This window comes from Gnatocerus cornutus, chromosome 6, assembly GCF_029298725.1.
Source record: "Gnatocerus cornutus isolate USDA-ARS CGAHR chromosome 6, icGnaCorn1.1, whole genome shotgun sequence".
In the NCBI taxonomy this organism is placed as follows: Eukaryota; Metazoa; Arthropoda; class Insecta; order Coleoptera; family Tenebrionidae; genus Gnatocerus; species Gnatocerus cornutus.
Genome location: NC_142238.1, coordinates 19,175,690 through 19,247,778, shown reverse-complemented (window position 1 = coordinate 19,247,778; position 72,089 = coordinate 19,175,690). Strand labels below are relative to the sequence as shown.

The following is a 72,089-nucleotide window of genomic DNA, read 5'->3' as shown; positions in this document are numbered from 1 at the left end:
CAATTTGCATTAAATTTAAAGTGAAACTGGTCACAGTTATGTTAAAAAAAAGCAATTCGCGAGTAATTACTTTTCTAATGCATCGCGAATTTTTGCTTTAGCTTATGCAAAATTGCAAATATTTCTAAACTAAAAGACCATTTTTCCGCAAGTATAAAATGTGTATTATTGGGAACATTTTCTATTTAATAAACTTTATCCGATAACTCTGACTTTTGGAACTATTCCTAATATTTTTCATAACCAAATCTTGGTGTTGACAAAAATTATCAAAAACACAATTTATTCCCAAACACCAAATTTCGTCAAAAACTGCTGACGCGCATTTGGATAGTAATGCTACCATCATTAGAACGATGATTAAACTCTAGAAATTTAAAAAAGTACATTGATTTACAAGTCGAGAACAGTCAAAAACAAGTATCCAAAGATTGCAAGAATTTAAATATTTTTTTCAAGATATTTATTTATAAGTTTTCCAAACACATTTTTAATTGCTTTTGGATGATTTGAAGGTCTTACTGGTAACGTATAAAATCCACCAGTAGCAAGTAATGATTGGCTTATTAGAGACGAGGATTTTTATGTAAAATTTGTACAATTAGAGACACAAGTGGATACAGGTTTTTAAAAAAATAGTTTTTTGCATAATAACATTAAACGCCAATTTTGCTTTTCCTGAGTGGTTCTGGCTTAAAAAATATTAACCAAATATTAACCAATATAGAAATATAGAAACGATAATTTAAAATGTTAAAATTGTTAAAAATCAATTAGGGAAGTATTTCTATTGATTTGGCTAAAAAAAATTAAATGCGTTTTTCTCAAATAAAAATAATAAAATAATAAACAATTTTAAAATTTCCCCGGCGACCAGTGAGGAAAAATTTCGGACCACATTTACGAAAATTACATTTTTCAATTAAAAAAACTTTCTTCCATTACGTACTATGGGAACTGCAATTTTGCGGATTTTATACATACATTTTTCATTAATTGAAAAAAAAATTACGCCCGTAAAATTTTTGCCTACTTGAACCAGAAATTTGACGGACTCAAAACGCAGAGAACTCAAATCCTAATATTTTTAACTCATCTTTGGTCCAACACGAATTTATTGTTCCAACCGCTGGGTTTCTTAGGAAATGTGCCGGACAAGCGACCGTTTCCATAAAGTTTATGATCCGCTCATTACCAAATCCTCGGTAATCTCTTTTGGCAGCTGTCAATCAAAGGTGTTGTTAAAGTTGCATACTTTTCAAACACGAAATTTTCGGGCAGACTCGTAGACCCTTAAAACTCGAATGGAATTATTTCACGATTTTTCCTTCGCCCTTAGGTGCCGTAAATCCGATTGGCAGCAAATCGCTTTTCCTAAAAAATCGTTTAAAATTCCTGGTAAAAATTTTCTATAATAGAAGAATGGATAGCCATCCCAATAGAGCAACCTCTTAGGTCACGATCTCAATTTTCCTGAATGTGTATTGGAGAATTTCGATGACTCCCAAATATTGTACGTGATAGGAAGGCAGAACTTGGCTGGTTTTATTAAATGCCGCCAAACGGCTTAATAAATTGCACGTTTTCGAGTAAATAACGCGTAATTAAGCTTACGCAAAAGCTGGATATTTATAAAGTTATAAATTTATAGCGATCGTAACATAATTGTTTATGAAATTTCGCATTTAGTGTTTATTTGTTCCGTCAAACGGGATAAGTTCCATGCTTAACATCGCGGAACATCAATGGACGCTTGCCTTTATTTCCCCCGGTAATGAAGTGACAAAAGTCTGTATATTTGATCAAATCGACGTGAAATTTCCATTCTAAATAAATGGAGGCGTTGTTTAATCCTCGAATTAAACGTGGCGCATTTTTTGAAAATCGTGCAGAAGTGCATTTTATAGCGAGTCCGATATAACTGAGGTGATAACGAATTCTGATGCAGGAGCAGGTTCAGCCATCCTCGAAATGGCGTGGATAAACAACATTTCTGAAGTGAGGTGAAGATAGCATCTCGAGTTTCCAGTTTCTTGAAAACCGATACCAGCATGGGGATTTTATTTTCCACGGTCTGCACTGTTGGGTTCATTAAAATTTTGCTGAATTATTCATGCATTGTCTAGACGGGGGCTAATTGGGCCGGACAATTTTTTTCTGCAACATTTTAGTCATCTGCAATTGGGATCGGATGATTTGGTGGAAAGTTGCTCGCGGGAATTTAATTAGATGCCGCTTTATGTCGTGCCGGCAATAACCGTATAGTAGCGGTAACGTAAGCGAAGGTAAGCCTGTAAAATATGAGAAATATGAATGAAATGAATAACGTCTGTCAACGTTTGCATAAGCAACTCGTCACAGTCTCAAATAAATATGCAGACAGTGGAGGAGAATAATCCGTTTGTTTGCATAAAAATGCATTCCTGATTTCCTCCTGTTCGCCGAAGTATTGTAAGAACACGGAGGAGATAAGAATTCAAATTACATAAATTCATGCATTTTAAAGCATGCAGATTCCTCACTTCCCGCATATACATTACTTTGCATCTTTTAACATTCGCATATAAGATAGGGCTTATTTCCCTACAGTCCAGTTCTATTCGTGAACCGAATTTTCCTGCAGAATTATATTTCTTGCAGATAAAAGCAAAAGGCAACGAATGGAGCTAAGATTACGTAGGTTCTCTTATATTACTATTCTTTCCGTCCCACAGTGGCGCAGGTTATCTCGTAAGGAAATTGCAGCTAAACGAGAATTTATGTTTATAAACTTCATATCTTTTTATCAATTCACTTTTGTCCTGATTATCGCGACTAACGCGCTCCACTACGACGCTTTAATTAAAACTTACTTATGCCCTTGGAAGAAATTTCCCTTCACTTTCAATAAAATAGATTGCGGCTCATCCGATATGCAAAATAAACACCGGCTGCGAAAAATGACAAAAACCGAACCGAGAGCAACGAGAGGCTGAATTTAATTTTCTCTTTACGGTCCGAATATATTACTCGCTTTTACTACATTATTTGATAATTCCTCAGAAAAATTTCGAGGTCAAGTCAGGTATTTTTTACGCTTGGCAACCAACAATACACTAGAATATTTGGAAAAACCGCATTCCTGCGAGAGCGCCTTTAATTTACCATAAAACAAGCTTGCACAACCGCCCGAATGAGATTTTGTGGTCATTGAGATAAAATTAATTACAAGCCTCAGACTGTGACTTTATTAATTACACGTTTTTATTGACATCAAAAAACAGATTTTGGTCAACACGATCAGCGCCTATTTCCTCTTATGGAAAATTCCGCGTTCCCATCTTTGTAGCTGTATTAGCTGGAGAGTTTTAGCAATTTTTGAAGTTTTACTGCCAACTCCACGACTTCGGTAAGTTCTTAATTAAAGTAGGTAAGACCCCTTACCTCTAACCAGCCCTCCACAGCCGGATAGAATAAGATCCCTCGACTTTTTAACAAGCTCCATCCTTATAAGGTCACAGTCTAATCATCACCGTAGCAGCGGAATATTTCTGAAATAAAAACACGAATTAGCGATAAAATTAAAACAACACATGGAGAAGCACCTGCAGGGTTTTACGCGCGCCAACAAAAATTTCTTGATGGGCCTCATTCGCTGTATTTTTGTCTAGATGGTGAAGACCGCGTTGTCAGTTACTGTGCAAGTTAGCAATTATAATTACTCACAGCTGGTGCCCGAGGGATCATGATTCTTGTAATTAAGTTTTCAGCTAAGTTACATCGCATTTGTTTGCAAACCGCCCTTAATATATTCTGAATTTCTGAACTATTATTGTTCTCATGCGTATTTTACGTCCATAAAGCCAACAACCTGCGAATTTAGGTACCTTGGGGCTTTACGAATAAACAACGATAAAATGCTGGATGCAGGCGCAGCTGGAGACATTCCTGGGCCTCACAGGCCGGCATTGCCAAAAAGAATTAAAGGAATTTGGAAAAAATTTCTTTGGAGTTGTGAACTCCAAACTTTGGGGCCCAGTGGAACGCCGCCCAGAAGGTGCAAACTAATTTACGAGGCGAGATTTTGTGAATTATTACAATTTACTTTTCCCTTAAAAGCGTTGATGGCTTAAGTGAAACGTGGCCACATTTCATTAGCACAAGCCAAACAGGATTTCGCTCGGAAAAGTTTTGGAAAATTTGCACCGTATCATTGTGGAGTCATAAATAAAATGATTAATATTCATGCTCGAGTTTGTGAACCTGACTTTTAAATAATAATTTAAGAAGCTAGTTTGTGCTCGCAATAAATTTACGTGAAACTGTAATTTATGGTAATGGTATAATTAAATGTGGTATTAAAATGACTATTCATCAGTGCGCGTCGTTTGTGAAAAGCGACCTTGTGGTTAGTTGTACTTTTATGAGTATTTCCGTGTCATAAAAATATGCATCGTAAAAAAGCACAGTTAGGTAGTGAATCATCGGAATTAAATAGTAAATAAATGTGTGAATTCTGGTGTGGAATAAAATTTGATCCTCCCTCAGCTCGCAATCGATTTGAGCACTCTGATAAATCTCTCAGTGGCCAAGTTTACATTAACTATAAACATATCCCTGACGTTTGCGGCCACTTCCTTTTACAATAAACCACTCGTAATTCCTCCCATTCCCAATTTTTGTCTACAAGTAAAACAGCACGGAAGCAACCCCAAATGAGAATAGCACACGACTTCGACATCAACCCATTCCACTCGATAATGCTGATAATGTACCAACCCCAACTAATCGATTGGGGAGGTCGACTCTCTGAAGCCTAAAAATAACCCACCCAGGTGACTCGCTGAAAATTTCAACGTGCTTCATTTACTTAGTTTTTAATAAAAGCGCACGCGGGGAAAAATGCGGTATTTAACAAAAGGGATTATTGTAATGGCAGACATGCAGATGGCCGATCTGAAGGGGGGTGATGATCCGTTTTATATGCAGCATCGACCCTCATATTTACGGAGGGATGCGACGCAGCCCTCGGAATATATGAATATGATGGCTTCTGAATCATAATCTATGATGTTGCGTGATGGGAAATTATATTTATCGGTGGAGCTGGAGGTGGAATCTAAATCAAACAAGTTTATTTCAACGCCAAATTCTACGGGAAAAATCAGCAAAGCTTCTAATTATCAAAAGCGCGTTCGGATGCCCTGATTTAGGGCCCATTGACGCATTTACTTCCATTACTCTAAATTACACGCACTTCCCCTGCTACACTTATGACGCATGCAACCAGTTACCATTAGACTTTATTACACTTGGATTTCCGTAAATCGAGCATAGTCTATATTGCTGCTAAGATGATGTCTTGTTCTCGAAATATGGACGTTAATTGAGAATGCGTGCGCCCTTATGGAGCCATCAATATTTAATTTCCAAAGTAGATGCAGCGCCACCCGAAGCGCAAGAAAAACGAGGGCGCAAAACGTTTCTTTCTAACTAACGTAGTTACAGAAATATTTAGCATTCAAAATTTGAAAAATAAAAATCCGAAAGTTGGAACGACCATACCTCAGTTGTTTGTTGTCCTACGTGGATTTTGAGCCCGAATTTGGAATCTGCAAGAAATTTTGCGTAAAATGAGCCCAAATAATGCAAGTGTGCTCCAATTTCATACAATTTTATAGTCGCCATTTTTTTTCAAAGAAATCAAATTTTTGACTTTCGGAAAATCTAAGAACGGATTCTTGACTAAAAAATCGCGAGAAAAACGATGGTGAAAGCAGTTTCTTTCGATCTGTTGTAGTTTTGGAGATATTTCGAACCTTCAAAAATTTGACCCTCTGACGACAACCCAAAAATTCAAACGGCCATAAATCAGTTATTTTTTGACGCATGTTAAAAATTCGCCCAGGTTTGGATTCTGCGTGAAGTTTTGCGTTGAATGAACACAAATAACTTGAGTTTGCTTTACAAATTACCGAGATTTTATCCGAAAACTGTTTTAAAAAGGTTTTTGGGTGGGTTTTAATAGTTTTTTTTTCGAGGCAAAAATGACGTTTAACACCTTCGATTTTAATACATCAGTTGTAAGAGCAGCTCGAGATCTATCAACTGTCCAAATCTCAGATCGATCGGTCATATAGTGTACGAGTGGCGGCCAAAAAAACAAAAAAATAAAAAAAAATTATCGATTGAGTCGGATTTTTTTTTCGCGAAAAATCCAACCATTGAATTACGGGTATTTAAGGGCAAATTCCAAAGGAAAATGACTCGAGAAAAACGCTGGCGCAAAGGGTTTCTTAATATCTGCCGTAGTTTCGGAGATATTTAGCTTTAAAAATTTAAAAAATGAAAATTAAATATCCGAAACTTTAAGAGGTCATAACTCGGTTATTTGTTATGATATGTAAACTTTGAGCACGGATTTGGAATCTGCTTGAAATTTTGCGTAAAATGAGCTATAATAACACAATTTTTCTCCAAAAATAAGTGAGATATCGATCCTTGAACTTTAGGGTCGTTTTAACAACAAAATTTTCCGGAAAACTCAAACTTTTGCTTTTGGTAAATCTAACAACGTTTTCTTAAGTAAAAAATCGCGAGAAAAATAATAGCGAAAACCGTTTCTTAATATCTGTAGTAGTTTCGGAGATATTGAGCACCAATGGATTCAAATTTTCAAAAATTTGGCCCTCTGGCCACAACCCAAAAATTGAAACAGCCATAACTCATTTATTTCTTGACGCCTGGATTTTGATTCTGCGTGAAATTCTGCGTGGGCACAAATAACTTGAGTTTGCTTCAAACATAAACGAGATTTTGACCAAAATTTGTTTTCAAGTGGTCTATTTAGGGTGATTTTCAATGAATTGTTTCGAGGGGAAAAACGACGTTTAATACTTTTGAGTTATACATTAATCGAAAAAGCCACTCGAGGTCTATAAACTGATTAAATCTCATATCGATCGGTTAAATAATTTACGAGTAGCGGCCAAAAAACAAAAAATTAAAAAAACGTCAAAAAAAAAATTCGACCATCGAATTTCGGGTGTTTAAGGGCGAATTGTGGAGGAAAATGACCCGAGGAAAACGATGGCGCAAATGGTTTCTTAATATTTGTCGTAGTTTCGGATATTTCACTTTAAAAATTTGAAAAATTAAAATTTAGTTAATTAGTTTTAGTCATCGGAATTCATAAATTGCTTATTTTTCAAAAACGAGTGGTTTGATTGTAATGAATTTCAGATGATTTTGTAGCCATAAAGTGAGAGTATAAACCCAATTTTTTCCAAAATTTTACCGAATCTAGTTTTATCAACCTTAGCCTTAGCCCATAAATCCAGCTGTGAAGATAAACACCACGTACCCACAATTTATTTTCTCTTGAATAAAAATGTGGCAATATTTACACAATGACGTAAGACGCCCGAATAAATCAGAGGTCGCTTTTTTCACCACGTCAAAATTTTTGAACACGTGCGTGGGTCCACATGAAATAATTTATTCAAAATCCGACGATAACACGAAAATTATACGAGACTCGTCCATTTTAGGCATTTAAATTTTTTTCAATCGATAGGTATTCAAATGGAGTTATAGAAAAACATCGAAAGTTAATTAAATTTTATCAAGCTGATTGAGTGATCAAATTTTCTGCCGGAGCGGGGAAAAGTGCAGATTTGTTATTCCGGCCCTGTCTTCTGGCAATACTTTGATTATGTTTATATAAAGTTAGATCGTGTAATAAAGTTAATAATTTACGATAATACGCGTGTACTTGGTGAGAAGACCACCCAAGCAAAGAATCCGAAAGTTGGATTTTTCTCACTTTGACCGAAAGCTTTATCCCATATTTTAATTAGGATAAAAAAGCGACTTTGAGGTGATAAATTAATATAATCCGCCACGCTCCGAGCAAGGTGTCAACGGTAAAATAAATTATTTAAAGAAAATTCCGCGATTTTTCGTTGCTTTCCTCGGTTTGCGCCATAAATTAGTTACAGTTTTGTCTTACATTGTAACAGTCTGCGAGCACAGCTGCCCTTGACTAATAAGAAATATAACTTGAATATATTATCCAATTTGCTCAGTACAGTTCGTAAGAAGCTCAATATGAAGTCATTGAATCCACATGTTCAAGATTTAAGACAGCGCAGATTTCCGCACCGACACTTGAGATTAAAAAAATTCCTTCCAAAATTGCATTTTAATTAAATTTAGCTAATGGAGAACTGTGAATGTTGCAACTTTTCGTATAAAGACGTCTACGAAGTTTAGCCGGAACTATCGAAAACAACGCCAAGTTTCGCTGCTAATTGAGCTCGAAACGAAACACAAAACTTTTTTTAACACCACCACCTTTGCGTTCTCGCAAAGAACTGAGTTTTTCCAATTATTGCACGTCAATAAAACGAATTGCCAACTTGTCCTCGGATGCGACTTTTATTATGTTTTAGTGAAGGGTTAGGTCGCTACCCCCAGTTTATTTTATTTTTTAACCATAAAAACCCTTCCGTCAATAAATTCAACTACCCTGAACATTCCAAGGACATTTTGCCTTTTCTAGGATAGTTTGAGGCACCGTAAAACGTCTTGACCACGTTTGATAATTCTAATGATTTTTTCTACATTTTAATATCCTGAAATAAATTTCTTCATATAATAGGCTTTAGGGGGGACTTGGCGCACTCGTTTCAATCCGAGTTGGTGAATAATGATCCCTTGGGAACGTCAAAACCGAAACTGGAAGCCCCAAAACAAATAAATTTACTCTGAACAACGCCCGGAGCGCAAATCGAAGTGCATCTCGTAAATTTTTTTAAACCGAATTTGTGCCGATAATTCTATTATTTATATGTTATTTTAATTTCGCAATTAAACGGAAATACGGAAAGTTGCCGTTGCCATCTTTGTTTGCCCGTTATTAATTAGCAGTCAATAATCGCAAATTGAAATAAATTGCAATTAAGTGGTTTATAAAAGATTATAAATTAATTTTATTATTGTATGTTTATTGGAATTGTAATCTAATCGGCAGTGCCGTTATCAAAAATATTTTCCACGCAACTTAACCTTTGAGATATCTTAACTATTTATTCATATTAATAAATCCGTGTTTTTACATAACAATCAGGAAAAGATAAATTTTAATAATACATGACAACACGTCGGTTATGTTAATTTTCCTATATTTTTTCCGCTTTGGCAATAAATCAGTGTCGTTTTCAGACGCTTTTCCAGCATTAAATCGTTCCAGTTTATGGTCAAAATAAAAACAAACCGTGAAAGTCAAAGGGTATCATTATCTCGCTAATAATATACGTAATACAAAAGAAAGACCAGCATCGTAAACTGGAAAATGCGGATAATTAACAGCTACAGAAATGTAGATTCGCTGGTGTAATGACAAGCTATAAAAGTGGGTGGGTGTATTTTAAAATAATTAAATCCGCGTCTTGCGTGTAACTCAATCCTCGCATTTTTATTTTACCATTTCACAAATAGGGACGTTGTCCGGTCGTAAAAAATCTTCCTGTAAAAACTACACAATAGGTTTCGGCCTTCTTGGAAACCGTCGTGGTGGCTCTTTTCAACCCTTTGAGGCAAGGACAAGGTCCATATAAAAAGGGTTGCGCCATTTACAATCGAGGGCATCCCTGTAATTTAGCGACTGCTTAAATGAAATAAGGGCCCTAAATCTTGACCGAAAGGGTAAAATAAAGCAGCCGACTTTATTGCTGACGTTCTGACCGAACATAATATATTGCGGGTATTGTTGGTTTTATTGATATTTTTCACAGAACTTTTACAGCTTACGTAAGGAGCTGCAAATTTACAAGTAATTGGAGACTTGAGTTTTACATTTCAAAACGAAAACGGCGGGAAATTAACGTTTTTGAGCCCTTTGAGGCTTTCATAGTCGAGGTAAATCCGAGTTTCCATAATTTTTGATTCGCAAAAACCGCATCATTCTATTTGTCTTAATTTCGGAGCTTCGAATTTGCGGGAGTCGGGTTCCTAAAAAGAAAAATTCCAACACTCCCGTTTCAAGTTTTAAAATTTTGTAATTTGGTGCAGGTAATAACCGTACTCCAACTAATAATGCCTCAAAGTTTCATTGTTGTGTCGTTAAAATTATCAAAGTTACTGAATTTTTATTCTTGTGAAAAATAAAAATTTCTAAAATTGTTTTTTGTTGGCCAAAAATTTTGCAATTTAGCAGAGTTAGTAAACAACTCAAAAACTGTAACGTGTTCAAATTTCAGTGCTTTCCGATTAAAATTAGCAAAGTTGCGGAATTTAATAATTCATTGTGTCATCAAAATTACGGAATTTTTTATTTGTGCTAAAAATATAAATTTCTAAAATTCCCGATTCTTGTTCTAAAAATTTCCAATTTGGCGGAATTAAAAAGCGTTTAGTAAATATTAACGTGTCGAAATTTCAGTGCTTTCCGATTAAAACTAGCAAAGTTACGGAATTTAATACAAAAAGGACCAAAATTTGGTCAGAGAAGCTTTTAAATAACTTTTTTTATTTCAATTAAATTATTATTGTTGACATTTTATTGGCGGAAAAAGGGTCACATGTCACCTTAACACGATGTTAAATATATAATCGATAATAAAGATTTAATGTAGCTTATGTAAATCGGCCTTAAGTTTCATTGTGGTGTCATCAAAACTAACAAAATTACGGAATTTTTTATTCATGTAGAAAAAAATCTAAAATTCCAGTTTCTTGTCCTAAATTTTGGCAGTTTGGCTAAATTAAAAAGCGTCTAGAAGATGGTAACGTGACCAAATTTTAGTGCTTTGTGATTAAAACCAGCAAAGTTGCGGAATTTAATAGAAAAAGGAGCAATTTTTTGCCCAGGGAATTTCTAAAATTAAATTTCTGTTTTTATTCTAAAATTTTGTCTTTTGGTATAGCTAATTAGTGTATCAAAATTAGTAATCCCTCTAAGTTTTATTGTGGGGTGATCAAAATTAACAAAATTACGGAATTTTTTATTTGTGCAAAAAAAATAAAAAAAATTAGTTTCTTGTCCTGAAATTTTGCAATTCGCGGAATTAAAAAGCGTTTAGTACATAATAAAGTCTTCAAATTTCAGTGATTTCCTATTAAAACTAACAAAGTTGCGGAATTTAATAGAAAAAAGAGCTAAATTTGGTCAGAGATTTTCCAAAATTCCTGTTTTTGATTCTAAAATTTTGTAATTTGCCTCTAAGGGTTAATTTACACAATATTAGGTGAAATTAATTTTTCAACTAATTTGACGATTCCTGTCATTTGATTGGCGGAAAAACAGTCACATGTCACCCTCAACATGATAATCAAAATCATAGATTTAATGTAGCTTCTGTAAAAGGGCCTTAAATTTCATTGTTGTGCCTTCAAAATTAACAAAATTTCGAAATTTGGTGAATAAAATAAAAATTTCTAAAATTCCAGTTTCTTGTCCTAAAATTTTGTAATTTGGCGAAATTAAAAATGGTCCAAAAATAGTAATGTGCTCAAATGTCATTGCTTTCCGATTAAAACCAGCAAAGTTAATTTAATTAATAGAAACCAAATTTTTCTAATATTTTGTAATTTAATACTTTCTTTAATTAGAATTTTTTTTAGAACTTTGCAGGACTCCAAAATGTTAATCGCTTTAAATTTAAATATTTGTTGAATTCAGGATCCCAAAATTGAAACAACTTTTCCAAAACTTCGTTTTCAACGCCGCAAAAGGAATTTTCCATTTGGGGATGAAAAGAGCACATTTTTTCAAAATCAACGAAAAGAATGTTGATACAAACTTAGATAAAATTTAATATGGCATCGTCTCATCAGAGCTATAAAATCCACCCTGTCCACTCCACGTGAAGCCATAAACCACAAATTTATGCCGTTTATTAATTTCTCCGGCGCGACAGAATACAAAATACAAACATTTCCCTCATTATTTATTTATAAACACGAAAATCAACCAACATTGTTATGCTAAATTATTTTGGACAAGCACAAGCTCCTAACATTAGATTTGTACGTCTTTATACGAGTTACAAATTTATGACCTATTTATAACCACCTAAACACAATCATAAAAATAAAAGACAACATTATGGGCAATAAAACTGAGTGACGCCTGCCAAATCAAATTTAGAACGTTACGTGCAATTAAGACGATTTCGCCGCCAAAAAGGATAATTGAGAAAAAAGTGTGATGGAGACTTTGTTTGTTTTTGACCTACCTCAACGTCCCCCAGCGCCGCGACGGCGTCCATTTGGCTCACGCATCGCACGATGCACCCCAAAAATCACATAATTTTAACGATTTTATGATTGCGTGGTCGATGCTTGCAAATAGACAGTGACACTGGTTCGGTTTTTTGTTTTGATTTGTTCAGGCCCGGGTTCCATGTTGGGCAGAAATTCGTCGGCCATGTTGGGATATCGACCAACTAGAACTGGCTGGCTACGCCCTGATGTCATTGTCTCTTTGTGCTTAGGGCTATTGTTAAAAGTAACTGTGTCCCCGATGACTGTCTGCGCCCAAGAATGAGTGTGGGTAAGTTGCAGCTGGTACAGTCGCGAATTGTGCATTACGACCACTTTTCTAGGTAAATCGTGCGGCTGAAATGACGGCCACCGTTTTTATTTCGCGTTGTTTGATGCGGCCCGTTACAGATACGGTTTCGGGGAAATTAGCCGAAACGGCGCCCTTATCACACATCTTTTTGTGTACATGTAGCGTGAGTCGGGGCGAAATTATGGCGGGGCTGTGTGCTGATAAAATTGCAGGCTACACTTTGATTTTCTTTCGAAATTATTCGATTGGCGAGAAAGTTTGCCTACGAACGACATCAAGTGGTGCATAAAGGGGGAAATAGTGCTGTGTTGCCCATTTGGCTAATATGGAAAATTTCAAACTTTACCAACTAGTTTTCGATTGTGTGGTCCAACTTGCAAAGTTTTTCATTTTGCGGATAAACTTGGAACAGATTCGCCTCAAACGGTTCATTTACTTAAAATGCGAAGTTTCTTACAAAATTGAGCGAGCAGGAATTTGTTTATAAAGCGTGTTGACCGATTTCGAGGAATTTTCTTGAGCATTTTTCTCCAGAAACTCATTACTTGGATTACAAATCTCTGATTTGCAGCCAAAAATAAAAGCTTGTCGCTGAGTTTTAGGTCCTCTAGTTTCTGTTCAATTGAATGACAAAATTTTCAGTCATCAGTGAAGCAAAATTTTTTTAGAAATTTTTTAATGATCAATTATGACGAACCTAAACTTTTTTGGACGTCCAGTTAAAAAATGCGATTGTAACGATTTTTTGTTATTTTTCAGCAATTCCATATGTCATATTGTTAAAACCAACTGTGTGTACATGTTTAAGCCTTAAATCATCAAATTTGGAAAATCCGATCTAACAATTGTCACACCCGTGACATTTATTTTCAGTATTTCTCTAATATATCTTTTAACTTTAATTAGTGCAAAAACTGCATTATCAATTTGTTACTTTGTATACAAATTATCAATTTTTAACTCCACAGATTTGAACCAGTTTTGCCAACTTTTGTTAAAATATTGTCACGGGTGTGACAAATTTTCTTAACAAAGTTTTAATTCAACAACAAATTATGAAATTACTTTTTTATGTATTCAGTATCTGATGTGTTAAGTAAATAGTTCAAACTGATTTGTCCACTAATTTTAAATTCTTGGAATTTATATTTTGAGTGAAAAAAAAAGTGAACTTAAGCGAAAAATTTAATTAAAATAGATGAACGAAAGTGTAGTTAAAAGAAGGTGGTTATTTAAAGTATCAAGAAACAAACAATTCAACCATTCATGGTTTTGGTTAACTTAAGATTTATACAGGGTCCGGCAACACTTGTGTCCACCCCCAAAATCGTCTTTAATATTAAAGTTACAATTTTGAAAATTTGCATGCACTCATAGTTGATAAAGCTCTAGAAGCTGAGGCAAAAATTTATTTTTTTATCACGGTTTGGTTGGCGTCGCGACGCCTAAGAAGTATAATTTTTAGCGATTTTTAAGTTTTTGCGGGAATATTCGCGAATTCAATTTTTTTTCAACATAACTGAGATGCATATATCTGAGTTTTTATTTTAAATTTAATGCAAATTGTGTTTAAAATTTGCGAAAAAAACGTTGTTTTATCAAGTTAGTTTTCAAAATTATGACAGCACAGCGGCAAACTATGTTTACACCAAAATTTCACAAGTCACTTCATTCACTTTTATAAAGGTTAATTTTGATTAACACGGAAATGTTGCACTTTATGGACACCAGAAATCGTTAATTAACATCGACAAAGCGACAATTTCACCAAGTAAGACTTTTCTTTCAATCTAAAGCGAGCCAAAGGATAGATGTCATTTGTGACATAAGATTTTAGATGGGTGTAAACGTAGTTCCCAATTTTGACGTAATGAAATTGGAAACTAACTTGATAAAACAGCATTTTTTTCTCAAATTTTGAAGACAATTTGCATTGAATCTAAAATAACAATTGAGATATGTTTAACACATTTATATTGAAAAAAAATTAAATTAGGGGTTGGTATTACAAACCTTCACAATTAACTAAAAATTACATTTTTAAGGCGTCGCCACGCCAAAACTATGAGTGATAAAAAACAAATTTTTCCGTCAACTTCTAAGGCTTTGTCAACTGTTGAGCGTATGCAAATTTTCAAAATTTTATCTTTAAAATTAAAGACGATTTTGGGGGTGGACACAAGTGTTGCCGGACCCTGTATATTCGATTTTTAACAAAATTATGTTTCTGCAAGATGTTTTAGTTTTTAATGTGTCAGGTTCAGTTCGTGTGGAACTGCTGTTTTAGGTCTTGTATTTTTGCAACGGGTTGTTCGATATCAATGAATTTTACATGGATTTGAAGTCAATGGACGGAAATATGTCTTTGATTTTTTTCACATTTTATCCTTCTAGATTAAGAAAAATATCAAAATTCGGTTGAAAAGTAATAAAATTTTCTTTTTGCACTTTTTTGAGGACAATGAATTAATATTAAATTAGAATATCAAAAAAGTTAATTACCGAATTTGCTGTCCAAATTTTTCAATGCGATTTCATTGAATCTCAGGCCAATTGGTGGCCAAGAAAGGAATTTGTAAGTCCATTTTCACGATTTTTTGAAGGTCTTTGAGTTTATGAGCTGCTTGTAAGGAAAGACTAAATTAAAAAGTCTTCAAAATCATGCAATTAGAAGTAAATTACGCACATACCTGTATCTTCTGATTTATTTCCACCTTTCTGTGTTCTATTCTTTTTATAACATCTCCAAGTCATAATTTTCCCTTCTAGAACTTATTCCATGTTTTACTGCAATCTAAAACCGCGATTTATCCAGCTTACTGTCATTCCAGTCATTTAAATTATGAACCATTGCCGCATGCACTTTCAGAGCCTGAGAATATGCCGAGTGCCGTTAATTTAATTCTAAACAGTAGAATTGAGCGTCAAACTAATTGCCCATTTTGTAAAATAGCAACGTCGCAATTTCCTCTAAGAAAATTCCGAAAATGCCAATCAACAAGTGGTGGATTTTTCTCAATTGCCGCATAATTCATTGAAGAAAACTCTTATTTTTGCGGTACCTATCAATAGGACTGTACTTTTTTTCCGGTGAATGAACACATGAAAATTTCCTCTAATTTGAGTCTTCTCGTTGGCACGAACTACACAGAACTGTAAAAATCTTGCTGGCAATTCAAGGGCACTTTTTACATCGTAACCCTTTTACGACTCTTTTGTCAAAGGAATTCCAGTGCAAGTAACCTTGTCTTTACAATCAAAATTGGTTTTATTGCTGTTGCAAATAAACTCGGTAATAACTTCAACACTGCATTGTTTCACATAAACATTATATAATGCGATTATGAGATAGTTAATGAAGTTATAAAATTTTATGGATTATCTACTTTAGCTTTGATCACAATGTAAAATTCAGTTTTATTAACTAACAATTAAAATGTTTGTGTTTTTTTTTTTATGTGTGTTGTATTTTATTTTTAGTGTGTGTAAATGTCAGAAGTAGTTTGTTTACATGGCTTTAAGGAGCTATTAAAATGGTGCCTGGAAAGTGACGAAAAGGGAGTTTTGGCGAGTTGGGCCCTTCTTGGTTAAAAATGTGGTTTTAAGAGGCATTTACGACTTTCTAGGTCGGTTAAATTTATTGGTGTCACTTCTATTTTGATTCGGTCTGTTTTTTTTGGTTCTGTCTCCTAATTTGGTCATAAGAGGAATTTTATGCTGGGGCTCTAAAAGTTGCAACACCTCTTAATCTCAACTGGAAATTGAATATGATAACAAAGAGCGCGTCATTATCCTTTCATGCATAACAGCACTTCATCTAAAATTTTCAATGAAAGAGTAGTTGACTGAAGCATAAAAGACTTCACCTTCCGGCTAAGTACACCATAAAATTCTTCCCTGAATAATAAACCCTTCTTCCGATAACTTATTTCTTTTTTTGTTTTTCTCCGATTCTATCGCGCCCAATTAAATCAAACGGTACGCCTAATAATAGCCTTTCCATGTCAAGCACCAGATTATTTATACCCACTTTTACGAGCCCCAAAAATAGAAAACTATCTACCCTCGAATCCACGTGACCGCCACCCTCCTTCGCTTCCCTCAAAAATGCAGAGATGTCGCTCTATCTGTCATCCGAGGAAGTATTGAACGGAAGTTATGAGGATTCTCCGCTAGGTTTTCGCGCGGAATTTCAAAAAAAATCCTGAAACTTGTCCGGTAAGATTACGGAACTTTTATTCACGTATTTCTTTTCGTGGCGATACATCAAGCGTGTTTTATAGCCGGCATAAAAACGTAGACGTGAAATTTATTGCATGTTATCTCTATGGGTTTATCACCAGTTATTTATCGGTTTATATGGCTTTTCATTCACTTAATATGCTTTTAATTAGCAAAAAATACATAAAGAGTGGTTACGAAGGGCTCCTGTGTGGATTTAAAAGCTTGTAAGTTCCGTACGACTGTCTAATAAAAGAGCTTTGATTTTACACAAGCATATTTTCTAGTCGTTTAGCGTGATGCTTTTCCGACTACTTAAACCCTAAACTACGCTTTTTGTTACTTTCGGAAGTGTTTCGAGCTCTGATGTTGGCGATAATGTTGCCGTTTAAACGATCATTTTATGGATTTGGATTTTGCTAATCGGCGATTTTTCGATTATCTTAACAGCGGGAGCGACATAGAGAGACAAGGAGCCGAAACAAGGGCCCTGTGCACCTAGGGCATTAAAAAGGGTGACTATTGGAGCACAGATGGCAGTGGCGCCAAACACTGATTTTCGTCAACATTGGGAAAACGGCAAAAACCTTTAAAGCCGGACCTGCTTTTTGAGGAAATTTTCCAAAAATTGGGACAAAAGTTTACGAGAATAAAGTTGATTAATTTTGCAAAATCCCATAATTTTTTGTTGGCGCGAAATTATGGTGGTCTGTCTAAAAAATTAAAGTTTATCTAATCATTAAAATTAATCCTTAGCACAAGAAAATATCTGGATTTTCTTTGAATCATAATATTTCCAGGGGTTTGTGATTCTTAGAAGTTTTTATTTTCCCAGAAATTCTCACAGCCGAGCCAGTCAGGAATTCTTGGAGATCTTCAAAGATACTATAGAACCTCAAATAGTTTTTATTCGTCTTCTTTCAGATTCTCTCAAAGATTGTTTTTCATTCTGAAAGGTTCTTAGCGATTCTAAAATATTCTCAGATATTCTCGAAAATTCTCAATAGATCTTCAAAGTTTATAACTATTGTAAAAGAAATATATGTCAGTTGTCCTGTACAGAATTTACCGATTTACAAACGAGCAATTTTAGGCATCAGCAGAATTTAAAGGGGATAAGTTAGATACCTGTAATGGATACATGTCAACTTTGATTCATAGATGACGCCACAACTAAATGTCGAGTTTTTTAATAAACGCAAAATATAATTATGAAAAACATAAGGTTGTAATAAAATATCTGCAAATTTGAATTGAAATTAAGAAAAACAGATTTACTGCTGATGCTTCTACATTTTTGTGACGATCAATCACAGTTCTTGTTTGACATTTTGCAGGAATTGCAAGAGTTGCAGGAGTTCAAGCGTTTGAATGCGCCACCAATCACAGAGCTGCATTTGAATTTGTTGAACAAAAAGTTCTCTACAGTCTGCATGAAAAATAGCCTTTAGATGGAATTTAAATATTCTAAAAAATTAAAATAATCAAAACACAGTTCAAGACTAACATTGAAAAAGTGGCTTATTGAATTTAAAGAATACCAAAGGTTTCAAGGGGATTTAAATTCAAAACATTAAAACAGTACAAAAGAAAAATTATAAGAATAAAAGATTTCGAAAAAATCAAAATAATTCTAAATCATTCCAAAAATTTAAACTATTGATAAGTATAACATATAGTAAAGCTATTGATTTAAAAGGATTTAAAAGAAATGCATAGAAATTATCAAAATTAACAATTCTCCAATTTTGAAAGTACAAATTTACGACCATAAGAATAAACCGAAGAAAAAGTTAGGAATTTTTCGTTTTTAAGAGGTGTAATAATTTTTAGCTCTTGTTGACGAAGCAACGGAAGTTTTCGTTCAGGAACCAATAAACAAGAAAATGAAGTTATAAGAAAGACAAAAATGCAACCGATTTCCAATTTCCATGTAACCACCTAAAAAAATGCAATAAAATTGTAATAGTTGAACATAAAAATTAAGTGGTTAAACAACAATTAGAATAACATAAATTTTATTATAATATTAATGTCACAAGTCAAATTAATGTTGATTTCTTTACCGTTTAACTACAAAAGTCGTTAAATTTATGGTTTATGGAGAGATATTATGTAAGCGTTATTACCATGAGCATGCAGAATCGCTCTTATTAATCATCGTATTATACTAATGTCTGCAGATGTGGATTTTATGCATTTTTGTGGACAAGATGGTAATTTGAGGACCCATGAATTTGGTGGAATGTTGAAGATGTATTGCTGGTTGCCGAAACGTGTCACCACTGTAATAAATTTTTTTACCAACATTTGTTGTCTTATTTCACCCAAGTATGTAATTAATATCTATATTCTTAAGTATTATCCTTTGGAATTCTAATCCTGTGGACCTCCATCTCAACACTAATTAAACCAACCAGTCATAATTAAGCTTGCTTAAAAATCATCGCCAATCACATAAACCCCATTAATAATTCCATTAGCCGATCCTGGCGTCCATTAAAATCGAACTAAGCCTAATTAATACCATATTTTAACCACATCATTACCATTCGAATAAAAATCATCGCTACTTTCCTAGAAATCTCAGCATCTAGACCCGTGAAATAAACCATTAGTTTTACGAATCGATGAAGTGATAAAGAGCTGGAGAAATTTGTGACATCGTAAGCGTGTGTTTGACAGAGGCCATCGTCGATCACTATCAGCACTTACCAGAGGCCAGTGTGCATAACGACCCAAGGGTCACAGTCCTGCAGCGTCGTCAAGACTTTTCGTCGGCGCCGCGACGCTGCATCGAGATGACGATTTCGGTGAATTGAGGGTTGCCTGTGAGTCAGGCGCGTTCCAATGCTTGTCTCATAAACAACAATGTTTACCCATTTTCACGAAATTTAACTTAGTTATGCTTCTACATGCAAAGTTATTTCAAGCTCCCCTTGATAACTAATTTTGCACTTCGTCACAGATATCAGGAGGATCTAGATGTCTGTGTCACGCACATGCGAGCATAAATGTGCCAACACGAAATTTTTGCTATTTATTACAAGCTCGTAACTTTTTTATGGGTAAAGAAAAATCCGGCAATTATGGGTGGTGATTTGTCTGTCTTCTTTGTTGCTTTGGATTAATGTCAGTGGCTCTGCTCCTTAAATAAACCGGACGTTGTTTTCTTTTCTTTAGTAAACACTCAATAAAAGCTGGGAGGTAAGTAAAAGTAATCGTAAAATTGTGTTGGTTCATACTGCTGGAAGATAAAGAGTCGCTGATGCAGAAATGAGGAACTACCATAAATCTAACAATGATGCTTAAAATAAAAAAGAAATAAAGACCTCAAAACTAAGAACACACCTAGAGAATCGACTTTATTAAATACCAAATTTATTGGATTATCACACTGGAATTTTATATAAATTAAGTAATTTACTGGTTAGACTTGACGTTTTATATTATAAATAACTTCACTTAATACTTTTATACTCAGTTAATTGTAAATGGACACTTTCTGCTTTAAAAGCACATATTTTAAACTTAATAGTTGCGCTACCGTTCCAGTGATTTAGTATGCCGATAACGTAGCTGGATAAGAGTCTATGAGCTATAAATTACAGGGTGGATGGAATAAAATAATATTCGCATTTACTGCGCATTCGTGGAGATGATTCACTTTTTTACAAATTTTCATAAAACAGAGCTTTTCATTACACAATTCCATTTTTATAACACTATAAACCTCCAAAGACTAAATAAACCAAAGTGTAATTTACGATTGAAATTCTTGGAAATTCTTCAAAATCGTGGACTTGGCACATCTGGAAATGGAAATTTTAGGTAAAAAATAAGGAACAAATTATGATAAATTAAACCTTTTATTGATCCATTAAAACAAAAACCAGGAAACCTGAGATTCTGAAATTTCTCATGTCGCAATTTGGTGTTTTTATAAGTTGAAATGTGTTGGTAGCCCGACAAAATCAGTTGTGCTCAACTTCAAACTGTCAAAGAGACGGCGCTACCAACCTATTTCCGCTTGTACAGGCCTAAAAATTTGTGAAGTCAGCGAAACGTTAAAGAAAAAAAATAGTAGATTTTGTTATACGACAGAAAAGTGGTAATTTTTGCCGAGCAATTGAATTGCAGTAGCGAGGCGAAGCGTATGCAAAATTGCGAGACAGCAAAGCCACTTTTCGACCAAATAACAAATACTACTTTTTCTCCAAACGTTAAATTCAGTTCCACGACCGACAATGAGTGAAATTGAACTAAAAACATGGATGAAAAATTTTGGTTTCAAAGAGTTAAGATCGTGCAAGTGTTATACAAAATGCAAGACTCAAATAGTAGCCGTCACAAATAGTATATTAAAGAACGTGTTTTATAATGGCCAGTTATACCACCAATGCCATTATAAAACAAGTCCTTTATACTATTTTTTCGAATTTGCACCCTTTTTTTAATAAAAAATTTAAATTTTCCATTTCTAAGACTTTTCGATTTACACGATTGGTAATGGTTTTGTTACCACGACTTGCAACTTGATTTTCAAATTCAATTTAAAATTTGACATTTATTGAGTTTCACTGTCACTGAATTTTGACATAACGTAACCTAACCTCACAGCCAGTATTCACATTTATTATATTTAGGTACAATTATTGTTGGCCGCAAAGGACAATTCAATTATATTGTTACATTTATTAAACACGAATCGTAAAATCCGAATTGACCAAGAACTTGACAGGAAACAGGTGACAGCCAGACTATTAGTTCTGCCAATTCTTAAAAAACAAAATTTCCTACTTTGAGTTCTTTTATAGAAACCTATAAACGACTCCAAATTGAGTACTTTAATGGACTTATTAAAGCGGCAAATTCGAAAAAAGTACTTTTTTTTGTCTAGGCAGCAAAAGTGTTTCCATGTCAACGAGCGCTTTTCAATCCTTATAACAAAGTTGCCTACTTTACTGTCTAAAAACTACTAAAAAATAGTGACTTTTTGGGACTTAATGGAAACAATGCAAACAAGAAGACACGTCTTGTTAGCGTGTCTTTGAAAATCCCTGAAAACTTCCCTCGTCGTGTCTAAATGCCCACTAACATAATGCTAGACATTTTCGTCTCCAGCAATTTATCATCCCTACTTCCTCTCGTGTTTATGATAATATTGTGTTGTGCGATGACAGTCGGGCAATATCGTCTGTCTTGTACGCATGGCAAGCAACGATGTTAGCACACATTGTCACGATTGTGAGGATCCGTCAGAGCCAGACACCAAATGACGGACGCAATGGGGCTGTGGATGACACCGTACTTAGTAAAATAACCACAAAACGGTCATTTACAGTTTTATGACATCTTTCAGAGCCGCCTTCGCCCAGATTTTATCTCGGAAGCGGGCAATGTGAAAAGCGAGGTGGTAGCCTTATTTTATGATCAGTGAATGTCATAATGATACCGAATGCCGTGCTCTCTTTTATGTGTGTTTATAAACGAATTGCGAGGCACTTGCACGTATTGATTACGGTGTATTGTAAAGATTTCGATAATTGAAATGGTTTTTTGTTGCAGGTGAGGTGGTCGGGGCGCAGGGGTAAGTGTGATAATGGTTGTGATGTGAGTGAATGGAGGATTAGGTGTCGTGTATGCCATAATACGTCATTTAGGCCGAGTAAACATGGAATGCGTGACGATAATACAAGGCTATTTAGATAAAGTAGTAGTGTAAGGTCAGCATCCCACACAGTGCCAGAATACAATGGTAAGGGGGGACGGCACGATTCAGTGTTTTCGCCATAGATGGCAGCGCTTTGTCCATTCGTCGGCAATATCTCGGCAAGCGTTTTTAAAAGTGTTGTTTTTGTGGTGTTTATTTGTGTGAATCGTGGACGTACAAGGAGTAGTGATCGTTCGGAGGGAATGAAGAAGTAGCGAGCGTTTGCGTGCATCGAGCGCAAGTCAGCCCCCATTGGCCAGATCCGCACCTGCTCGGATTGGCGCGCGCGTGGAGGGGCGCCATTACCGCTCTAGTACCGCGGATAAGGCATAGAGGGCTATAGACTGAACATACATGGGTCATAAAGGATTCGAAGAAGTAGAGGAGAAGGACGCGTAAGAAATCCTCCGCTAGGGCTAACGAGTGCGCGGTCGTAAAGTGCGGTGTGCTAATCGGCGGACTATGACAAGTGCGCTGTGCAGTGGCCGGGACCTTGCCTCGCAGCAATGAGTTCCAAATTCATAATTGATAGCATGCTCCCCAAGTACCACCAGCAGTTCCACCACCAGCAGCTGTTCCAGAGCCCCGCCGCCACCTCCTCGATCGAGGCCAGCCTCGCCTCCGCTGTCAACTACAGCTCCTCCGGTTCACCTAGCGGCTCGTCGCCGCAACATTCCAGTAGCAGCGCGTCGTCCACCTCCCCCGCCGCCAGGATGTATCCGTACGTGTCCGCCGCCGCCGCGCACCACCACCACCAGCAGCAGGCGGCGGCAGCCGTCGCCTTCGGCGCGGCGGCCGCGTCGGGTTCGATGGTGCCATCGTTTTCTTCGAGTGCGAGCACCGCGGCGCTGGCCGCCGCCGCCGCCGTCGACGCCGCCGCTGATAAATCGTGTCGGTATACGGCGGGTCTTGCCGCCAACGTCGCTCCCGCCGACTCCATGGTCAACTACACCCTTGGACATCATCATCAGAACGGTGCCGCCGTCTCCGCCGCCAGCTCTGTCAGCGCCGCTTCCGCCTCCATGGCCGTCGCGGCGCAGTTCTACCATCAAGCCGCCAGCGCCGTCGTCGATCCGCTCAACTCATGTTCGCAACCCGCCGCCCCCGGTGGTCAACCCATTCCTGATATACCCAGATACCCTTGGATGTCAATCACAGGTAACGTTGTAATCCAGCAGCCGACGGCAACGCTCCCGACGGGAAGCCGTTGAATTCCGACGACAATCCGATCACTCCTAAAAATACTAATAAAACATGCGTTTAATGGCTACTTAGCGGGCAATAACAATAAAACTAGTCATAAAAGTGCACTCTTCTCTATAGACACAATACTCCCAATTATTCACTCCATTTCCACTAATCTGCATTGATATTTTTCAGACTGGATGAGCCCATTTGACCGAGTGGTCTGTGGTGAGTACAATGGTACATACAATTTTTTTTATTTACTTTAATTAACAATAACAATTACTTTAATTACCCATTAATTCCAAATTAAATTTTTATTGACATTTTGCCACTTATGGTAATTACTCTGGTTATCTTCATATTTTTATTATCTGTTTACACCACATACTCTTCCAGACGTGACCGACCTTGCCGAAGACAACTAGCACCGCAAGGTCCTTTCAATTCGCGCATTGTTTCCATAATGGTCATCATTAATTGCTACTTGACCAATAAACATTACCATAATCGCCAATAAAAATTTAATTTTGACATTTTCCAGATTCATACAGAGTGTCTCATGTTAATTACATCAAGTGCACACTTTCTGTATATTAATAGCCACACATTCAACAAAATGGACAAGTAATAAAACTCTTGTAAAAAACATTGCTCTATCGGCTATTAATACGAATTTATGACGCATAAAATTTTTAATTATGCGATACCAGCAGTTAACAATTAATTAGGCTAATATTGCCCATAATTGATTCGGTTTTTTGAACGCGCAAATATAGACATCATCTGATTCAAACAAGTTTTTGGAATTTCAAAGCGCAAGCGCAACTTAAACTTTCACTACAATTTTAATTTTCATGTGGTGGTAATCATGGAACGTCGGCAATGCGCAATGTTGGTATTGAAGCTTTTATGAAGCATGCAGAATACAAAATTACTAAAATTACGATGCTCGTAAAAAGATATAGAAGGAAGAATTGAGTATTCTGTTTATGGAATTGACAAACTTTCATATTTTTCTTTGCAAGATGGGGGGTAATGAAATTATATAGCACACAGAGGGTTGTCAAACAACATGGTTTTTCTTGTTACATTGGCCATAATTTGTATGGATTTTGCTTGAAGGGGATAAGCATAAAATGCCATTTATTTTAATTTATGATAATTTTGTAATTGTACATACTTGTGAAATTTATACTATTTTATTCTATTTAAAAAGTAGATTGTTAGGAAATTAGTAAAATTAGTATATTAAAACACCGAGGTTCATTAGGCAAATTTTAAGGCCCGAATTTAAGTTTATAAAACGAGCGGCAAAGCATTAATGCCCTTATGAACGAGGTTTTTGTACATTTTTTTCTAATTTGTTCTTGTAACAGAGCTATTTTCGCTATTTTCTCATTCGTTTTCAGTACTATATAATAATATCCCATTTCGATACGCGATGCTATAATAGCTTTATTTCTATAGCAACTTGGGAATTTTTAAAATACAAATTAGGAAATATCTCATTTCGATACGCGATGCTGTAATAGCTTTGTTTCCATATGGAAATTAGGAATCTTTAAAATACAAACTAGGAAAAATCTTTTTCAGAAACAAAATTGTGACTCGATTTCTTTCATTTCTGGGGCAAAAGCTCAAAACGTGTAACAAATTACAAAAGTACAATCTACGACTGTTCCGTGGAATATTTAGCCCCCTAACATGAAAACAAATAGAAATAATTTGTAATCTTAAAATATCGCCGCATATTTCCTTCAGCCCGCAAAATTATGGTCCAAGATAACAAACACTGCCGTAACTAAAAAATCAATTAACAGTTCAAACGCGTTCCAAGACGAGTTATAGATAAAGAAACGAATTAACATAAAGTGGTAAATATCTCCAAATCAAAATAAAAACGTGTGGTGTATAATTTACATGAGACAGCCTGTATATTTAGATTAAGGCGCATAAATAACACGTGACAATCAGATCTCTCTGTCACAAAATCGGATTTTGGGGCCTGAAATAAATCGAGTTCGGCCCCAATTTCTGTTCCTTGAACTTGTCAGCGAATGTTATTATTATTCGTCATCGGGTGATTGCATATATCGCTCTTAATTGACTATTTTGATATCAGAGTGCAAAGTTATAGCGTATAAAACACGCTAATGTGAGTTTTATTTGGTTAATGGCCAATTTTATATTCAAAACAAGCAATTTTTGTTAACTCGAGTTTTTACATAATTTAGATAGAAAATATGAGGTCGCTTTCCTGGATTTGTGAGTGACACAACTGTTATTTATTGCAGTTCTCCCAACTTTCTAAAAAACCCTTTTCACGAACGATATATCTTGCAAGGGTGAAAGTTGGGCGAAATTCAATAGGCATACAGCACCTGACTCGGAGTTTTTATCGACTGGCTTTTTTAAGAATTTTATTTTTATCAACGCGTGGGAAAATCAGAGGCAAATTAAAAGATATCCTCAGGGGACCGAAGTTTTAATTATAAGCCACCACAACTGTTGCCATAAATCAAGATCAGCATAATTTTTACATTGATTGATACAGAACCCGCGAATTCGAAAGTAACTTACAAGGTTGTAAATTAGTTTTGACACTCTGTAAAAAATAGACCGTGTGTTTATTTAATAAAACGGTTCAAATTTGGGTTTTATTGAAGAATATACAATTTTTATGGGGAATAAAACAACGCATAAAAGTCCCCTACAATAATATTAACGGTCCATTTGTAATTTGTTTATGTGGTTGCCGGGTTAAGATATCGCGGTTATAAATATGCATTGAATTGATTTTTGACGCCAAAATTTTCAACTATGACTTTCATACATAATTTCAAATTGCTCCTAATTATGCATTTCGGTGATAAGAGATGTGACTGTCATAATGGAAAACTACTTTGACCAATTAATTTAATCGCGCCATTAAATATTCGCACCTCATTGTCCAGATGAATTACCATCCGGTTTCCTAAGATAATCAAGCGATTTGCAGAACCGTCCATTGTACCCATTGATTAAGTATCTGCGAAACCGTCGATTCGTATGCAAAAGCACGCTTTAATTGTCGTGCATTATCAAACCAACTATTGAGAAAAACGCCACCATTATTTCCGTCAACTGTAAACAATCAGAGGAAAAAATTCGTGTTTGACTCGCGACATAAAATTACGTGAATTATGTTGTTTACAGAAATTCAATGAATTCGTATCACATGGCACGGAATTTTTTCACCTTGATATTATAAAGTATTTTGAACGGTTCCTTGACATTTTTATGGTGTCAAACACCAAGAGAAAAGTGGAACGATTATGGTTCGAAAAATTGCGGCGAGGATGGTAAAGTGGCTTTGTATGTTTCGCGAGAAAAAAAACTAAATGAGTGGTTACATGCGTGGTATCTATACGATGTTTAATGGGTGGTTAGGTAATGGTACGACGTTCCAAAGATCTTCTGTTTAGAAAAATGCTGAAAGTGGTTTTGAAAATGTGGGGAAATTGGAAGAAACTTTGTTGGTTCTTCCAAAATTAAGGAAAATTAGTCGCAACTTCAAGTTTTGTGTAACTGAAATTAAATTGGGCAAAGACAAAAAAAAAGCCGAAGACCAATAAAAACTGGAAATAAAATTTTAAAGAAATACAGGGTCCGGCAACACTTGTGTCCACCCCCAAAATAGTCTTTAATTTTAAAGTTACAATTTTGAAAATTTGCATACGCTCATAGTTGACAAAGCTCTAGAAGCTGACGCAAAAATTTGTTTTTTATCACGGTTTGGTTGGCGTCGCGACGCCTAAGAAGTACAATTTTTAGCGACTTTTGAGTTTTTGCGGAAATATTCGCAAATTCAATTTTTTTTTCAACATAACAGTGATACAAATATCTAAGTTTTTATTTTAAATCTAATGCAAATTGTGTTTAAAATTTGCGAAAAAAACGCTGTTTTATCAAGATAGTTTTTAAAATTATGACAGCACAGTGGCAAACTACGTTTACACCAAAATTTCACAAGTCACTTCATTCACTCTTATAAAGGTTAATTTTGATTAACACGGGCAAGTTGCACTTTATGGACCCCAGAAATCGTTAAGTAACATCGACAAAGCGACAATTTCACCAAGTAAGACTTTTGTTACAATCTAAAGCGAGCCAAAGGATAGATGTCATTTGTGACACAAGATGTTGACAGATGGGTGTAAACGTAGTTCCCAACTTTGACGTAATGAAATTGAAAACTAACTTGATAAAACAGCATTTTTTTCTCAAATTTTGAAAACAATTTGCATTGAATCTAAAATAACAACTGAGATATTTTTAACACATTTATATTCAAAAAAAATTAAATTAGGGGTTGATATCACAAACCCTTACAATTAAATAAAAATTACATTTTTAAGGTGTCGCGACGCCAAAACTATTGGTGATAAAAAAGAAATTTTTGCGTCAGCTTCTAGAGCTTTGTCAACTGTGAGCGTATGCAAATTTTCAAAATTTTATCTTTAAAAGTCAAGACGATTTTGGGGGTGGACACAAGTGTTGCCGGACCCTGTATAAAGACAAACTGGGAATTGAGTTGAACATTTGGCAAAACTCGAGAGTTCGGAAATTCGACCAAAAATTTTTTAAAACCTGTGAAACTTAAGAGAATTGAACTTTATTCCTTTAATTTTAACAATAATTTTAAGCAGATGGTACTAACAAAATCAAAGATAAAAATTTTCAAAACTTGAATCAAACAAATTGGTTGTACGAAAGGAAATAAAGTTGTTTCTGCTCAGAGTTTGAATATTTCAGAGAAGTCAAAGAATTTTCTTGGAAATTTTATACTTACGTAAAAGCGCAATGGTTGTTTTATTGATTTATTTGGTTGATTTTCTACAAGGATAAAAACTTAAAAATAAAAATTTTCATCATTTTCGTTCTTTGAAATGAAAAATTCTAAAACTTGTGTTTCTTGTTGGACATTTTTGAAGTTTTGAATAGTCAATGGACAAGTAAAAAGTAGTAATTTCTTGAAATTTTATTATTCTACTATTATCAAAACTTTTAAAGTTACAGGCTTCAACAGAAATGTTAGAAATATTTAGCTCGTCTTGAAAATGGAAAATTCTAAAAATTGTGTTTCTTACTCTAAATTTTTGGGATTTGGAACAGTCAATGGACAAGTTCAAAATAGTAGTTTCCCCAAATTGCACTGTTCTCGTATCAAAACTTTTAAAGTTACAGGCTTTAACAAAAAAATCCAAAAAATGTTTAGCTCTTCTTGATAATGAAAAATTCTAAAACATCTATCTTTTGCTTGAAATTGTTGAGACAGTCAATGAACAGGTAAAAAATAGTAATTTCAGCAAATTTCATTATTCTAGCATCAAAACTTTCAAAGTTACAGCCTTCAACAGAAAATGTTCGAAATTTTTGGCCTCTCTTGAAAATGGAAATTTCTAAAAAAATTGTTTTTTGCTTTAAACTTTTGATATTGGAAACACCTAATGAACGAGTGAAAAATAGTGGTTTTCCAAAGTGTTATCATTCTAGTATTAAAACTTTCAAAGTTACAGGTTTTAACACAACATGTTAGAGATTTTTTGGCTCGTCTTGAAAATGAAAATTTCCAAAAATTGTGTTTATTGCTCTAAATTTCTGGGATTTGGAACAGTTAATGGACAAAATTATCAATCAAAATCTAGTATCAAAATTTTCAAAGTAACAAGCTTTAACAGAGAATGTTGAAGATTTTTGGTTTATTATAAATAAGAAAATTTTTAAAGATTGTTCTATATTTTTGAGATATGGAGCCGTTAGTTAATGAACAAGTCAAAAATAGTACTTTCACCAAATTTTATTATTTTAACATTAAAACTTTCAAAGTTACAGTTTTTTACAGCAAATGTTGAAAATTTTTGGCTTCTCTTGAAAACTAAAATTTCTAAAAAAATTTTCAGTAAATTTTTCGGATTTGAAACATCATGAACAAGTCAAAAGTACTAATTTCCCAAAATGTTATTGTTATAGTATCAAAACTTTCAAAGTTACAGGCTTTAACAGAAAATGTTAAAAAATTTTGGCTCGCCTTGAAGATGAAAATTTCTTAAATGTGTGTCTTTTGGTCTAAATTTTTGAGATTTGGAACAGTCAATGTACAAGTCAAAAATAGTAGTTTTCCAAAATTTCATCGTTTTATATATTTATTCTCTTAATTTTAAGCAGATAATTTCAACTAAACAAAGAATTAATTTTCAAAATTAGAATCAACAAAATTGGATTCTAATTCTGTTGGCTGCCAACTCTGAAAAGAACACAATATTGCAAACGCTTAAAACGTTTCTAAGGCCGTTGGAAACAATTCTAATGACGCTATAACAAATTGCAATTAGTCGCACACATAGAAATTGTATTTTATATCCCTTAAAAGTAGAAACTTTGTTGATAAGTAGCGTCTTTATGCAAATATTTTGGTTTTAAGTGTTGAGAAATGGTTTTTTGTGCAAATAAAAATTAGTTCTCTTTCAAAATTAATTCTAATTTTTAGTTGCTACTCAAATCAGAAATAGCTAATTTATACATGTGGGCCATTTGTTAGTATTTAAATAAATTTCGTTGACAGTAGTCCATCGAGTCAGTTAAAAATTGCAGAGACGACTTTCTCTTCGCCCTTTCATGTCTCTTTGAAATTTATGTTCCTTTTTAATTCACTTCGAAAAGTAATCTTGGTACCCCGAAAATTTATGTTTAAAAGATGCAAACGCCGCAATTACCGCACTAACAATGCATTTGATGTTTTATTTATAACATCCTCTTAATTTGAAATTCGTCGTGTTTACTCATTCCATCTGGAAATGGCGCAAAGTAAGTTAGAATCGGCGTTATCTGGATAAATTTCAATCCGTGATGTAGTTGCATGAGATGCATGCAGTGCGAACTTTGCTATGGCCACGTTATCCAGGGACGTCTCCCGGGCCCTCTTCAAACTATTTTATAGCTTTTCTCCCTCTTCCTCGCTGCCATACCCAGGCGAACAAGCTTGATCGAGGAACCAGGGTATAAATTACCTTTCTTCGTCCCGCTTCCGCCACTGCTTCGTTCTCTTGATTCATTCTACGTCGAGAGAGCTAGCCATGTTTCATTCCTACCTAAATTGGGAATTGTATTTACAGGGTAAAGTCGAAAAACGCGAGGAAATTAACGCGCCGATTTATGGACATCTGGAGGTTCCAAATGAGAGATGGCATGTCGCGATATTTAAATTTACATTATTTATAGAAATTTATTCGAGTGTGGGCAGGGTGATTAACAGAGGATTAGATTTTCGAGACGTGTCGCAAACGGGATTTTGATGTGGAATTTTTAGTTTGGAATGGCCGAAGAGTGTCGGCTTCGATGGATGGGTGCTTAATATTCATGCGATCGTGAATACTAATTTATTTTACTGAGATTATAATTAGACTTTTAATCAGGTTTGTTTGCAAACTGCTGGATTTGGGACGGCTGAATATTTCACGATAATTTATAGAGGGTAGGCCACCAGTTATACGTCCGACGCATCAAAAAAACGTAATGAGGCGTAAACTAAAAACTGATCTGAATAAAAGCGAGTAAATAAAAACATAAAATTATTTAACAAGTTAAGCCGACAAGCCAAGAATCGTTTTACACCCCTATAAACCTCCTCTGTCAACATGTAATAAAATCTTTTCAGTCGCGTTTAGATAATTGGTATATTGCTGTCATTATACTTATTGCTTTAAAATCATAAAATAGAACATAAAAGCAAACCGTAGATTGATTGATCTTGAACGTGACAATGAAAATACGCGTGTCATGTTACGGCAGATCAGTGCCTGTTTATTTTGGCAATCACGTATATTAACTGCAGTTTTATTGTTTTTTAAATGGGTATAATCAGTCGTAAAAATAGTCATAAACCAGTGGCGTACCGCACCATAGTAGACCCCTAAATACGGACGGAAAAAATGCGACGTATCTTGACTCCACCGTCGCCATAAAAACTTTAACTTATTGGAATTTCGTTTTGTTTTATAATTCCGGAGATGCTGATACGGATACGAATTTAAAATTTCATCAGCTAATACATGGGCGCATTGTGGGGATTTTTCAGCGAGATACAGGACAATTATTTACCAAAAGGGGCGCCGTGGGATGGGAGAACTGAACATTTTTTTTATTAGTGTGAGAAATATTTGGGGTTTAATAATGCACATACTAATGGCGAATTTCGTTTTATACTAGTTGATTCATTTCGATGACACCAATTAACAGAAATACTGTTTAAGCGTTTCGGTAGCCATCTGTTGGTGTCGATTTATGGCCGGAGATTTTTGTTAATTTTTAGTCGAAATGGGTTTTATTTTTTTGGGTGGAAATAAAGTTGGTTCTGTTGAGAGTTCAAATTTCAGAGAAGTCAAAGAGTTTTCTTGGATATTTGAAGCTTACGGAGAAACTATACATGATCGGTTTATCGATGGTCGGTTGAATTTCAACAACGGTAAAAACTCACCTCGAAGATGAAAATTTCTAAAAAAAATTGTCTTTTGCTCTAAATTTTTGAGATTTGGAACAGTCATTGAACAAATCGAAAGTAGTAATTTCTTTAAATTTTATGATTCTAGTATCAAAAGCTTCAAAGTTACAGGCTTTAACACAAAATGTTAGAAATTTTTGGCTCACCTCGAAGATGAAAATTTCTAAAAAAATTGTTTTTTGCTCTAAATTTTTGAGATTTGGAACAGTCAGTAAACGAGTCGCAACTAGTAATTTCTTTAAATTTTATAATTTTAGTACAAAAACTTTCAAAGTTACAAGCTTTAAAACAAAATTGTAGAAATTTTTGGCTCGTTTTGAAGATAAAAATTTCTAATAATTGTGTCTCTTGATCTAAATTTTTGAGATTTGAAACAGACCATGAAAGAGTCAAAATTAGTTGTTTCTCCAAATTTCATTATTTTAGTATAAAAACTTTCAAAATTACAATAGATGATGTTAGTCATTTTTGGCTCACCCTTAAGATGGAAATTTGTAAAACTTGTATCTCTTGCTCGAAATTTTTGAGATTTGGATCAGTCAATGAACAAGTAAAAATTAGTAATTTCTCCAAATTGTATGATTCTAGTATCAAAACTTTTAAAGTTACAAGTTTTAACAGAAAATGTTAAACATTTTTAGCTCTTCTTTATAATGAAAAATTCTAAAACTTGTGTCTCTTGCTCTAAATTTTTGAAATTTGGAACAGTCATTGAACAAATCGAAAGTAGTAATTTCTTTAAATTTTATGATTCTAGTATCAAAAGTTTCAAAGTTACAGGCTTTAACACAAAATGTTAGAAATTTTTGGCTCACCTCGAAGATGAAAATTTCTAAAAAAATTGTCTTTTGCTCTAAATTTTTGAGATTTGGAACAGTTAGTAAACGAGTCGCAACTAGTAATTTCTTTAAATTTTATAATTTTAGTATAAAAACTTTCAAAGTTACAAGCTTTAAAACAAAATTGTAGAAATTTTTGGCTCGTCTTGAAGATAAAAATTTCTAATAATTGTGTCTCTTGATCTAAATTTTTGAAATTTGGAACAGTCATTGAACAAATCGAAAGTAGTAATTTCTTTAAATTTTATGATTCTAGTATCAAAAGTTTCAAAGTTACAGGCTTTAACACAAAATGTTAGAAATTTTTGGCTCACCTCGAAGATGAAAATTTCTAAAAAAAATTGTCTTTTGCTCTAAATTCTTGAGATTTGGAATGGTCAGTAAACGAGTCGCAACTAGTAATTTCTTTAAATTTCACAATTTTAGTATAAAAACTTTCAAAGTTACAAGCTTTAAAACAAAATTGTAGAAATTTTTGCCTCGTCTTGACGATAAAAATTTCTAATAATTATGTCTCTTGATCTAAATTTTTGAGATTTGAAACAGATCATGAAAGAGTCAAAATTAGTTGTTTCTCCAAATTTCATTATTTTAGTATAAAAACTTTCAAAATTACAATAGATGATGTTAGTCATTTTTGGCTCACCCTTAAGATGGAAATTTGTAAAACTTGTATCTCTTGCTCGAAATTTTTGAGATTTGGAACAGTCAATGAACAAGTAAACATTAGGAATTTCTCCAAATTGTATGATTTTAGTATCAAAACTTTTAAAGTTACAGGCTTTAACACAAAATGTTAAAAATTTTTGCTTCATCTTGAAGATGAATTTTTTTTTAAAAAATTGTTTTTTGCTCTAAATTTTTTTAATTCGGAAGAGACAATGAACGGGTCAAATAGTTGTTTCCTCAAATTTCATTGTTCTAGTATCAAAATCTTAAAATTACAAGCCTTAATAGAAAATGTTTGAATTTTTTAACTCGTCTTGGAAATGAAAATTTTCTAAAAATTGTCTCTTGCTCTAGATTTTTGTTTTTTAGAACAAGCTATAAATAATTTCTCAAAATTTTATTATTCTAGTATAAAAACTTGCAAAGTTACAAGTTTTTACACAAAATGTCGGAAAATTTTTATTTGTCTTGAAAAAAAAATTGTCTTTTGCTCTAAAGTTTTGAGATTTGGAACAGACCATGAACGAGTCAAAAATAGTTGTTTCGCAAAATTTCATTGTTCTAGTATTAAAACTTTCAAAGTTACAGGTTCTCACCACATAAAATGTTAGATTTTTTTTGGCTCTTCTTGATTATGAAAAATTCTAAAACTTGTGTCTCTTGCTCTAAATTTTTGGAATTTAGAACAGTCATTGAACAAATAGAAAGTAGTAATTTCTTTAAATTTTATTATTCTAGTATCAAAACTTTCAAAGTTACAAGCTTTTACACAAAATGTTAGAAATTTTTGGTTCGTCTTGAATATGAATGAAAATTTCTGAAAAATTTGTCTCTAGCTCAAAATTTTTGGTTTTTGGAACAGTCAATAAACGAGTTAAAAATATTAGTTTATTATTAGTCTAGTATAAAAAATGTGCGAGAAAATTTTAAAAATTGTGTCTGTATCTCTAAGTTTGAAATATGTGCGAAGATTTTTCTTCGCAAAGAAAAACAGCGTAAAAGACTGGAAATTAATAAAGCAATCCCTGAGCTTTGACCAATTTTCGCGCAACTGTCTGCGATTAGGTTTTTCCCTAAAATTGCCGCCTTTAACAATTCACTCTTCAAATCGCGCCACTCCCAACTTTCCCCATTTCCCCCGATCTCACTCAATCCGAATAAAATTTTGCTTCTCATACCAACTTTTCCAACAGTTTGTTCGGTAATAATCGAGTCTTTCCCAACTGTTTGTTGCATCTCTTCGCGAAGTAGAAACCGCCCAAAACAAACAATTAGGGAAGTATTTCCATTCAAATGAGTATCGAAAAGCGATCGTTTTGCGACAAGAATCTGAGGTAAGCGAACTTTACAAGCCCAAACAAGATAAATATCGTGGATTTGGCAACTCATCGGAACCTGGATAATACCGAAAATTATGACTTTGATGTAGACGTTGCATCATCATAAATCGAGTACTTTCTCTCGTAAAAACTGCAAGTGCCGATATTTTTCGAGTTTAATGATGTCAAAGTGCACCTTTTGACTCATACTTTGATTTCGCCACAAATTACACGCTAAAGTTTGTTTTCACGTCGACTCTAATAGTTCCCAAGTAAAATTTACATTTTACATGTGTAGATTTATGTTCATCCTCGTCGTGGGCGCACATAAATTCAAACACACATTACGTGGAAATTTATAATGAAACAATGAGCCACTTTTAGGGCCACACCTGAAATCGATACCTTCGAGAAAGTTTTTCCGATTAATGAAACACGTTGAAGACTTCTCAGTATCGTCACAATGGTTTAATTTTTTACCAGCGCACGTTTACTAGAAAGCCGTAAAATCTGAACTTTTATGGCCGCTACCGGTTTATTTACCTTTGAAGATGTCACTAACGTTGTAGCTGGAATTTTTCTGAAAGGAAATAAATTTTGCAAATGTGATTGTCGACGAAGTTTTTCATTAGTCCGACACTACCTCATTAAATTTATTGCTTAGAAGAAATTACAAATGACATCAATTCTATTGTCCTGTCAGGTAATTATTCTTGCTCGGATAAATTATGGTCGCTTATATATTGGATATTAAGTGATTACTTCATCCTTGCGGTGCAAAATTGCAACTTTTCGAATAAATTAATTTTGCAAGGTGAGCCTGGATTATACCCGAACACCGAAAATCCGCCGAAATTCATTAAATTATCGTGTTTCTGGCTTGGCCCTATCTTAATTATGTATCGCGGTAATTTATATTTTCTAATTTTAGAACACAGCGAATTTTTTCAGATCCTGCGATAAATAATGTCGCTGTAATGAATACAAGTACTGAAAATCAATGAGTCGCGTGTTATTCGACCTCTAATTTGTACACAAGTGATAAAAGCTAAAGGAAACGACACGACATGCAATTAGACGGATTTTTGTGAAAGCTGAAAGTGACGGATCACCTTTAGATTACAGCTTCCTAGAGTACATTTAGAAACACTATGGCAAAATAACTTTCTCAGGGAATTAAAAATTTTGCTCGTAGCGCCATAAAAGAATCCAATTTAAAGTGAAAAAATGCATCAAATTCCCAAGCCAACAAGGTTGTATGATAATCACGTATCGTTTGAATTACAAGGGTAGAGAGGGGGTGTTCCCGTGTCCAGGATAACAAAAGTCCGCATCCCTCGGGAGCAAAGGATGTGCCCTCGACCAGAAGGGGTCCGACATAAAAAGAAAACGATCCATACAATGGCGCATATACCGGCTATAGCCCGTTATGCAAACTATGGCTACTATCTCTTCTATAGGCCATTTGGCTCGCGATGGACAATCGTCGGTTAGAACCCGATTGCCGTTGAGGGACTCATCTAGAAAATTATATCATGCAGCAGGGGTGCGTGCGTTAAAGGGGAATGTTTATGGCGGTCGTTCCAACACTTGCGGCAACTAGATAGTGTTATTTCCATAAAATTAACAACAAACAAAAAGGCTTCATTTTCGTGACGCGTTTACGCGACCAGAAATTGATGCTCCTCGCAACAGATGTTGAGTTTTTTGCCGTTGTGATTCCGTCTCAGTTATCACCACCAAGACACTTCTTGCTCCGCGCATAAAAATTAACTTTAATCCGTGGACATTCTTGGATATTCCGAGTCATTTGCTAGGAGCTGCGGCGGCTAAATTCTTTATTAATTACATTCCGGCCGCTATCGAGCGCTGCTGTGCGATGAGGCTTTCTAATTACGCCGCCAAAGCGCTGCAATCGCCTGGCAATATGCCACCTAATGGATACGAGCCCATAACTCATCGCACAACGGGTCAAATTAATTTAGGGTTTAGGGAATTGCTCACAATAATTTATAAATATACGGCGAGCAGAGGACGTTCCCTTAATAAAAACGAACACGGGGCAAGTGGGATATGAAGAGCGCTCCAAGCCAATGGAGTGGTTATATGATGAGATGACATCATATTGGCAACACTGCTCCCGGGGGCGGCGGTGTAATCCGCTTTCTGTTGTTATACCTGCACCGAACGGCCTACGGAGAAAGTATTCGATTACGATAAAATGCACTATACGTGTTTTTTGGGGGCGGGATGGGACATTTATTTACCCAATTTAAAGGCCAACGGGGAAATATTGATCTCGATTAATTAATGGATGAGACTAGACGCTGGACCGGGTGATGGGTAATGCCTGCGAAATTGCGATAATTGCTGGAGTTAGGGCAAGTTTCCGAAGCAATTCTTCTAAAAGCTGTGTCTGTTTCTTTCAATTTTTAAGAGTGGTCAATTATTTCCGAATTTTATTGCTATAGCACTAAAACTGTCAAAACCACAGGTTGGAAATTTTTAGCTTCTCTTTAAAATGAAAATTTCCAAAAATGTATCTCTAGCACTAATTCTTTGGGATTTCAAACATTTAATGAACAAGTCAAAATCAATATACAGTATGTCCCCGGATTGAGTTCACAAGAGGAAAAAAAACGTTATTTTTCATTTTACAGAAAGGAATAATATTTTTTGCTTAATTTAAAATAAATAAATGTTTTATTAAAACTTTAATATTATCAAGCTGTGTTCTTAAAATCGAAAAATACAAAATATAACGAAGAACTTTTTTATTTTTAATTTTGCAAAAAATGTCATCCAATTTCCACTATTTGATTGACCCATTACCTGTTTCAGCACATAGTTCAATTCGAATTCATAATTCTTTAAGACTGTTTCGAATTTTCTCAATTATTATTAAGGATGCAATTGCATTTTTTTTCCAAGTTTTTACTACTTACACATTATTGAGTATATTTTTCTTTAATCTTTAACGTACTCTTTGATATTGTGAATTCACAGCCTGCTATTATTTAAATACGATTACAAAATTTAATAAATAAAAATAATAAAAAAAATTACTTTTAAGAGTACAACATAATAATTTTAATTTTAATTGCAGATTTATCTGTTTTGAAATAAGCAAAAAATGTTATTTCTATGTCATTTTTTTGTAAAATGGAAAATAAACTTTTTTTCCCTCTTGTGAACTCAATCCGGGGACATACTGTATGTATTCTCCAAATTTCATTGTTTTAACATTCAATCTCTTCAAGTTACAAGCTTTAAAAGAAAATGTTCGAAATCTTTGGCTCCTCTCGAAAACAATTTTTTTTTTAAATTGTGTTTTTTGCTCAAAATTTTTACGATTTGGAACAGTTAATGAACAAGTCAGAAATAGTAACTTATCCACATTTTATTGTTCCAGTTTTAAAACTTTCAAGGTTATAGGCTTTATTAGAAAATGTTGTAAATTTTTGTCTTTTTCCGATAATGAGAAATTATAAAAATTGTTTCTTTTGCTCTAAGAATTTGGGATTTAGAACAGATAAAAAAAGTCCATATGAATTTCTGTAAATTTGATTGTTTTAGGATCAAAACTTTTAATGTTACAGGCTTTACCAAAAAGTGTGGGACTTTTTAGCTCCTATTGATTTAATTAATCTCTTGTTCTAAATTTTGGCGATTTGAAACAGCCAATGAACAAGTCAAAAATAGTAATTTCGCCAAATTTCATTGTTCTAGTATCAAAAGATTCAAAGTTATAGGCTTTAATAGAGAATCTTGGAAATTTTTGGCTCTTTTTGATAATGAAAAATTTTAAAAATTGTGTCTATTGCTCTAAATCTTTGGGTGTAGAACAGTCACTTTACAAGTCAAAAGTAGCAGCTTCCTTAAATTTCATTGCTCTAAAATTAAAACTTTCAAAGTCAAAGGCAAAAAAAAAATTTAACTCGTCCTGAAAATAAAAAATTCTAAAAATTGTGTCTCTTGCTCTAAATTTTTGCGTTTTCGAACAGTTAATGAACAAGTCACAAATCATAACTTATACACATTTTATTGTTCCAGTTTTAAAACTTTCAAGGTTATAGGCTTTATTAGAAAATGTTGGAAATTTTTGGCTCTTTCCGATAATGAGAAATTATAAAAGTTGTTTCTCTTGCTCTAAGAATTTTGGATTTAGAACAGATAAAGAACAAGTCAAAAATATGAATTTCTGTAAATTTGATTGTTTTAGGATCAAAACTTTTTAATATTACAGGCTTTAACAGAAAGTGTCGGAACTTTTTAGCTCATATTAAAAATGAAAATTTCTAAAAATTGTGTCTCTTGTTCTAAATTTTGGCGATTTGGAACAGTCAATGAACAAGTCAAAAATAGTAATTTCGCCAAATTTCATTGTTCTAGTATCAAAAGATTCAAAGTTATAGGCTTTAATAGAGAATCTTGGAAATTTTTGGCTCTTTTTAAATTTTAAAAATTGTGTATTGCTCTAAATCTTTGGGTTTAGAACAGTCATTTTACAAGTCAAAAGTAGTAGCTTCCTTAAATTTCATTGCTCTAAAATGTCGCAATTTTTTAACTCGTCTTGAAAATAAAAAATTCTAAAAATTGTGTCTCTTGCTCTAAATTTTTGATTGTTGCAACAATCAATGAGAAAGTCGCAAATAATCGTAAATTTTATTGTTCTAACATTAAAACCTTCAAAATTTCGGATTTTAATAGAAAATGCACGAAATTTTTGGCTCATTTTAAAAAGATTTTTAAAACTTGTGTCTCTTGCTCTAAATTTTGGGGATTTGAAACAGTCAATGAACAAGTCAAAAATAGTAATTTCGCCAAATTTCATTGTTCTAGTAACAAAAGATTAAAAGTTATAGGCTTTAATAGAGAATCTTGGAAATTTTTGGCTCTTTTTGATAATGAAAAATTTTAAAAATTGTGTATTGCTCTAAATCTTTGGGTTTAGAACAGTCACTTTACAAACCAAAAGTAGTAGCTTCCTTAAATTTAAAACTTTCAAAATCAAAGGTAATTTTTTAACTCGTCTTGAAAATAAAAAATTCTAAAAATTGTGTCTCTTGCTCTAAATTTTTGGGATTTGCGACAATCAATGAGAAAGTCGCAAATAATCGTAAATTGTTTTGTTCTAACAGTAAAACCTTCAAAATTTCGGATTTTAATAGAAAATGCACGAAATTTTTGGCTCATTTTAAAAGGATTTTTAAAACTTGTGTCTCTTGCTCTAAATTTTGGGGATTTGAAACAGTCAATGAACAAGTCAAAAATAGTAATTTCGCCAAATTTTATTGTTCTAGTAACAAAAGATTAAAAGTTATAGGCTTTAATAGAGAATCTTGGAAATTTTTGGCTCTTTTTGATAATGAAAAATTTTAAAAATTGTGTATTGCTCTAAATCTTTGGGTTTAGAACAGTCACTTTACAAACCAAAAGTAGTAGCTTCCTTAAATTTAAAACTTTCAAAATCAAAGGTAATTTTTTAACTCGTCTTGAAAATAAAAAATTCTAAAAATTGTGTCTCTTGCTCTAAATTTTTGGGATTTGCGACAATCAATGAGAAAGTCGCAAATAATCGTAAATTGTATTGTTCTAACAGTAAAACCTTCAAAATTTCGGATTTTAATAGAAAATGCCCGAAATCTTTGGCTCATTTTAAAAGGATTTTAAAAACTTGTGTTTCTTGCTCTAAATATTTATTTGAGATTTGAGATTTGAGAACAGACAATAAACAAGACTTGTTGTATCAAAACTTTCAAAAAACAGGTTTAAATAAAAAATGCCCGACGTGACATTTACCCAATTTAAAAGAAATTAACTAATTGATAGGAGTCTAGACAGTGAATCGTGTGAAGGGGTAGTGCCCATCGCCCCGCTCCCAAATCTCGATAAAAGCAATAATATAACAGACAGAATCTCAAGTTGGGGCAAGTTTCCGAGCCAAATCTTAAATTATTAGAACGCATCGGAATAAAAAACTTTGGAAAGAACTAAGATAACACGTAATCGTGACTTTATCCGACCATAAACATCATTCTGGAAAAAATAGAGGACCCTAGCTGTTTCGTATTCGTTCCACAATCAAAATTCTCGCTAATTTGAATTCTATTCCTTCATAAAGTTAAGCCCTCCCTGGGCAATTTTGCATTTCTCCATAATGGCGCAAAGTCGACGTGAGAGTTTTTGCAGACTGCCGAGGGAGCAGCAACGATTTCATAATTCGAATCATATTTTCAAATCTAATTTGGCAATTGGTGTGCATCTTCGCCGCCCTAGAGGTTTACACAGCCTCAGTTCGCCGTCATTAGACTATCAACCGTCATTATCTCGCACCTCGAACGCACTCTGTGTCTGCTTTAAACAGCGGCAAAATGGCGATAAAGTTACGCGAAATGGCTCCTTTACGCGTGTTTATGTATCCTTATAGCTTTCAATGTTCATGTTCTCAAGTTGCGCACCAAAGTGTCTAACCTACATTACACCGGTCCATAATCTTCAGCTATCAACCCGCTTAATCAAAACATAACACGCTTTGGAATTACGCACTTTACGAGCTTTTGATAAAGCTGATTATTTTTTCCCGTAGTCCATTCTGTTCGGTCGTTCCCTACATGCAGCATTCTGATCCGGTGAGGTAGCCCTCTAACCCAAACATATAATTAAGCACGTTCAGGCGAGTCATGCGATATGTAAATGAAAGCTTTGAGCAAGATCAAATTCGGTAAGTCACGCGAGCTTTCAAGCGTTAATGATATCATAAAGTACCTGGATTACTGCGGTTACAAAGCTAATACCATGTAATGGGTCTTGTTATAGAGTGCTGGCTCGCTGAGCCTGTATGTGTGATAATTTGATAATATTAGACCGTTATTGAGGGTAATCGCCTTGATATTTCATAACGTGTTATTGCGTCCGACATGCTACGCATGTTTCGCTATTTATTAAACTGTTTTCGTCTTATCGCCCGCTCTTTTTATTTCTTCATTTGGACGAGCGGAACCTATTTTATCTCCGCAGTAATTAGTAGCAGGTGAAAAACTAAACTGGAAGAGAGTCGATATATTCGCCAATCTCTGCGATCTTTTCGTTTGGCGAATGCATGTAGAAAGAAGCCAGTGTCAATTAATCGTAAAGAGAAAAGTTCTTATCTCAATACTTTTAATTAAAATATCGGATGGTCTCTTATCGTCGCAACGAGCGGGCTACAATATAAAAGAAGCATTTTGTTTTTATATGTCGTCGTAAAACTTTCGTCGACGTTTGAAAAGCCATGGTGAGAAATGCCATCAAAAGGAAACTGCCGGTCAAAACTGAAAGCCCACTTGAAGAATGCCGCCCCCGATTCAATTACCACCGGTGATAACGAGGTGAACAATAGAATATTTTCGGGGTTAATTGGAAGTAGCGAATGCTAGTAGCGAATTAGTTATACTCTTTGTTTAAATATTAACATAACGGCCGCCGTTATAACACCCGTTTGGCTCGGAACTGAAATTTCATCTGCATAACTAGTTTTCGCCGCATCTCATGTGAAGTTGAAAATTTCATGAAAGCAATTTTCTTTCTATAAAGGTTCATCGAGACAACTAAGCCGGAGAGAAAGAACGTAATAAATTCAAGCAGGAGCTGCAGGATCCTCCATTAATAATGCAATTTGAATTAATCTGTATTGTGGCCTGGCAGGGTCGGACTATTCCCAAAGATAAAGTAACCACCGGTAAGCAGATAGCCATTAATCAGGGAGGTCGTGGCGACGACCAATCCTAGGTGCATTGTTGTATCCAAGACAAATGTTCTGGGCTCGACCCGCTCGTAAACAACGTCGACTCAGGTGCCCTCGCCCACCCTCCACTAAATCACGTGCATTATTAACAATGGGGGATGCTAACTTCGACCACTATAGCAATTACAACATGGCGCCGCCAAATTACTGCGCCCCCTCCGGATTTTAATCTGCAGAAGAGTTAACTTTTAAATTAGTTTTAAATTTGAAGCGAGGGGCGGCGCCGCTATTGGAAACGTAAATTTCAATTAAGCAGCGAAAGCTGGCGTGCCTTTTTTCACACAGACACGTTTATAAATTCAAGTTTCGACGGAATCAGCGACGAGGGCCCAAATTGCAATCAACGGTTCATTAAATCGCATATCTTTACCTACTGTAAACTGCAAGTTTGTACGCTGCAAAAGGAAAAATGCAATTGCCGTTAATCCATAAAACATAAAAGTCGCTTTAAGTTTTATTACTGCTTCGGCGTAATGGTCATTAACGTACTCAAATACAAGCAGTGAATCTAAAGAAACATAAACTGTAGACGTGGGGAATTTTATATTGTTTATGTGTACAATGATAAAGCTGCTAAGCTGCTCAATTACAGCTTTATTCGGCCTAAATACACCATGTTTCGAAATGATTTTTATCTAGTTACCATCGGAATGTCATTCTTGTTGTGCCGCTCACATTGTACTATGTTTGAACTAGACCTGTCACTTTGGACTGTCAATAGTGTCACTTGTCAAACGTCAAAAGCGCCAATAAGGAAAGAAATGAAACTGAAAAATTAGGCCGAGGTTGAGTCAGATTTATCGTTTCAACTTGCCCTAATAATTAATGAAATCAAAATATAATCATTAATAAAATAATTAATAAAAACAAACGAAGAACAAGTCAAAAAAAAAGTATTTCCTCCAAATTTTATTGTTTTTGTATCAAAATTTTCAAAAGAAAATGTCGCAATTCGTCTGGAAAATAATAAATTCTAAAAATTGTCTCTAAATTTTTAAGATTTGGAAGAGTCAATAAACAAGTCAAAAATAGTAATTTTCTTAAATTTTATTGATTCAACTTTAAAAATTTTAAAGTTACAGGCTTTAAAAAAATCTCGAAATTTTCTAATTGTTCTAAAAAATGGTAAATTCTAAAAATTATGTTTCTTGCTCTAAATTTTTGGAATTAAAGACAGTTAGTGAACAAGTAAATAATAGTATTTTCCCCAAATTTTATTGTTTTAGTATCCAAACTTTCAAAGTTACAGGCGTTAATAAAAAACATTAGTAAATTTTGGTCCGTCCTGAAAATGAAAATTTCTAAAAATTGTGTCTCTTGCTCTACATTTTTGGGATTTAGAACAGTTATTGAACAAGTCTAAAATAGTATTTTCATAAAAATTTCATTATTCTAGTATCAAGACTTTTAAAGTTACAGGTCTTAACAGAAAATGTTAAAAAATTTTAGCTTTTCCATGAATAACGAAAAATTTAAGGGTTTTTTGCTATAAATTTTTGAAGTTGGAACAGTCAATGAGCAAGACGAAAATAGTAATTTTCTCAAATTTTAATCTTCTAACTTTAAAATTTTCAAAGCTACAGACTTTAACAGAAAATGGTAGAACTTTTTGGCTTCTCTTGGAAATGAAAATTTCTAAAAATTGTGTCTCTTGCTCTAAATTTTTGGGATTTGGAACAGTCAATAAACAAGTCGAAAATATTAATCTCCCCAAATTTGATTGTTCTAACTTTAAAATTTAACAAAGTAACAGGCCTTGAAAGAAAATGTAGCAATTTTTTAACTCATCTTGAAATGGAAATATTCTAAAAATTGTACCTTTTGCTCTTAATTTTTGGAATTTGGAACAGTTAATGAACAAGTCGTAAATAGTAATATCTTCAAATTTCATTGATTTAGATTTAAAATTTTCAAAGTTACAGGCTTTAACAAAAGATTTTTTCACTCATCTCGAAAAAGAAAAATTTCTAAAAATTGTGCCTCTTGATCTAAATTTTTGGGATTTGGAACAGTCAATAAACAAGTCGAAAATATTAATCTCCCCAAATTTGATTGTTCTAACTTTAAAATTTTCAAAGTTACAGGCTTTAACAAAAGATTTTTTCACTCATCTCGAAAAAGAAAAATTTCTAAAAATTGTGCCTCTTGATCTAAATTTTTGGGATTTGGAACAGTCAATAAACAAGTCGAAAATATTAATCTCCCCAAATTTGATTGTTCTAACTTTAAAATTTTCAAAGTAACAGGCCTTGAAAGAAAATGTAGCAATTTTTTAACTCATCTTGAAATGGAAATATTCTAAAAATTGTACCTTTTGCTCTTAATTTTTGGAATTTGGAACAGTTAATGAACAAGTCGTAAATAGTAATATCTTCAAATTTCATTAATTTAGATTTAAAATTTTTAAAGTTACAGGCTTTAACAGAAGATTTTTTCACTCATCTCGAAAAAGAAAATTTTCTAAAAATTGTGCCTCTTGATCTAAATTTTTGGAATTTGGAACAGACAGTGAACAGGTCAAAAATAGTACTTTCTTTAAATTTCATCGTTCCAACATTAAAACTTTCAAAGTTATAGGCGACTAGATGAAACACGTATTAAGAAGGAAGTCTGACAGTTCTTAAAATAAAAATTTCACATGGAAATTCGCGAAGAAGCAAAGAATGAAAAAAGTCGATGGGATTGTTTGCCTAGCCCTCGTTCTCAGCGATAATTGTCCACGTGGGACAGCTGGGTTAATTAGCCCATTAGATCCATCATATTTAGAGTTTGGTGATCGCCGTGTCTAGTTTAATTTGCCGATGTCCGCCGGTGAAAAAGCCGTAATTACGTTTGTCCGTGGGAAGCCGTAAAGCTCTCTGTGAATCGTCGAAACAAAAGCTCATGAATTAGAATTTTGACAGTTTAATAATTGTCTTATTATTCCATTCGTTAGATCCGAAAGTCGAAGCCTATTTTTAGAGCGTCCATAAATCAGCGGGCGTAAGCAGAAGCAGTTGTTAGATTTACACGTCATGTAATGAGATGTTTACGACGTCGTTAAAACCGAAGGTGTTTCGAGCTTGAAGAGCCCAAGAAGCGTCGTTCCATCGTGGGCCGGCGTCGCCATTGCACCGATGCACCAGTTATCTTACTAACAAAAATATGTAGCAATAGACGCCAAGCTGGTGATATTTATAGCATAGTTTGGCCTTTTCCCCACAGTTACGGAGCCCGAGATTAAAACCCATAACTTATATTTTATTTTGCCCTTTCTGTCTTGTGCGGTCGGTTGCCCGAGGAAAGTTTTTCGCGACTCGCCGAGCTCTACTGCCTTTTCTTTCGGGCTTAATGACTTACAAAACTTCTCGAGGAGTAGTTACTGCCGGAAGTTAGCCAACACATTTACCAAATAAATTTCCTTTTAGTACGCGCGCTGAATTCAATTTTTTATGCCTTTTCAACCCGATTTGCTCCGGCCCGAAACTCCGACGATAAATACTTTCGAATGTGGCATCCCCGGCCAGGAATAGCCGATCTGGCACAATAACCGGCCGCCATGTGCAAATATCCACCCCCGTAACGATTGTAATGCATTTTAATCCCGCATTTGGGCACGTTCTAATTTACTAAAACTATCATCCGTAACCCTTGCAAAATTAGCATTTTGTCCTGTTTACCTTCCGTGTACATTTCCCTGTTTGATGTTAACACAAATACGAATTATGCGCGTTTATATTTATGAATGACATTAAAGTGCAGCATAAATTTTCTTAGTCATGCACCGTCCTCGTTCCTCATTTGGCGAGCTAAAGCTGAATCTCCAGCTGCGGATTACTTCAGTTCTGTTTCTTTCAGTTAGATTGCTATCTTTTGACTGTTGAGCAATCACAATATAATACTGAGTACAAATTGTGGAGGTAGCGAATAAGGGATTTGTATCTATGGGGTTAGCTTCGAAACAAAGAATCCAAACATTTACGACGCTCCTGGCAGCAGTTTGGCTAGTGAAACATTTGAAGCTATCTCGTTATCGATTGAAACTCTGGGGATGCAGGAAAAGGGAAATTATTGCACACGTTCCTGGCATCATCTGCATTAAAAACGGACCAAAACGAGACGCCAGACGGATCTATCAATATTCATGGAAATCGGGAGCTCGAAATTTTCTCTTTCCTCCAAAAAATTGCCTTAATTAAAACGTTGATATAAATCTGCGACAGTAAGATCGTTTCCTTGTTGATTTTAATTAAACGACTCAAGTCCACCATTAAAATTCAATATAAGTGGCTTGCGAAACGGCGGCTTAGCCAAGCATTACTATTCTCATTTTATTTATTTGACTGCTTAACTGGTATAATTTTTCAGGATAACTGTACCTGTTCACCATTAGCTTGTTCATACCGACGATTTGCATCTGTCACAATTTACTTTCTTATTAACGTGATAACAGACATACTTTGGCCCAAAACCAAAACATTCATAATTTTCCACTCTCTCACACCTGGAAAATCGTTGGACTATTATAGTTGAAAGGCAACAATAATAACCGGTCATAAAACTGGCCAAGAGTGCGTAAACGCTGATTTACGACTACAACACCACGGAATTTTTTTGACGTAGGAATTTGTAATTATTCCTCTCATTGTGTGTTTTCGAACAAGACAACACAAAACAGGGTAAAATTAATTTATAGCCCATAAAACGAATTCCTCAAAGACCAATGAAATGCGATAGGCTTCACTGTATTAGTTCTCTTTCAACAATATCGCGTTTCTCTATTTCATTTTCGACACTAAACTAATTTTAATAGCACACATGAGTCTGATTTTTTTACTTGTAACTCGTGATGTCATAAACAACTCTTATGACTTGGCGAAGGCGTGGTTTTGGCGTTTTTTTAACTGGGGATTTTTGAAATTTTCTCGGTAATGATCAGTTAAAGTGCCAGTCGTAAATATACCAAAATTTACTGCACTTCGGATAAAAGAAAAAATGAAAAAAAACTGGCTCAAAGCGTGTTTGTTGTGCAAAAAAGGTTGTAAAGTTGATTTATCACAATGAAACAGACATGGAGTTTAATTTATTGGGAGATTAAAAAGGTCGGGCGGCTTGAAATGAAGACATTCCAATTAAATTCGGAGTGAAATTAAAAATATTAGGTAGTTCTTGGACCCTAGGTGCTCTTCTAAATAATTCTCTAAATCTAGAGGGTCATAAATTCTCACGTTTTAGTTTTTATGGAGAAAACACGAAAATAAATGTCACTTCCAATTTTGCAGATTTTGTAGAGAAATCGTCTTTAGATCTATAGAGAATCGTTCAAAGATTGTAGAGATGTCTTCATTTTGTTCGTGAGTTCACTGATTTTGGAGATATCGAGAGCCAAACTGAAAAATAAATTGTGATTCCTATCAAATTCATCTGCTGAATTTCCACGATCATAAAAGTTTCGCATTTTCTAGAATACAGTTGAAAACTGTGATGTGCTCTTTTGACTCCCGGCCAAGAAAATCGCTGTTATCTTAAGAGAAGCAAAAAAATTGGAATGAAATTGGCTCAATTTATAGTGAAATTGAGAAATTTGAGGACTTTCAAAATTGTGATGGTTGAGAAACCAACCTTTTCCGGTCAAAGTGGCATGTCATTTCGAACTTTTGGTAAGCACTTATGGAATGAACACTTTCCAACTCCCGCGAATAACGAAGCAGTGTATAAAATCAGATAACTGTAAAACTCAACATTCTTGAGCAATTGGGACAGAAATAATAATCAAAGAAACGACAAGGATGCCCTCATAAAACTAATTTTACTGTCAATACGCCAACTTAACACGTGAAGTAAAAAGAGCCCTAAAAAATAAATTATTTGTTTTGGAAGGCGAGACGGGCAGAAAACATCAATAACCGTTCGAGTAACGAGAAAAATAAACACGTCGTCAAAACAAGTCATTAATCATTAGAGTTTGGTGAATATTCACGTGGTTCCTCCACCCCGTTATTGTTTATTAACATCTCCACCTCTAACCCTGTTCAGTCCATTTCAGTGTAAAATTGCATTTCTCATTACGATGCAAACCACACAGTACCAGTGCGCACATATTCGCCCATAATGGGACACAGTGCTGCATATCCTATCCCAGTAGGCTGACATGAGCCGCGCAAATGAAGATAACGCCACATTACCCCAACATTACCCCGCCAATGCGCTAGTGTTGCAGTTTCTGCACGCTGACAACGTTCACCATCAACATCCTCGCTGAAAATCACTGCACGTCCGCATTTGGACGTGCCAGCGGCGGCGCGAATCAAAGAGAAATAGAGAGAGTGCATTGGCTCGACTTCTCGGCGAATGCACCAAATTGCATTCTGTATGCAAGCGCCCATTTTCCGCTCCAAACTGCTCATCCTGCTCGGTATAATTGGAATGTGTTGCAGAAATGCGGCGATTCAGACTATGAATGCTGCTACTGAGTTCTTTCTACAATCAGCTGTGCATATTTTGTTTATGCGCTTTATTTTAATGGGAGTGCAATGCAGAGGATTTTTTACACCGGTGTGGGAGGAGGTGTTGGAATGACAAAGATGTAGAGGAGTGCCGAGGAACATTGTTAATTGTGGGAAAGGCCATCACTAAATTAACTACAATTGAGAAAAAGGAATTACACTCTGATGGGGTTCTACAATTAGTTAATTTAAAAGCGACTGCAACCAGTCGCTGACAACATTCTACTAGTAAAACAATAAAATATCACCCATTAAATTTTATTGCACTGGACAACAATAGTTCGTAACAATTTAGCGAAAATAAAAAAAACACCAATACATCATCATTGTTAAAGTCTTGCAAGTGGGTGTCCGACCATCATTGTGTTTACTTTCAAAAAACCCTCATTGTTCAACTCTTTCCATCGATAAATCTCTGTCGACGAGAACCAATCAGTTTCAAGCCCCCACGCTGTGTCCCCACAAAATTCCAATTAAAAAAGTTGATCCAACGATTGCGACAATCTTACGTAAATTAGAAACTGCAAGTTTTCCATGTTTCCTGAAAAAAAGGTGTGACTCTTATCTTCAGAAAAAGTATCAGATAGCGTGACTTACGAGGTATGAAAAGTTTCGCGGCTTATCTTCTCGTTTAATTTGTTGGCCATGTTGGAGTATTGGAATTGGCGTTTCCATCATTAGCATAACCATGTTTGACACCACGTCTATAAATAAAAGGAGCAAAAATTCCAGTGGAGGCAAAAAAGAGGTGTCGGAGAACGGTTACAAGGTGGCTCCGGAAAAATAATCTCCCCCATTGTTGTTTTCCCGGGCATTTAGCAATCATCAAGCGTCGATTTTCCCCGAAAATGTGGGTCCAGCGTTAAAATCCATTCCATAATCCACCCCGCCAATCTTCGAAATCGTAAAGTGTGCGAACGGTCCGTCTAGATGGCGTGCACGACCTTGCTTCTTACCTTTCTTCGCACTTTTCATTTCCGCCCTCCCGTTACTTTTATAGTTATCACTTCCTTCTCTCGCGCCACTTCGTGCTCTCTTCCATTTGGAATTCCTCACACGAGTTTAATCCAATCGCTGAAACATACATATTTCTTTATGTGCACTCAATATCATTCGAGATATGACTTTACAAATTATTGGAGGCACCCCAATTACATTTACATTTCTTTTATTCCGCGCCGTAACTTCTGGAAGGAAACAATAACCATAATTAACCTGTTTGAAAAAGGAACGGCGCTTTGGAGGATACTTGATACTGCGCTGGTTTATCTCGGTCTGGAATTATAGCATAAAAGAACGAGTGTCTTACTTAAGAGATAGCTGTCTTTGTGAAAACAAAGCTGTAAGTAATGTAATAACAAGATTGTCTTATTCTTATGCAGCCGGCGTGGGTGTCATGTCTTTTACAAAAGGTTCAATGAAGATATTTCATTGCTTGAATTATTTATTGCGACGACCAACATTGTCACAAGCGACTTTGATGATAAAAACGCAAAATCTTACGCATATTTCGTACCTCTGACCTTCGCGACCTTAAAATTTGCACGTGTTAAGAAGTGCCATGTAAAGTACTAAACTTACAACCAGACATTTCCTACACCAAAATTTTAGGCTGTAAAGTTCCGTTTGACTTACGACTGAAATTCCCATCTCTGCTTTCAAGTCTTTAATAACTCGTATTGGACTTTGTTTATCTTCATCTCGATTCTTGATTATTTATACTGGCTCCATTTGACCACTGAAAGGTGGAACGTTTAATAGTAGACATTCGGATGAGTGGGTTACAAAGTTGTTGTAATATCATTTCTGACTTTACGGCTGTTTGGCGCCGTTTCTTGAAAATTTCATACGAGATGTCCTAATCCTCTAATCCCGGCGTTCCTTTAAACCGAGCTTATCTCTTTGTTTGCGAGTGCAAATCTTGGTATTGGCATTAATTTTGCAATCGTCGCATGTTTTTCCCTAATGGAAGCTTCTCTTAATTAAATAAGTTGATTTGCGGGGATAATCACAACCAATTATAACCTACAACAATCCAATTATGATAATTATAATGGAGAGTATTAATTTTCTTGGTCGGTTATGAGTAAGTAGCACGCCACCGAAAGAATTCCGAGTTCAACAGTTCAAGTATGTTGTTTGTTTACTTGAAAACTGGTCCTGTGTAATATTGAGCGGATCGTTCTTCGCTCATCGATCGCGAAACCACAAAGAATACTGAAAAGTAATCAGTAAATAAACACGAGGAATATAAATAATTCTTTTATAATTTTCGCTTTCATCTCGGATCAACAGATCGGGGTAATTCATTGAGGTCTGGTATGTGTTCGTCATTAAAAATCCTCCCATTGATCGAACGAACGAACCCTTGTGGTACTATTTTAAGCCGAACCATTTTCACGTCATACACCCATTTATTTCGGAATGTTTGTTTGGAGAGGCCACGAAACATTAACTTTCTCTGTTCTCGGTGGAAGAAAAAGGCCGACCAATTTAACAAATCACTTGATGACTATTAGAAGATTAGAAATTGCTTGTAAAATGGTTGTCGTGGAGCCATTTGCCATCATCATTTTGGCTACACTGCCAGCCCGCTCAAGTTATGGGCGAGGCAGAATGCGTAAGTTATGCCTGTAAACAGACACTTTACATAACGAGATGCTAACCCCAACTGTGCCCTCTGAGCCGCAAGGGACCCGTCGGAACAAATCTACTCCTAGGACGATGCCCTTCACATTTGCCGCACACGAAGGGTGTAATCGTACACCTAGAGCCGCCCTTGTGTAATTAGGGGATGATGGATTTATAGCGCGCAGGAATTTGGGGTAAGACTCGGATGCGTAATGAGAGCGAGACTTTTTCCCATTAATAACCAATGTCCATTACCTCGCGACATCATGGTGATTTGCAGCGCCTTCCAGCTTGCCTATTATTCGATAATTGGATTTTAAAGTTTATGCGATGATAAATGTTTAAAACGTTTCAAGAAAACTCGATTGGGAGTTGAATGTAATATCATCTCAGTCACGATTTCTGCACCGGCTGCGTCTGAAACGAAGGACTGTGAAGGAAAGGGAGAAAATACGTGCACGGAATTCCACGATTTCACCTCCAGTCACAGTCGTAGATCGGTAACTCTTTGATTTGCATACATTTATTCATGGTACCAGATGGCTGCGACGTCTTCCCATAACAATTAAACCAATGACGTCCCCAATATGGCGCACTTTATGGCTCATTCCGGCGCGTCACTCTCAAAAGAACCACCAAGATTACATTCTATTCAAAGGTCTCGGCGAAATTTCCATTTTTTGTTTCATTTTGCATTAATTACCGATTCGGAATTGCTAAGAGTCCCGTAAATCACTTCCGGATGACGTCCGCCGAGTTCTGTTGCTGATTTACCGCCTTCCTGCAGAGGGGTGAACCCTGCGGTGAAGGGCCGGTTGCCATAGCTACGGGTTGGGGCCGCCATATTGCCTCCCTGGCCGCGTTGGATTCCATTGTACCGTGTTCCAGACCCGTATCTTATCTCTAATGTGTACAGCGACAGCAGTAAGACATTAATAATCTGATATTCCCTATCTCACACATTCGATCAATTCTCCACTTGGACGTAATCCGCAGAGGGGCAACAACCCGAGGGGCGAAAAAAACGAAATTTCACACCTTTTCGGGGATCCAGATCTGCGAACTTAACAGCGGCAAGAACCTGTCGTAGTTCCAGAAATATCGAAAATTCCGGATGAAATTTATACACCGAAATATACAATAGAGGGCGAGAAAAATAATATTAAAAACCGCATTTTTCTATCTGTTGCAGATTCGGAGATATTGACACCGAAAATTCAGGAGCTTCCAAATTTTTGCTACCCAAAATTCCAATTACATACTTCTAATTTAGTTATTTTTTGACTTAAAAATAAAATTTTGAAAATTTGCATACGTTCACAGTTGACAAAGCTCTAGAAGCTGATGGAAAAGTTTGTTTTTTTATCACTGACAGTTTTGGCGTCGCGACGCCGTAAAAATGTAATTTTTAGTTAATTGTGAAGGTTTGTAATATCAACCCTTAATTTAATTTTTTTTCAATATAAATGTGTTAAACATATCTCAGTTGTTATTTTAAGTTCAATGCAATTGTCTTCAAAATTTGAGAAAAAAATGCTGTTTTATCAAGTTAGTTTCCAATTTCATTACGTCAAAATTGGGAACTACGTTTACACCTATCTGTCAACATCTTGTGTCACAAATGACATCTATCTTTTGGCTCACTTTAGATTGTAACAAAAGTCTTACTTGGTGAAATTGTCGCTTTGTCAATGTTAATTAACGATTTTTGGTGTCCATAAAGTGCAACGTGCCCGTGTTAATCAAAATTAACCTTTATAAGAGTGAATGAAGTGACATGTGAAATTTTGGTGTAAACGTAGTTTGCCACTGCGCTGTCTTTTTTGAAAACTAACTTGATAAAACAGCGTTTTTTTCGCAAATTTTAAACACAATTTGCATTAGATCTAAAATAAAAACTCAGATATTTGTATCACAGTTATGTTGAAAAAAAATTGAATTCGCGAATATTTCCGCAAAAACTGAAAAATCGCTAAAAATTATACTTCTTAGGCGTTTCGACGCCAACCAAACCGTGATAAAAAACAAATTTTTCCGTCAGCTTCTAGAGCTTTATCAACTATGAGCGTATGCAAATTTTCAAAATTGCAACTTTAATATTAAAGACGATTTTGGGGGTGGACACAAGTGTTGCCGGACCCTGTATAATATATAATAACATAAGTTGGGTTTACAAATGATTTTGAGCATTAAAAATCAATTTCTGAAACTTTAAACGGCCATAATTTAGTTATTTGTTGTCGTACGTGGATTTTGAGCTTGGATTTGGTGAAATTTTGCGTCAAATAAGGGCAAATAATGTAGGTTTGCTACGAAAATAAGCGAGACCTCTGAAAAATTACATACGTTTAATCATGGACATTTTCTCAACTAAAAAGTCGCGAAAAAAAAACGATGGCGAAAACCGTTTTTTAATATCTGCAGTAGTTTCTGAGATTTTTAGCTTTAAAATTGTGAAAAATGAAAATCAAGCCGAAACTTTAATCGGCCATAATTCAGTTATTTGTGGACCGATCTTAACGAGCTTACTTTTTTGGATTCTGCGTGAAATTCTGGGTAAAATGAGTCCCAATACTTGAATAGTGCTTCATAAATAAGCGAAATTTTCGAGCGTATCTGAATTAGAGCCCGAAAACCAGCTAATAACTTCCATACTTAAACACATAAAAATTTGAAGGTCATTTTCGAGACGCTGTTTCGGCGCGAAATCGACCTTTAGTACCTTTGAGTTATACATCGATCGAAAGAGCAGCTCAAGATCTATCAACTGGCCAAATCTCACATCCATAGGGCATGTAGTTTGTGAGGAGCAATCAAAAAACCAAAATTTTAAAATTTTGCATCGAGTCGCAAAATTTTTTTGCCCAAAAAATCGACCATCGAATTTTCGACTTTTAAGGGCGTATTCTAAAGTAAAATGACCCGAGAAAAACGATGGTGAAAACCGTTTCTTAAAATCTTCCGTAGTTTTGGAGATATTGAGCTTTGAAAATTTTCCAACTCAGAATTCAATATCCGAAACTTTGATCACTCATAACTCAGTTATTTGTAGACTGATCTTAACGAGTTTGATTCTACGTGAAATTCTGCGTAAAATGAGCACCAATACTTTAAAATTGCTTCAAAAATCATCGAGATGCCGACCGTGTCTGAATTAAACACCGAAAAGCAGCTAACTTCTATATTGAAAAAATTAAATTTCGAATTTGAACAATCGAGCACGGAATTTGTGTAAAATTCTGCGTAAAATGAGCTAGAACAACATAAGTTTGCTCCAAAAATAAGGGAGATATCGATCTCAGAAGTTTGACATAGTTTTAGTCATGAAATTTCTTCGACAAAATCAAATTTTCGGTAAATTTAAAAACTAAAAAATTGCGAGGAAATCGATGGCGAAAACTGTCTCTTTCTATCTGTCATAGTTTCGGAGAAATTGAGCATTAAAAAAAACAACAATTTGAATCTTGAATCGGCCCTAACTCAGTTATTTATTAATCTACTGGAAAAAATCGTGCATTTTTGGATTCTACGTACAATGAGAACCAATAACTTAATAAATAAAAATAATTAATAAATAAATAATCTAGATATTGACCAAAATATATTAGCAAATAAATTCTCTATCGCTTAACTTGACGAAGGAAGCGCTCTTATAAAATTTCAAATAGTTGTCGCCCAAACAGATCACTTTCTTATGACAACAAATAAGCGCCCGACTTCAAACAAACTATCGATCATCAAGTCGAGGATTTGTGATGACAAATAGCGTCTAGAAAATTTCAGTGATAAATCAGGAATTTTGTCTATCCCCGGGAGAATGCAATTAGATCCGGTGGCCGCAATGCAGCGATATCCACTTAACTTTTTGTATTTCCGTGGCATTTACGGGCAAATATCTGGTCGGAATTCTTTTAGCCGTAATAAAGGGCAATCGAACATCCTCGAAAGAGTCCGTGGAATGTTTTATTGCGCTTTTTCTTGACGTATAAACAGGGCTTAGAACCGTAACGGTTATATTTTATAGCCATCTCAGTGACAGTGAGAGATGCTGACTGTCGGAACGTTAGAACCCTTTTTGTTGGAGAAAGTCAAACGGTTTAAAGATTTTCCTTCGGGTAGTTTTTTAGTTCTTTAATAAAGGGTTTACAGCATCCCTAAAAGAGAAAGTCACCATTCTTTAAGTTTTATTGCACGATAAAATTGTTTTTTTTTTCAAATCGGTTTTCTCTTTCGCAGGTCCCAACGGGTGTCCTCGACGACGTGGAAGACAAACCTACACAAGGTTTCAAACTTTGGAGCTCGAGAAGGAATTCCATTTCAACCACTACCTGACAAGGCGGAGACGCATAGAAATCGCACACGCTCTGTGTTTGACGGAAAGACAGATCAAAATCTGGTTCCAAAACAGGAGAATGAAATTGAAGAAGGAGTTAAGAGCGGTGAAAGAGATAAACGAGCAGGCGAGGAGAGAGCGCGAGGAGCAGGAGAGGCACAAGCAGCAGCAGCAGGAGAAGCAGCAGAAGATCGAACAGCAGACGCACTCTTCTATACACCAGCACCACCACGACCCTATGAAAATGAGTTTGGACAAAAGCGGTGGTTCCGACCTCCTCAAAGCCGTCTCCAAAGTACCTACATAAAAATTGTGAGCTAGTTCGCACAAAAACCAGACAGAGTGACAGTGCGTGACTCTAGTGACGAGTTCAAACTTTTTGTTTTATAAAAAGCTTCGTTGTGTTTGATTCGTTGTACATAAAAGTAGTGTGTTCACGTTAATATTTTATACTTAAAGTAATTTTTATAGTATTTTTTAAGTTGTGATCAAGGTTATGATCTAAACTCATCGACGTTATTTTACGTACCACTGTTGTGATTAATTTAAGTTTTAACAGGCATTTGAAATGCGTTTAATGTTTTACTTACTTTTGTTGCTTGTTATTTACTTTAACTTTGTGCCAAGCTTATCATAAGCAACCAGCCATATTATAGTGACCTACAGGAACTCACTCATATATTTTTACATATATTGAAGTTTCCAGCAGTTTCCGAAAATACAAAAAAACTGAAACGGCCGAGTATTTTACTCTTAGTACTCTTATACGTAATTTGGTGTCAGGGTAGTAAAAACCTAAAAATACAGTTTAGTAGTAACAAAATTAACTTACATACATCTAAGCGTAATTTTCCCTTCTAATTCATAGCTATTGTCGTATCCCAACTCGTCTTCTCGTGTAAAATATTTTCTTAGATTATTGATGTTGTTATGTGTAAAACTATGTAATAGTTTGTTGGCGGGAGCGCCTCATCCACATTTAGATACGTAAAATTGTACAATATTTTCAAAAAAAAGTCACAAATTGTAAATTCTAAAGTGTTTAGTTTCTATGTAAAAATGAATACGTATACGCGATTTTTGTTAATTTTTCAAATTATATTTTTTCGGTATTAGTTGTTGCTGAGTTACTTAATCCGATCATCCTTCACGAATATTGTACAGACAGTTGTGTAAATACATATAGCTACGGCCATGTAGAATGTTAATGAATTCCCTATATTCGCAAACTTGGACTGATTAACGCTTTTAAGGACAAAAGCTTCTAGATGTAGGTCTTACATATTTAGCAAAAACCAGTATAATGTAGTACAAGTACCAATTACTTGCCTAGGATTTTCGTTATTTATTTTAGTCGATGTGTACCTAAATTCATTTCGCTTTCCTCCAGTGCCCCATAGTGTGACTGTGTGTCGGATGTCGTTTCACAAAATCAAACAAACGAATTTTATTTTGTACATAACATTACACCTCGCGCTTGATTTCCGCGCAAAATGCTCGTCGCTTGTTGGTTTTGTGAAAAAATGATTGCAGCTCTCTTCAGCCTGTGATAGAAAAGAGTTATTTTTCGTGAAGCTCTACACTTTTCGTTTCGGCGCGGTTCGCATTGATTCAGAGAAAGGAAATTGTTGCTGTTCAAGTGCAATACGTTTAGTTATTTTCTATGTTGATTAGTTTTCTAGAAAAGCAAGTGCAATCTCTTATCACATCTCGTGTGATTCAGAGCATACCTTTGGTACAAGACTTGTTAAGTTTGTTTCTTCGGTCATTGCGAACCCGTTGCTTCTTTTGGGAAAACTTTATAGAAACCATATCATTTACACAGTGCGGATTTAGTTGTGGAACGTTTGTATGACTGTCATTATCGTAATTTATAAAATGTTTATAATATCGTAAGTAGTGTAAGTGTACATGTTTCGTACTGTTTGAGGTAGAACTTCCATACCAGCTCTCCAGCCGAATTACTCTTGAATGTATTATAAACGACCGTATCACTTCTATAGTGCTACCATTTGCTTTGATGCCATGTTTCATATATAACTGTATAACCCTATAAGATGTATTGTACAGATTGTCTGAACTGAATAAATTTCTTTGGAAATGCGCTTTGTTTTAATTGATAAAGTTTTTGCGAGAGGGTTAACTGACCGCAATGCGCAACGCTTGGAATACATCCAACCCCTAAACGCTGCCCACCATTATTTTACATAAATTACCAATCATCTTCAGGGCAAGTTCACTCTTTCGATTTAAACTAACTACATAATTGCACTTCCTGTCTAGACGTTAACTTCTGGAGTTTTCACGGACGAACAAAGAGAAATAGAATTTAATATACTGTTGGGACACCCACAGCGGAATAACTGGGGACGCCGAGGGGTAGATTATTTTAATAAAAGCAGACTTGCAAGCTTAAATTTACTAAAATTACGGGCTTCACTTGATTTTTTCTAATGACGGGTGAAAATGATAAGATTTCTTGCCAACTTAAACTTTGAAATGAGTAATTTAAAAGAGTAATTTGAAATTTTTATTTTTTGGACACATTGAAAGACCAAATATATTAAATTCTATAACTCTGTTGGTTTCAACGACATTACAATTAAATTTATGTGTGTTCTTGCAGTCATTACGCTTATTAAAACTGCCAAATTACAAATTTTTCTAACAAGAAAGGCAAATTTTTTTCGCTTTTTTTTAATAACTGAAATTATAAATTTTGTAATCAAACTTTCTTGGTTTTAATGCTACAGCAATGAAATTTAGCGAGGTTGCTACTATTATTGCCCTTTTTAATGTAGCCAAATTCCAAATTTTTTCAACAAAAAGGACAAATTTTAGGATTTTTTTGACAAACTCAAAATTCCGATTTTTTTAAATATATTAAAATTTCATAAAGATCTGTTAGCTTTAATATGTATATGTTACATCAACGGAACTTCGGGGTGTTATTCATTTCGTTAAGAGTGCCAAATTACAAATTTTTCCAACAAGAAAGACAAATTTTAGGATTTTTTTTGAACAAATTTAAATGTTCGATTTTTTTTTAAATTTTATAACTCTGTTAACTCTAATGTTACAACAACAAAATTATCGAGATGTTACTCTTTTCGTTACGTTTATGAAGAGTGGCCAAATTTCAAATATTTTGAACAAGAAAATAAAATTTTCCAATTTTTTTGGGATGAACTCAAATTTCCGATTTTTAAGTACAATTTTATAGCTTAGTTGGTTTTAATGCTACAGCAATGCAATTTAGCGGGGTTGCTCTCATCATTGCCCTTTTTAAAACAGCCAAATTCCAAATTTTTCCAACAAGAAAGTCAAATTTAAAAAAAATAAATTGGGACGAACTCAAATTTCTGATTTTTTAATAAAATTTTATAACTGTTGGCTTTAATGTTACAACAACAAAATTTTGAGGTATTACTCTTTTCGTTAGGATTATTAAGATGGCCAAAATTTAATTTTCTCGAACAAAGAAGCCAAATTTAAAAAAAAAATTGGGACGAAGTGGAATTTCCAAATTTTTAATAAAATTTTGTAACTGTTTTAATGTTACAACCATGACATTTGGCGATGTTACTATCTTCATGATCTTTATTAAGATTACAAAACTATAAAAAATTACCCAAAAAAGAAAAATTTGACAATTTTTTGTTGTAGGGCGAAGTCAAATTATACCAAATTGTCTATTAAATGCCATAACTCGTTTAGTTTTCAGGTTACCGGAATGAAACTTGGCTCTGCTACTATTTTCGTTACACTTATTAAAAGTGCCAAATTATAGACTTTTCCCATAAGAAAGAACAATTTGAATTTTTTTTTCTATTCCGATTTCAAATTATACCATATTTTCTATTAAAATTCCACAACTCTCTCAGTTTTAATCATACAACAATGAAATTTGGCGGTGTTACTATTTTCCTTACGCTTAGTACGAGTGCCAAATTACAATTTTTTTCTCCGAGAAATACAATTTTTTTTCTGGGTCAATTCTAAATTATACCTATTTGTCTTTTAAATTCCATAACTAATAATTAATTTCCTAAATACTACAATGAAATTTTGCGACGTTATTACCTTCATTATCCTTATTAAGGGTGCTAAATTACAATTTTTTCGAAGGAGGAGAAATAAATATTTTAAATTAAATTCGTTTCAAACTTTCGCGCAACGCCGTGTCCTTTTCGGCTTCAACCTTTGAATGACGTCACAATCGTGACTTCCGAACGCGCCCGATCTCTCCTTGACATTCCCCGAAATGTCGCTTATCTTCCGGTTCGTCTCGTAATCAAATTACTTCAAATTCTCAATTTTTGAGTTTTTTGAGTTACTAGCCGCAAACAAGTGTTATTTAGTGCAGTGGTTGTGGCAACAGTGTTGTGCAGGAAAATCTGTTTTATCAGGTTAGTGTGATTTGGCGGGAGTGTTTCAAGCGAAAAGTGTTTTATCACAGAAAAATTCTTTTTGGAGGCTCTGGAGTGGAAGGATTTAGTTGGAATTACTTTTTCGAGAATAATATACATTTTTTCTGAAGATTTTGTCGGTTCAGATGCGAACAAGGGTAAGTGAAACAGTTTTTTGTCTACCGTCTAACCTAGTAGTATTATGATTATTAATAGTGATTTAATTGTTTTTAATTTCAGGGCGTTTAAATGCAGTGTATGCTCTTCCTTGTGCGTTGGTACCACTACAATCTCTCGTCAATATGTCAAAAGTATAAATGTCATTCTAGTCAAATTTCACCAAATGGAAACTTCAAATGTAAGAAACTATATTTTATTAATGTCAAAATATCAAACTTTTTCTTGTAACGATAAATAAGCTAAATTGCTACAAGTTGAAATTTATCTTACATTGAATTTCACAAGGAATTTAACGATTTGCCTAAAATTCGACTTTGAATTTGGAAAAGTTACATTTTCCGTTAACCATCTAATGAAAATTTGAAGTTATGACTAAATTATCGCCAAGAAAAAAAATTTCAATCATGAGTACAAAAAAGTTACATATTATCCATTCTCAAAATATAATATCTATTCACAAAACATGAAAGTTACTAAGGTTGACGAATACAAATCTTCCTAAACTTGACAGTTGGCGAGAGTGGTAACTAAATGGGCGTTTCTAATTCTAATGTCAAAAGTCCAATTTTAAAGTTTCAAATTCGACTTGAATTTTACTTTTTAGTGCGAAAAAAATGAAAGAAATTGATAATTTCTACATTGGGAGATATCAACTGGATCCTTCCTTTAGGTAACCTAAAATAAAAAAATGTGACAGTTGGCAATGGTTAGTCTAATGTCAAAAATTTCAAAAATTTAAATTCGACTAGAATTTTACTTTGTGCGAGAAAAAATTGGAAATTTTTTCAATGAGAGGTATCAACTGGATAATCAACGCTTCTCTTAGTTAACCTAAACTAATATCAATGGATCTCACATTAACAACAAACTTCAAAGTACAGTCTCATAGAGAAATCGATTCATACAGATCGCCAAGGTAATTTGATTTTTATGTTTTAAGAATGGGTAATATGGAGTTATTTGTTGACGTACTGAAAAAATTAGCACAGCTTTGGGTTCTACGTGAAATTCTGCGTAAAACGAGCACTATAACTCAAAGCTTGTTCAACAAATAAGCTAGATATCGACCACAATATACAGTATGTCCCCGGATTGAGTTCACAAGAGGGAAAAAAAGTTTATTTTCCATTTTATAAAAAAATGACAAAGGAATAACATTTTTTGCTTATTTCAAAACAGATAAATCTGCAATTAAAATTTTAAAATTATTAGATTCTACTCTTAAAATTATTTTTTATTATTTTTATTTTGTAATCGTATTTAAATAATAGCAGACTGTGGATTCACAATATCAAATAAGGCGTTAAACATTAAAGAAAAATTTACTCAATAATGAGTAAGCATTAAAAAAATAGAAAAAAAATGCAATTGCATCCTTAACAATAATTGAGAAAATTCGAAAGAGTCTTAAAGAATTACGAGTTAGAATTGAACTATGTGCTAAAACAGGTAATGGGTCAATCAAATAGTGGAAATTGGTTTGAGTTGAGGAACAAATTTCATTCCTTTGACATTTTTTGCAAAATTAAAAATATAAAAGTTCTTTGTTATTTTTTGTTTTTTCCGATTTTAAGAAGAATTTTATTAAAGTTTTAATTAAAGCTTTATTTATTTTAAATTAAGCAAAAAATATTATTCCTTTGTAATTTTTTTGTAAAATGAAAAATAACGTTTTTTTTCCTCTTGTCAACTCAATCCGGGGACGGAGTCGGAATTTCTTTTTCGAAAAAAATGAACAATAAAGCTTAAAGGACAGTTCTATAGAGAATTCTATACAGGTGTCTCAGAACTCGCGCCCCAGAGAAAAAGGGCTTATGAAGGCAACAATTCTGAACCAAAATTTCGAAATTATAATTATTAAACTCAAAAAATAACCGAAATAAGACAAAAAAACTGTAGCCAATTCCATCCATTGGTCAGATGAATATTAGACTCTCGTTGCCTAGGAAATGGATAATTCAAATTGACTGTTTTATACATACTATACTAAATTTACTAAATTTAACAAGGAATTAATAGGTCTCAATAATTTATCTGCAGTTTTACTCACGAATTCGGGTTTGAAATTTCTCAAATTTATTTTACGCCGAACTACTTTGTATAATAATTGACTCTTCTCTTGGCCTAGATGTGACTAAATTTGAGGACATTTTCGTCAGAAAAAAAAAAATTCTAAAGGCCCACTGGTGATTTGAGTTGTACCTTTTTGACTCCTTTTTTCCATGGAATTTTGCTTCACTTTTTTTGCGGGGCATGAGGACTGGGCCAAAAATCACACGTCTTTATTGTCACCTATTAGCATAAACAACCGTTCCCTGATAACACAGAAGCACAACTATTCCCAAAAAACCACATCAGTAGCGAAATATCTCTGATGTAATAATAACAATAGTGCTGACCCCGGATTATGGCCAATACGTAATCCCAACTAATCCCAATTTGAAACTTTACCTTGTGGTTATCAAACGAAGAAAAAAAGGTTGAGCAGTGTTTACTGCACCATCAGATTTTTTGCGATACGCCGATACCGATAACGCGCAATGAATAAACAAATCAGTTGGATTTAATCGTTCGTCGTGTCGAATCGCAAATTTCGGGAAGACCGCGTTTGTGACTGCTCAAATTGTGCGTTTCCGTTAGAGGCGTGTTAACTCAGATGACCGGGTAAGTCGTTTTTCTATTTCGCGTTCATAATGAAGATGTTTCGATACGCGTTTGAGCGTATTTCGGTATCGTAATAGACTAATCCCGTGCCAATATTTCCAGGAACTTATATTTTTCTTAGGTTTGCAGCAGACAAACCGTCAACCTGCCGTCAACGTTGACAATTTAGATTTTGGTTTTGATAAACCATGATAAATCGATCAATACACCATTATTTCTTGTTGTACTTGGCTTAATAATTCATCGGAGAAAAACTCTTTGGATGCAAGAGAACCATCATGATCATGATCAACATCTTCGCTCCCTTGGCTCCCTTGCGTTCCGATAACCTCAAAACGTCACACTTGTCAAACTGACTGAAATTGGATTTGGCTACTTCGAATTTTTTCCCGAACATTTTGCAAATGCCAACTACCCTAAAATTCCCTATATTTAGAAATAGAAGGCGAAATAGAAAAAATAGCATATGATACTTGTTCATAATGCATTTTGCCGCACTTACTACTCGTGCTTTAGAAACGTGCGTGCGGCAAAATGTTCATTATGAAACGCGTTTCATAATATACTATTTTACCACTTTGAATTGTGAGGTAAAACTGATTATCCGCGTAGTTGTATACTACTCACAACTCGGTTAAACCCCAAAGAATCCAGTGTTTGAAAATGATCTCTTTATGAACGAGAGAAGCCTTTATTGCAGCAGATGAACACATCATCCTTTGAATTTCAGCAGCGTCCAAATTTCATAAAATACAAACTGAAGCGCTCTGTGAAAGTTTCAGCACCGTGGTGACAATACACCGCTCGATAATATTGCAGTGATTATCTGGGCTCGTGCTGAAAGCACCAAACTGCATTATTTGTTCCGTTTTTCAGACTGGCCCAGTAATGAAGGGAATTCCCGGGGCGTAAATATTTTGTCAATGATGATTTCGAGATGATATTCTGGAAGTGGGGAACGTCGACATATTACGTGTGTAATATTTCCTTATAGCGTATGCAATAGTCTAGCTTATAAATATAACAGCGGAGGCAGAAACTTTAGTAGCACATTGCGGTTATTGAATTGATCAATTTAGCCCCAGCATGGTCTATTCTCTCGGAACCTAACGTGGCTCAACGTATCCCGGTGCTGAGCGAACTACGATCGAGACACGATCTGTACGACCCATCCAAGGGCCTTATTATGTAGTAAAGGGAAAAGAAAACCAGAAGAATGTGTGTTATATGCTTGGAACATATTGTTATGCTTACTTTTTCATTATGCATTCAAATATTCCGAAACGACAATCGATACCGCAACGGCGACGCTTTTTGCTCAAACAATGACAGTCTTGGATGATGGCGTAATGACTTTTGGTTCAATTAAAATCGATTGGGGGCTCAAATTTCGAATGTTTTGTCTCCGACGGTGCTGCTACGTGTTCACACGTCCTTTTCGCAGACAATACATCGGCATCTCAAGTGACCCGTAAATTTGAAATTATATTGTTATTGATGATGACATCACATTTCGGGAGATAAGTTTTTTATATTTTATTGAACTTAATAAATCCCTATTTTCATATTCCCAATTCGCAGTGCTCCGAGATTGCCCTCAGCATTAGGGAGTCACAAATTACATTTCTCCTGTCAAACGCAGGTTCTGCAGCGGAAGAATGTTTTATAACTTTTGTCACGGCCTTTTATTTTAGTATCTATCCAGTGACGTGCATTTGCGTACGCTGAAAAACAGAAGAGCCCGCGGTCGTAAATTAAGGATTTTCGAAAATATAATTCATTTTGATCAAGCTATAAATTACGAGCTAAGGTTCGATTGGGATTTTATTGCTTTTCTATGGCGTTAGAGTTTGAAAAGAAATATTTATCGGCTATTTTTTTACGAGCTCGTTGGAAATTATTATTTTACGTCGAGAGGATTGATAAGGTTAATAGTATGCAAACCCAATATTATGCAACGACTTCGCGTTCATTTGAATAATACTTTGAGTGCACGCAGATCACTTTTCCGAACATCAGGTAAACTCGATAAAAACCCCAGCAAATTAGTTTCACAGACGGGAGAAAAAAGGTATAATATATTGTGTGTGGCCATTTCGGTAAAATATTCTCCTGGCATCTTGGGTGGGTGGAACAAACGTTGCAATGTCAGATAACGTACAGTTCTCTAATTAAAGCGAAAAAGCAACCTAAAAACCCTCAGGTATCCGAGAGGGACCGACGTCTCCAACTACATCCAATCTCTTTGGATCGTTTAACCTTCAAAGAGAAATACTGTAATTAGATACAGGGGTTCGAAAATTGGAAAGAGGGGTAAAGAACGCGCCGGTGTCGGACCATGAAATTAGAAGTTGCCTGAAGAGTCCAATAGAAAATCGGAATATTTATTGACGGGGGGTCCGGATTTCTCAATATACCATGGAGATGACACTCGGGTATGGCTTTTATGGCGGCTTGATTTCTTTTATGTGATAATGAACAATTGGAAACGGATAAAAAATTTCCCGCCCGATTGAAAAATTACCCATGGGCTGTAAAATATATAAGCGAGCCTCGCCAACAAACAAACACGACGGACAGGTAAAAAGAAATATCACTGACGTTAATTAAAGCGGAATTAATGGCCAGGTGGATGATAGTAAATCTTTCCGGACGTTTCTTGGGATAATCCGGTATATGTTAAATCAAATGTTTGCTTGTTTTACTAATTTAGACAGAAACTTTTGGAATGTTTGCTCAATTATCTTGTAACTTGGTAAGTGAAAGAATGAAGTTAAATTAGTAACCTTCAGAAATTTTGAACGTCCAGAGTCTAGCCCAATCAATCAAAAATTTCTAAAAAAGTTATATATAAAGTTTGCCACTTAGTAAATTCAATGGTGAAGTTAAAAGTACGAATTTTCTTAAATCTGGACGTTATCGTCCCACAAACATCCGAAATAAGAAGCGATTTTTAAGAATTTTGCAAAAATTTGAGTTTCTAAAAGAGAAAATTTTTAAAAATTAGTCTATCTGTTGCAGTTATTTTGAGATTTGGCGTATCTATCAAGCGAGTTTAAGGTAGTAATCTTTCCAAATTTCAAGATTATAGTCTAACTAATAACTGATTTCCAAGCGTTTTTCTTTGAAACTTTAAAATTATGCGTACCTACTCTAAACAATAAAAAATTCCAAAATTTCTGTCGTTTCTTCACTTATCTGTAATTTGACAGATTTAACAAGCACGTTTAAGGTAATAATTTCCCCAAATTTCAAAATTATAAACCAAATTTTATCTGATTAACAAAAGTTTTTTTGAAAATTCAAAATTTTGTGTGCTCTAAATGTTAAAAATTTCTAAAATTTGCTCAGTTTACTCAATAATTCTGTAAGTTGCTAGAACTAACAAGCAAATAAAAAGTTGTATCTTTCCCAAATTGCAAGATTATAGTCCAACTTATACCTGACTAACAAAAGTGAAACTAATTTCAAAATTTAACGTGCTCTAAATGAAAAAAAAATATACTAAAATTTGTCTATTTTTACTCAATAATTTTGTAACTTGGTAGAACTAACAAACAAGTAAAACGTAGTAACGTCCTTAAATTTCAAGATTGTCATCCAATTTATAACTGATTTACAAGAATTGTTCTGAAACTTTCAAACTTTGCGTGCTCTAAACGATAAAAAATTCCTAAAATTTGTTCAGTTTACTCAAAAATTCTGTAATTTAGTAGAACTATCAAGCAAGTTACACGTTGTAACGTCCCCAAATTTCAAGATTATAGTCCAATTTATATCTAGATTACAAAAGTTTTTCTGGAATTTCAAAATTTTGCGTGCTCTAAATGTTATTTTTTTTTTTAATTTGTTCATTTTACTCAATAATTCTGCAATTTTGTAGAACTGACAAGCAAGTATATAGTAGTAACTTTCCCAAATTTTAAGATTATAGTCTAGTTTATCACTGATTTACAAATGTTTTTCTGAAATTTTCAAACTTTGCGTGCTCTAAACTATAAAAAATTCCTGCAATTTGTTCAGTTCACTCAATAATTCTGTAATTTGTTAGAACTATCAAGCATGTAAGATGTAATAACCTCTCCAAATTTCAAGGTTATCAACCGACTAATATCTGATTTACAAGAGTTTTTTTTGAAATTTAAAAAATATACTTTCTCTAAATGATAAAAAATTCCAAATCCCTCCCGCTCCTTTGTTTATCTTGTAATTTCATACACTTAACAAGTAAGTTTCTAGCAGTAATTTCCCTAAATTTCAAGATTTCGGTCCAACTAATAAGTGAATTACAAGTTTCAATAATTTTCGAAATTTTGTTTGTTCTGAAGATAAAAATTTATTTTTCAAGGCAATATTTTCCACAAGTTTCAAAAATTTAGCTTCAGGAATAACAAGATTACAAAAACCGTTTGTTGTGAAACGGCAATTTTTGGGATTTAAAACCTGAAAAGCTTATTTCAATGAAAAGCCCTTAAAACGAAGAAGCGATTTTCCTAATTTTCAATGTCTTCCTCCAAAAGTTATTGAAACCATAATTTGGTGCATAAACGCAGCTTGTCTCTGGAATTAAATCCTAAATTAAGTACCATATCAACGCTCTAATTAGACATTTCCAGCACAGGCTCTAAACCTGACATTACAGCCCTCGAAAAGCTCTAAAGACAGGCGATAAAAAATTCAAGAACCTCTTTTTTACGCCAACACTTCTTCTCGCCTTGTTTAGATAAGACCAGTCTGCTTTCCACAAACTGGACGTATTTACATTATTTCCAAATAGCCATTAGGTAAATAGCATTGATTTTTTTGATTTCTGCAACCAGTCTCGTGTGACGACGGCTTAACAGCCGCGTTGACAATCAAATATCTCCAATAAATCCATCTAATGGGATCATTCCCTCCTAAACATCGATAAGACAATCGATTATTCCCTTTCGCCGGCCATAACCATTTGTAAGTCGTTTGAAAAATTTACATGGAAATGTTTTGAATTGATAGAGAGATAAAAACCACGATAAACAACAATAATGAGTAATTTAAGCAGGCAAGTGTGGGCTTGACGATTTTTTTCTCCCAGAAAAATCCGTGCTCATTACAATTATGCAATTTGCGGTAATAACAGACTTCCTCATTGTTTATTGCTTAGAACTTTAAATCTTTATGGGCGTGAATGTAACACAAAGAACGTGCGCATCACAGAAACAATGTTGAGTAACGAGCAATTCCGCTTTGACTGATTTATAAATATAAGAGTTATTACCGCATAAATAAGAAAATGACTTATTTATATCCTGCTTTGTCCTGTTACGCGCGAGGGGAATTTTTTCTCTGACGCGACACTAAAGAGTCCCACACAGAATTCATTCAAATAATTATAAATTGATTCTAGTTGGGTGTAATTGGGTTTCTAAGTAAATAAGGAAAACGATAATTGTGTTACCTTTTAAGTTAAGAGCGTTGTGCGCCATAAATTATGCACTTACTTTGTAAACAATCGCTTGAAATCAATTAGAAAATTAATTGACTATTGATAAGGCAAAAACGCTAATTGAGTCGTTATCAAACCACTTTATGTTAAACGACGCCATAAAAAATCACATCCTGCGCCAACGGTTTATAATGTCCCCAAAAATTACGAAAATTGAGATTAGAAAGCAACGAACTTCATTGTTTGGTGGCCATCATTTTCAGGACCGGTAACCTGAAGTGGACATACTGGTTATGGGTTCGGCCATATTTTTCTAATTCTTGAAGGCCGTTAAATATGGTTGTTTTCGGATGAAGGAAGATGGATGAGGACCACTTTTTCTGGCAACGGTTGGACCTCAAGTTTTACAAAAACACCGTCTGATGAGATTCGCCATAAATTCCTTCTAATTGATACTATTAATCTACTCAGCTAATAGCACTTATCTGGGATTGAAATGTGTGCAAACGTGGGTATAAATACTTGTCGAATGCTTTTCAATAAATTTCTCTTGTGTTCGATCACTGCTGGGTTATGGCTGAGTGGAATAATTAGTTTAGATGCTGGGAGATAAACATGAAAAGTGAAATTACTAATTAAAGTGCGGTGAATTTACATAATGTTGAAATCAGGCGCGTCGAATTTATAGTTGGTTCCGATTAAATAATTCTAAATTTATGGAAGATATTTTTCTCCGAGATGTTGCGAAATCGGCAACAATTTTGTGCTCGAATTACAAATATTTATCTTATGGATTAATTGTTTTTCCTAGCATTTTGCTTCATTTACTCTGAACTTGATATTTTAGTGTTTACCTTTCATTGGATTATTTTATAATTTCCCAGATCTAACATGCAAGTTCAAGGTAATTTTTTTACATAAGTCCAATTAATAACGGATCTATAAAAGTTACTGGGCTAGAAAGATGGTTTTAATGTGATCCTACGCAGAATGTTATGAAGAATATTTTTGCCCCGTTAATTTTTTGATTTGACTGACGGTTTGGAAGTAAAATGCGATGAACGCCTCACTCAAAATTGTGGATTGAGAATTAGAGATTTAGAAACGCAAAATTTTTCAAAAATTAATTTTTAGATTTTGCCACTTTAATAGGTCCATTAGAGTACTTAATAGGTGTTTATAAATGTTTCTAGCATCAAGGGTAGCTATGAAATTTGCCGCTCATTATGAATGTGAGTTTAGATTTTTCAACTGACATTTGTAGTTAACCTCAATCATAAAGCAAAGTAAGTTTTGAGAAGAAAACTGTTCTAATTGTGGTTTGAAACCTGAAAATCAAAAATTTGGACACAAAACCGTAACTAAAAAGTCGTAGACGTAAGTGACATTTGAAATAATTGTGAACATAGTTATATTCACTATGAAAACAAAGCGGCAAAACAACGCATGACAGGAGCCTCCCTTGATGCTAGAAACATTTATAAACACCTTGTATAAAAGAACTCAAAGTAGGAAATTTTGTTTTTTAAGAATTGACAGAACTAATTAGTCTGACTGTCACCTGTTTTCTGTCAAGTTTTTGGTCAATTTGGATTTTACGATTCGTGTTTAATTAATTGCTGCGTGAATAAAAAATGTATTAATATAATTGAATTGTCCTTTGCGGCCAACAATAATTGTACCTAAATATAATAGATGTGAATACTGGCTGTGAGGTTAGGTTACGTTATGTCACAATTCAATGACAGTGAAACTCAATAAATGTCAAATTTGAAATTAAATTTGAAAATCAAGTGGCAAGTCGTGGTTACAAAACCATTACCAATCGTGTAACACGAAAACTTTTAGAATTGGAAAATTTAATTTTTTTATGAAAAAAAGGGTGCAGATTCGAAAAAATTGTATAAAGGACTTGTTTTATAATGGCATTGGTGCACTCGCCTACGGCTCGTTTTGTAAACCGGGAACTTGTGCACCAAATTGGCCATTATAAAAAACGTTCTTTAATATACTATACAAATACAAACATTTTAATATAAATCTATTTGTTTAGACTTTCAGAATTTGCATGTAATATTAATTTTTTAGTTTTATTTTTCTATAACTGCATTTCAAAAATTATATTTTAAACAAACTTTGTTTCAACGCTTTTTAAATTGCTGACATAGATTTTGCTGATTTTTGAAGTTTTCCATTTTTAGAGTCAGATTTAGATCCTCAGCAGCAGTAGAGAACAGCACCGCATAAAGATTTTTTTTAGTTGTTCATACAAACTCGGCCCGCGTTAGCAACTTTTTGCAATTTTTCCCTCTAGAATATCACAAAGTCATAACTAGAGAATTTCTAAATTTTGTATCTACCTACACGTAAAATAAAAGTAAGTTGTCTCATACCCTCGAACGGAACGTTCTGCATAAAAATGAAGTACACAGTAAACCAGACCTACATTTTTAATAAAAAAGCTCTAGTTAAACTCTAGCTATAAGCCTTCAATTTCAATTTTTAATCACAACCATTTGCTACTAATTAATTTCTACTCTTTGTAATTAGTTCTATGTAAATACCAAACAATTAGAATCGACGATAAATTAATTACCATCTTAAGTAATTGTGGTGGAGACGACACTCCTTGATAGAAAGTGGTACACTCAGTCTCCCATAAATATGATCTTGGGTCAGAAATATACAGAGGCGGCTTAGCAAATAAATCTTGGTGTTTTAAATATGTAAACAGTAATATTTGAGGATATGTGAAAGGGGCATAAATTAGACGAGAGTTCCGTTAAAAATAAATCGGAGGACTCTTTCCGGCGGATACTGGACGCGCTCCTCACGCTGGCGAATTTCAGGCAAAGATGGTTAATTTTTTAAGTTTTTTATGTTATTATTTATCTCCGAACTTCCCGTGTTTCTTTTCCTTTCCTTCGCGATTTTAAGTTATTATTCCGGCGGAGTAAAGTTACAATTTTAACGAAATCCATTTAGTAAAAATGACTTCATGTAGACCGATTGAACGATAGCCTATAGGCGGTGAAACGAGGCAAACTGCTGTAGAATTTTCATGTTTTCTTGTTCCAACGCCTTCGTGCGAATAAATACATTTGCAAGGCCACATTTGTTCGGAACAATTTG

The 72,089-nt window shown here is 34.5% G+C and overlaps 1 protein-coding gene across 2 annotated transcripts; it reads left to right on the top strand.

Annotated features, from left to right (window-relative positions):
* Positions 1-22,935: 22,935 nt before the first annotated feature.
* LOC148173652 (homeobox protein abdominal-A homolog) lies at positions 22,936-56,586 on the top strand. 2 transcript variants are annotated; one of them, XM_088038240.1, is made up of 3 exons: positions 22,936-23,648; positions 23,871-23,903; positions 56,183-56,586. In XM_088038240.1, exons 1-3 carry the CDS (start codon positions 22,997-22,999, stop codon positions 56,584-56,586), a joined length of 1,089 nt encoding a protein of 362 aa, XP_087894366.1. In that variant the 5' UTR covers positions 22,936-22,996. The 2 variants fall into 2 exon arrangements, with proteins under 2 accessions (XP_087894366.1, XP_087894365.1); XM_088038239.1 differs by having other exon boundaries at positions 23,871-23,915.
* Positions 56,587-72,089: the final 15,503 nt, after the last annotated feature.

What these genes read in the sequence shown, in the direction of transcription:
- LOC148173652 (XM_088038239.1), top strand. Translation starts at nt 22,997, where the DNA reads ATGAGTTCCAAATTCATAATTGATAGCATGCTCCCCAAGTACCACCAG. An exon ending in CCCTTGGATGTCAATCACAG is followed by an intron (nt 23,649 to 23,870) that starts GTAACGTTGTAA and finishes GATATTTTTCAG; the next exon opens with ACTGGATGAGCCCATTTGAC. An exon ending in GGTCTGTGGTGAGTACAATG is followed by an intron (nt 23,916 to 56,182) that starts GTACATACAATT and finishes TCTCTTTCGCAG; the next exon opens with GTCCCAACGGGTGTCCTCGA.